The sequence below is a fragment of the Camellia sinensis genome, chromosome 12 (genome assembly GCF_055761805.1).
Source record: "Camellia sinensis isolate YWXY chromosome 12, ASM5576180v1, whole genome shotgun sequence".
Lineage (NCBI taxonomy): Eukaryota > Viridiplantae > Streptophyta > Magnoliopsida > Ericales > Theaceae > Camellia > Camellia sinensis.
In genome coordinates this window covers 136,589,192-136,661,280 of record NC_138972.1, presented here as the reverse complement: position 1 = coordinate 136,661,280, position 72,089 = coordinate 136,589,192, and the positions used below count along the sequence as shown (strand labels likewise).

Sequence of the window (72,089 nt, the reverse complement as noted above, 5' to 3'; positions counted from 1 at the left end):
AAGGGCGGCATCGATCTGATGACCGGCTTATAAATCGATTAAGCGCGGCGGCCATCCCGGCCAGATGCTGCACGTCCTTAGCCGAGCTGGGCTACTTCAACTCTTGCACGGCTCTAATCTGAGTAGGGTCTGCTTTGATGCCTCGGTTCGTGACTAAGAATCCCAAAAATTTCCCGGATCCCACACCAAAGGCACACTTCGAGGCCTTCAAACGCAGCTTGTGCTTTTTCAGAATGGCGAACATCTCGGTTAAGTCGGACAAATGGTTTGCCTTATGTCGGCTCTTTACCACCATATCATCGATGTAAGCCTCCATTGTCCGGCCGAGCAAAGGAGCAAACATTTTGGTCACCATCCTCTGAAAGGTTGCCCCGGCGTTTTTCAAACCAAAGGGCATAACTCGATAGCAGAAGAGTCCCCTTGGAGTCGTGAAAGAGGTGATCTCTTGGTCAGGCCCATGCATGGCAATCTGGTGATAGCCGCGGTACGCATCCAAGAAACTGAGCCGATTGTGTCCAGCCGTCAAATCCACTAGCTGGTCAATGCGCGGCAAAGGGAAGCTGTCTTTTGGACAAGCTCGGTTGACTGTCTTGTAGTCGACACAAACTCGCCACTTTCCATTCTTCTTAGACACCACTACCGTGTTGGAAATCCACCGAGGGTAGTGCACTTCCTGTATTGCTCGTGCCTCAAGCAAGTTCTTTACCTCCTCTACTACTACCTCGGCGTGATGCAGCGCCGATCTCCTTGTTCGCTGGATGACTGGCTTTGCTCCAGGGAAGACATTGAGGTGATGGCAGATAAAGCTTGGGTCAAGGCCAGGCATGTCGTAGGGCGACCATGCAAAGACTTCGATATTCGCCATCAAGAACTCAATCATCTCGGTTCTCTCCATGGCCGAGAGACTTGAACCGAGCAAGAAGAATCTGTCCGGCTGCTCGGCATCAATCCGCACCTTAACCAATTCTTCAACAGCCTTGTCTTCGGTTTTGGTGCCAACATCATCCAAGACACTCCGGTCCTCCGGTCCCTCGATCATTTGAACGAATCCTTTGGCAGCCCGGCTCCCATTGACCGCCACGAAGCATTGCTTGGACATGACCTGATCACCCCAAATCTCCTCGATTGCCCCCATAGCCGAGGGGAATCTCATCACCTGGTGGTAGGTCGATGCTACGGCTTGCATGGCGTGAAGCCATCCTCTTCCAAGGATAAGGTTGTACGTTGAAGGCACTTGTAGCACCCAAAACTCCACTTGCTTGACCATGGATCCCGCTTTGACCGGCAAGATAATCTTTCCCAATGGCCACTCCGGCTGCGAGTTAAATCCAACCAGTGGCGAAGTGGCCGGAGCCAAGTCTGTCTCACGGAGTTTGAGCTGTTTGAACGCATCATAATACATGATCTCGACCGAGCTTCCCTAATCGATCAAGATCCGCCTAACATCAAATTCTTTGACGCGTAGTGTTACTACAAGAGCATCGTTGTGCGGCGTCTGGATACGCTCTAAATCCCTTGAGGTGAAACTGATCACGTCTTTCTCTTCTGTCTTCCCCCTTTTGATGGCAGGCTGTACTGACAAAACTTCCCTCGTATGCTCTGCCTTCTTGATCATGCCCCGGAGTTCGCAAACACGCTCCGGTTCCACGATCCCGTGGATGACATTAATAACTCCCTGTGGTGGTGCATCTCGGTCGTCCTGTCCCCTGGGATCGACCGGAGCCTGATTCGGTTTCACCCCGCCATCAATGTAAAGGTCCAGATGCCCGGCCGCAACCAGTTCTTCCAAGTGTTGTCGCAGAGGCAAACAATCCTCAGTCCGGTGGCCCCTCTCCCGGTGAAACGTACAACGATACCGCGGATTGTAGCCCTTTTGTCCATCGCCCAACTTAGCAGGAAACCGGACATACTCCTCGTCTCGGATTTCACTAAGTATGCGATAGATTGGAATCTTGAAGACCGTGGTTATGCCAGTCCTCGCCTTCATTCTTCTGTTTGCGTCCTCATCATCATCCCGAGGGTAGTCATCCCGGTCATTCCGACGTCCTCTACCCCGGTTTTTACGATTTGAGCCTCGGTCTGATTCCTCTGCTCGGTCATTTGAGCGGCTGGACTCTTGCCCAACTGCGTGCACTTTGCCCGCTGTCTTCTTGTCTGTTCCGGCCGGAGTGGCCTTCACGGTGGAAGCCGACGCATCATCCTCTACTCGGATGTGCTCATTGATGCGCTGCATGAGCTGGCCCATGGAGGTCGGTTGGTGCATTGTAAGCGAGTCCCGCAGTCTATGCCCGACCGGGAGACCGCGCTTATATTGTGTGATAGCAAGGTTGACCGGGCAGTCCAGGATCTCGTTGAAGGTCTCCCAATACCTTGAATTGTATGCCTTCAGTGTGTCGCAGGGTTCCATCTTGACACTCAGCAAGTGATCGACTTCCTTTGGTGTTTTCGTGTTGGTTTTGAAGCGCGTAACAAACGCTTCGGCCAACTGATGCCACCGTTGTATGCTCCCTTCCGGCAACCTCTCAAACCACTTTAAGCCCAGCTCACCTAAACTGGACGGGAAGATTAGGCACATAAGTCCGTCATTTCGCCTATGTCCGGCCATGACCTGTCGGAAGTGGCTCACATGCATATAAGGATCGATTTTGCCATCGTAGAGCGTGAACTTAGGCTGGTGGAAGCCTGCCGGAAGCGGTGTTGTTTCTATTTCCAGGGAAAAAGGGGTGGCACTCAGCCTGGCCAGGTCTGTATCTTCAAATATTGGCACTGCTTGGCGGGGTGGAGGCATTCCGACCTCCTCGCTGGCGTGAGCCCCATAGGAGAGCCGCTGGAAAGCTGGTATTCTCTGAGCTTCGCGCCGGCGAGCCCGCTCCCTTAACACTGCCCGTAGGTCCTCTGACTGAGCAGAATAAGAATACCTCGACGTCGTCGCCGGACGTGAGGGTTTGTAGGTACTGTCTTGCGCGCTAGACTTTTCTGCATGCACGTCGGAATCACCAACCTGATAACTCCTGGTGATGGAAATGGACTGAGTACGTCGTTGACTCTGATCGCCTGACCGGCGGGACGGGGTGCGCTCACTGTGGTCTCCCACTCCAGCTACACCTTTCCCTTTGACATGCCGCTTAAGATCCTCCATCTCCGCCGCCATCCGCCTGATGACAGCGTCTTGGTCCTTTAACTTGCTTTCCAGTCGCCTGGCGTGTGAGTCTCTCCGCCGGTGACCGTCTGGACTCCGTGAACGCCCATGACTCCTTCCGCGCTTATCCCGCGCGTCTCCTGACTGTCCTCCAGTGGGCGTCCCCAAGTCAGCCATTGGATGGACGGCAGGAGGTCCCTCTCTCCTTCGGGTATACTCCGGGGTGGCTCCGTCGATGGCGGACAACGGGAACTCGTCGTTGTTCGCCATGGACGGCGATCAGATGAACCTGGAAGACAAGGTTTTGTCTGAAAAGTTCCCACAGACGGCGCCAATTGTACGGGGAGCAAATATTCAGGCGTGCCCGTATTCCTTTCTTCCAAGCTCCGTCGATAGCCGATCACCTGCGAGCAAATAACGGTGAGCTACCCGGCGGTGTGTGGCCGGAGAAACCCTCCGACGGTCAAGTTAGCACACACCTTAGAGGGAATAGAGAGAAGGGAGAGTGTTTGAGTGTAAGAAATTCCTTACAGAGTGTCCGTGTGTCGCGTATGGGGGGCGCAGACATGCTTATATACCTTCTGAGCCCCATATCCACTCCCAGTCATCTCCTGACACGTGGCTCTGCTATCCCATCTGTCAGCATAAACCATGTCATTCATCACCTAACCTCAACTGCCTGACTTCACAGCTGGAGCTCGGCAGCCGAGCTGCTCTACCTCGGCCATGTCATGCTTCATACTCATGCGCCTAGGCGAACAAACATGTGGAAGACCGGGCCAGGCGGCATCTCGGCAAAGCCTAGCCCGGGCTCCTCCTTTGGTTGGCCTTCCTGCCGGTCAATCAACTACCCCGGCTGACCGCGCCTTTCCGGGCGCCGGTCTCTCAGCCTGTCTGGCTTCGATAATCCTCGGACCGAGCATCCTGGTCTGACCGGTCACTTCCTGGCCGAGCAGCTTCTGTACGGTCCGGGGCGGCACACACTCGGTCCAAACTCTGCCCGGCCCAAGTTCTGGTAGCCCATTTCCAGGCGGATAGTTGATCAGCTCGGCCCCATACACCGTTGGGCCCTCAACCTGCTCGGCCGTCACCTCGGCCCAACTCCAGATCATAAATTACCCTCTCAACTTATATCTAACATTTATATATGTTCTCCAAAAAAAAAATTATATATATTATTTAGATTTGTTATGATTTTAGTTGTTATTTTGGTAATATTTTAAGTGGTGTTTAGTTAAAAGTCATTTACTATGCTTGGTTATCATTTTTCAAAAACACTTTTTAGAAAATTCTACTTTCTTATTTTTCCTGTTTTTTGTTTTTACTGAATTTTTTTAATATTTTGAGCAATTTTTTTAATTTTTAGACATACCAAACATAAATATACCTAAAAAGTAAAAAAAAAAATTGAAAAAAACTTTTAAAAAATTCACTAAATATCAAAAATACAAAAAAAAAAAAGAGAATTCAGTACATTTTTTGTATTTTCATGTATTTATTAATTTTTAAAAATATTTTTTCACAATTTTTTTACTTTTTAGATACATCTAAGTAAGGTGCATCTAAAAAAATAAATAAAAATTTAAAATTTTAAAAATATTCACTAAAAACAAAAAAACACAAAAATCAAAAAACTCAATTTTCAAAAAAACTTAATCAAAAAAACTCAAACCAGACACACTGATTTTTTTTTGTTGATTATGATTTACTTATGGAAAAGTTTATGGTACACATTCTTGTATTATATATGCACTTTATAATTACATGAAGAAAAAAAAAAAAACATAATTTCGTACTTTCTGAGTCATAATTAAAAGAAAAAAAGACATAACTAAACATAAAAAAGTTATAATATCTCAAAATAATGTCATAATTAAAGAAGAAAATTAGTCATAACTAGAGAAGAAAATAAAATAACTAAGAGAGCATATAGTATAAAGGTGTGTATAATATGATTCTCATTTAATTATAACTCATTGTGATGTTATTTATGACTTAATTTAAATTATTGTAAATGTTATTTAAGTAATATCTGGTTATAATTCATTTGGAAAGTTAGGTTGGCTTTTTTTTTTAGGTTGCTATTTTAACCTTGCCTAAAAAAGTTTGTTTGGATTGGTTTTTTTAATTTTTATAAGAAAAAAAGTAAAATGATTATAATTTATATGTAATATTTTATTTTATTTGTTTTCTAGCCTATTTCGTGGCTAATTTAGGCTTCGTTTGATAAGTGAGTTGATTTTTTGACTTTTTTGTTATTTTAGCCTATGACTAAAAAGTTTATTTGAGTTGACTTTTTTTACTTTTGTAAAAGAAAAAGTAAAATGATAATGATTTAAATGTGACATTTTATTTTATTGATTTTTTAACTTATTTTACTTTTTTTATGGCTAAAAAGGTCACCAACCTATCGATACAACAGTCATTAAATTCTAACTTGTCTGCTTCAGAATACAATAACCCAACCACTTATGATATGGTTCAGGCCAATTCTGCTCATGATGGTAAACGCAAAACTCAACCAAGAAAAACACATTTTTTTGGCTAGTAATCTCTCGATTGTAAAAAGAGTTGGTGTAGAAATAAGTAAATGAGAGGAACAATTTATAGACTACTAAGCCCTTATAAATTACATCAAAAAATAATGACTATTAAATTAGAAAAAAGAAAGAGTCTCAAAACCTCCAAAAATAACTCACCACCAATGTCCATGACCTTCTAATAATTTTCATTTATGGACAAAATAAAAGATCACCAAAACAAAATAAATTAAAAAATAAAAAATATTAAAATAATCTATCACAAATTAATTATAAAATCAAACACAATTTTTGAAATTCATTGCATGTAAGAAGATTGTATCCTTAGTTGTCTGATCGATTTTTTTATTTTGAAATATTTTATTTTTTTTAATCAGTAAGGTACATAATATTTGTCATAGCAATTAGTGAGTCAATTTAGGGGTGGTTTGGAATGTTTTAAATAAGTGTACTTTTTGACTTTTTATAAAATATGAGTTAGGTATGTGTTAAGTTTGAAGTGATGTGGTAGAGAGGTGATGTGACTTAAATAAGATGATGTGACTTAAATAGGATAGTAACTTTTTGACTTTTTTAAAAGATGACAAACAAAGCCTTAGTATTTGATATAATGTGAATTGTGTTTGATATGATTATTATTATTATTTTCTTACTTAGGCTTTGTTTGGGAACAGGCTTTTTAGTAACTTTTTGATTTTTTGACTAAAATATGACGTAAAAAAAATTAGTATGTTTGGGATGAATTTTTAGTTTTTTACGAAAGATGTGTAAAAAGTAAAGAGAAAAGTGAATCTTTAATTTTTTGGTATGAATTGTTGACTTTTTGATATTTTTAATAACTTTTTGACTAAAAATGACTGTTACCAAACGAGACCTTAGTGTTTGATAAGGTGTAAATACTAGTTTTGATTGTATTTAAAAGTTGAATTCATTTGTTGATTAATCAATCAACCTCGGATTTGGTCTGCTCGATATAGAATGCTTCACAAGCCACAGCCCTAGTAGTGGAGAGGTATGTTCAATGAGGCGCTTTTTAAGTTGGTGAAGTGTTCGAATGTCTACCACAAAAATCACATAGTTACACTTTCCATAACTTGCCTTAGCTTTTATGTACTTGTTCATTTATTTATTTTTAACCTTTGTTGAGCATATCACACATAGTTTTGAAAAGGTCTAGGTTATCTCAGGTTGGGATTAAGATTAATTCATTCAATTTAATTTATAAGTTTATTTTTGGGATTTATTTTTATAATTTAAACTGTTTAATGTGTAAAACTCGTCGAGTATTATATCCTTATAAAAAATCATGTTGATTGGATATCGATAGCTATTTGATCGGATCAAATAGCTATTTAATACAAACCTGATCCGATCAAATAACTATCAATATCCGATCAATTTGATTTTTTACAGAGACATAATATTCGATAATTTTTACACATTGAACGATTCGAATTATTAAAATATGATTTAAAAATAAATTCATAAATCAAACTGAACGAATCCAGTCTTGATCCCCACAAGCTGAACCCTTTTGAAAAACAGATCGGGCTTATCATTAAACCATTCATTGGACATATGTTCGATCCAGGCTAACTCTTACAACCCCTTTTTCTTTTTCTTTTTTGGTTAAAATTATGATTGCACTATTGACCCGTGAAAGCCGATGATATTTTAATAAAGTTGACCTAGTCAAATATTTTTACTGACCAATCAAATATTTTACTATTATATATTTATTTTTATGGGCGTCCTAATACAAGTGCTATGTTACAATTTGAAGCCTAACATCGTCTCCAATAATTTATTTGTTTAGACTTTATCTCTTGTTATATTTTAACAATGAATAACATTAGTAATAAATTATTATAATTTTACAAGAGAAATACTATACATTCTTACAAAATTATCATAAAGTTTATACATGGCTCACAAGAGTTATAATTTTACAAGAGAAATACTATACATTCTTACAAAATTATCATAAAGTTTATACATGACTCACAAGAGTGTGGGGTTCTTTAACAAAACTGAATAACAATGTTACTCCAATAATGCCTTTATTATATTTTCATACTTTAATCACAACCATTGAATTGTGATTTTTTTACCTTTAATCGCAATTACTTATTATCATCTCTTTTCTATTTGATGAATTGACTAGTATAGTTTTACCTCATATTTATTTATTTTATTTATTTTTATTTTTTTTAAAAGATTGTAGTATGTTATAGTTTGTTAATAAAGGTAAATTACAATTAAAAAGATCGCCGCTGCTCCATCAGTTCGAACCTCTCACCTTTTCATCACCATATCCCATAATGTGGCCAAACCTAAGGTCTAGTTTTACCTCACATTGAAGAGGTACTTTTTTGGATTGAGATCATTTCTATTTCATGATTGTAATGAAGGATCTCTATTATATCATTTAAGAATTGTGAAAAAAATATGAGAATTTATTAATATTTTAAATTGAAAAAGAATTATTATAAGTTTTCGGATATTGCAATGGAAAGTATTTTTTTAGACTTCTTAGGGCATTCACATTAGCCTTAGCAGATTTTGAATCAAATTATAATCTAGAAAATACTTTTAGATTTTAGCTAGTTTTTTTTTTTAATATATACATACTCCATCAGATGCTCTATTTTAAAATTCTATTTCATTAAAATACTCAATGTTATTCATTTTTTTTATTTAAATAATTTTTAAATATCTTTTCAATGAATAGTACTTAAGAAATTTAAAAAAAAAAGTGAGGTCAAATATGTCAAAAAAATGATAAACTATTGAATAACTAATGAATAATATCTCAACAAATTTGTTGAGGTACTGTAACAAAATTAAACAAAAGTTAATTTAAAAATAATTTGTTGAGACTGATGGAATAAAAATTTTATGATTTATTAATTATATTTAATTAAAAATTAGAGACAAATGTGAATGCTCTTACTATTAAGGACTTGTCGCTAACCACACAAGAAAGTTGATCCAAATTGTCACTGTAACGCCCCGACCCTTCACACGTCATCGATATTGTCCGCTTTGGGCCACGCCCGCACGGATTTATTCTTCCCAGTGGGTCACCCATCCCAGAACTACTCCAGCCTAAGCACGCTTAACTGTGGAGTTCTATTAGGGATTTCACCACCCGGGAAAAGGCCTCGATGCTATATAAGGGTCTAGGTTTTTACTTTTATAGCCCAGGAACTCCCCCTCCATTCCCGATGTGAGACACCGGGGCCTTACAATCCACCCCCCATAAGGCTGCACGTCCCCGTGCAGTAGCCTGCCAGCTCGCAAGCCTGTCCACATGCACCGAGAGACGCCAGGGGCCCACACTCGGTACTCCAGAGAGTCGGCTCTGATACCATTTGTAACGCCCCGACCCTTCACACGTCATCGATATTGTCCGCTTTGGGCCACGCCCGCACGGATTTATTCTTCCCAGTGGGTCACCCATCTCAGAACTACTCCAGCCTAAGCACGCTTAACTGTGGAGTTCTATTAGGGATTTCACCACCCGGGAAAAGGCCTCGATGCTATATAAGGGTCTAGGTTTTTACTTTTATAGCCCAGGAACTCCCTCTCCATTCCCGATGTGAGACACCGGGGCCTTACAGTCACAACTCCCATAGGTTCGAACCCATGGCCCTAAGGGGTTGGAGTCATGAGCGTAGCCCAAGCTTGACTAGGTTTCTCTAGGACCTTGGGTTTTTTTTTCACAAAAAAAAAAAAAAAAAAAAAATCAAAATATTGATTGGGCCTCGTGTTAGATAGATCAAGCTGGGCTTCAAAAAAAACTCTCGACTAGGCCCTTCTTGAGGGGTTTCGGCTTAGGCTAGCCCAGCCCTAGGCCACTAATCCACATGCCCCCCCCTCTCTCTCTCTCTCTCTCTCTCTCTCTCTATAACCTTTTAAAATTTTAAATTTAAATTTATTTTTGGCTATTTATTCCAAGGGAAAAAAAAAAAACTAACCATTTGGCAACAACCTATTTGACTAACAATTGAGAAAAATTTATGACTAGATTCATCTAGGAAAAATTAGTCCAAGGTCCATTCCCTACTTTTCGTAATGGAAGAGATCCACAAAATTATTTTTTGATGTCTAAGGTCCCTAAACATATATCAGAGAAATTTGACTCTTTGCCCATAATTCCTCTCTCTCTCTTCGACTTTGCGTTGTTGATTCTTCATCAGATATGGCCGAGCCCAGCAACAATAACATTGCGTCTTCCTTTTCTACTGCTACGCCTATGGAAATAGCCATCGATGGATCCGACTCCGACGAGTGATAGTCTGAAGTGAAGCACCAAGATGAGGTGGAGATGGTATCAGCATGAACCGATGGTAGCCAGAGCTGTCGCGACGTTAATGGTAACCGAAGCTATGACCGGCGATGGTGTGCAAGGTGGCTTAGGCTTCGGTGATGACGACGGCCCCTAGAGTGGCAGCCATGGGCTATGAGCAAGCTGGGTTTTGCCCCTGTGGAGAGAGAGAAGGTGATAGATAGGGAGATCATGCATGTGTCTCACAGACAATGCTGTCTCTCCCACCCGAAAGAGAGAGAGGTCTGGGTTTGTGTCTATTCATCCGAACCTCGATCGCTTGGTTTCTTGCTTCACCCAAACAGCAACATCATCCATGGTGGTTTTAAAAGATTTGCTTGCATGTGATGGATGGTCTCGGGCTAGAGAGAGAGAGGAGGCCACCTGAATTTTTGAAAACCAATTTTATTCATAACCCAAAAAAGTGGAAGATTTGAAATCACAGCTTCAATTTCAAGATTCTAATAATTGTACCAATTTTCTCTGGGCTTGGGAAGTCCAGAATTTATCAATTTTCTCTGGTTTGAAAATTGGTCAAACTGAACCCAGAGAAATTTGAATTTTCTTTGTGATTGAATCATTTATACAATGCCTGTGTTGTAGAACGATTCTATTGTATCCATGCATTTTGGTGCTGTTACTCTTCCTTTCACCAATATATATATGCATGCTCCTATATTGTATAGTCTCTCATTTAGTTATCCTTCCATCTAGTAACTTATTTTACCTATGATGTATTTGGTAGGCAGTGGATTTGAAGTTATGAGTTGGAATAATTTAAATTATTTGTGATCACTATACTAGGTTTTTTGAAACCTTTAATAGTATCATGAGAATGAAACTGTGTATAGTAAGCAAAATGTGAGTATTCTCAGAACACCACTTTCCCTGATCTCTCTTGATAAGCTTCAGATTTTCACCAATATGTAGAGTCATTGCCATCTTGGCCAAATATCAAATATTTGTGTTGTTTTGTTATGATTATACCCAGATCCAGATTGGATTTTCCTATAATTGATTTGCCCTGAATAGAGAGAGAAACTGGAAAAGGCCTATAATGGATTGCACATACACTCAGTTCTCACTGATAATCCTTGGAAAATATACAAATGTAGAAGAGTTTTCACCTCGTGCATGGTTTGGTTTCTGAAATTGTGAAAGAAAGAAAACATATGATCAATGTGCATATATATATATATAAATAGATTGTTATAACTAGCTACAAAAATGATAATTTTCTCTGGACCAATTTTCTCTAGACTAATGGTATTTGAATTTCAATACTACTGCATATATATCACTGCGTCTTCATTTTCTTAATGCACGTGTTCAATTTTAATTCTAATGATTTATTTATTATTATTATTTTGTGTGTAATCCACCAATGCACCGCTCTAGAGTTTCTAAACATTCTTCTCGCCAACACTGGTTGCCTTTTTGTCAAGACCATAAGCAATGGCAGCGACAGTGGGTTCATTGATGATACGCATCACATTGAGACCAACAATTACACCAGCATCCTTTGTTGCCTCACTACTATTGGTGTTGATAATGGGTTTGTGAAGAAGACTTGACTGTTTTATTAATATAACTAGTATAAGCACTACTATTGGTGTTCATGTATAGTGGAGAATTCACTGGATTTTCACATTCCATCAACACTGCTATAGTTTCAAGACAGGGAAACTCCCATAGCCATGGCCATTCACCTGAACTGAATTTTCTCTGGGTTGAAACCAGAGAAATTCTCTGATTTTTTAACTGAATTTTCTCTGGGTTGAAACTAGAGAAATTCTCTAGTTTTTAAACTGAATTTTCTCTGGGTTGGTCCAGAGAAATTCTTTGATTTTTAAACTGAATTTTCCCAATTCAAGAATTTCAGTATTATGGAGATCTAGGTAGATTTCGGCAAATCATCACAAATCTCATGGGTGATACAATCAAGGTAAGTATGTATCAGCTTCTCAAAATTCAGTCCAACAACCCAGAGAAAATTCAGACCAACCAAACCAGAGAAATTCTCTGGACCAACCCAGAGAAAGTCCAGAGAAAATTCAGTTCAGACAAAAAAAAATTCAGTCTAAACCAAAGAATTTCTCTAGACCATGTAAACAAACCCATGGTGGTAACGCTACAAATTCAAACAGGTGAAGAAATTATGAGAATATTGAGGAATTTTCTTTGAACCAATTTTCTCTGGATCAACTTGAGGGATCTTAGATATTATGAAAATATTGAGTTATGCTGTAAAGTCTTAATACCAGGAACCTGAAAAAAAATTTCCCATTCATCTATGTTTGGCAATAGTTAAAAAAAAAAAAAAAAATTCTAAACTTTTTGTCTTCAATAAAAAAAATATAAACTTGAATTAAAATTTTTTACTTTTTAGGTCCTCCCAATCTAAAAAAAAAAAAACTACATAAAAAAAATTACTAAATACAACAAAAAAGAAGAAAATATACATATAACTTACCTAAACTTTCCCAATAACAAGAAGTTAGATTTTTTATCATTTGTCAAATGCATCAAAAAAAAAAAAAAAATTTAGTAACAACTTTATCATAAAAAAAAAAATGCAAAAAAATTATGATGATGAACCTAAACTTTATCATATAACTTACCTAAACTTTCCCAATTATTGAACCCAACCTAACTTTGTGTTTTGCACATCCAAAAATGATGACGGTTGGAAAAAGAGTTTTACCAACACATAGGGCATGTTTGATTCACGGGATAAAGGGGTGGACTATCCACTATTTAGATTGTAATTCAAATAGTGTTTTTTATCCACCGTTTGATTTTTTTTTAGTCCGTCGGACTCCATGTCCGGCCGGACTCCGTATCCCCCATATGGGGGACTATTGTGTCTTGGGGTGGTATGGGATTGTTCTGGGGGACTAATCACTGTTTGGATTAGATGATGAAATGATCATTTTGACCATCTACTATTTAATTATGTATTATATTTAATAAAATTTAATAAAATTTTAATGTCTCAATTTAAAAATAAAATAATTTTATTTAACTTTTTATTGATGTTTTATTTATTTATTTTTTTAAAATAATTTTTTATAGATATTTTATTAATGTTTTATTTTAAAATTTTGTTTATGTTTTATATAATTTCATTATTTAAATTTAATAGATGTTTTATTTAATTTCATTTTTCGATTATTATTATTTTTAAAAACAAATTTATTTAAAATTTTAATTAAAAAAATAATATATATTTTCATTGATATTTTATTTATTTATTTAAAAAAAATAAATTTATTTAATTGTGTAAAAAATAAAATAAAATAAATTTTTATTTAATCTAGCTAAAAATAATTAAAATATTAAAGATATGTTTAATATTGCTATTACTTAGTAAACAATTAAAAAATGGTAAAATAGTCATTTGTTCATTTATCCTATCCAGTCCGTCCAACCAAACGTTGGATTCACTAAAAATAGTCATTTCCATACATCTAATCCCATGAAAAAACAAATACAAGATACATATCCAATCCAATCAAATAGTCCGGGGGATTCACAGTCCCAGGACTCAAGTTCGATGGATTCTAATCCCCCTTATCCAGTCCGTCCAATCAAACACACCCATATGTTTGTTTGGACGGACTGGATAAGGGGATTGTAATCTATCAGACTATTAGTCTTGGGATACATTATCTCTGGACTATTTGGTTGGACTGGATTTGTATCCCATGTTTGTTTAGTCATGAGATTAGATGTCTGGATTGTATTATTTTTAGTTATTCAATATTTGTTTGGGATATTATGGAGAATGATAAATGCTCAAATGACTATTTTATCATTTTCAATTATTTACTAAGTAATAACAATATTAAACATAGCTTTAATATTTTAATTATTTTTAGCTAGATTAAATAAAAATTTATTTTATTTTATTTTATTTTTTGCATAATGAAATAAATTATTTTTTTAAAATTAAATAAATTAAATATCAATAAAAATATATGTTATTTGTTTAATTAAAATTTTAAATAAATTTATTTTAAATAATAATAATAATTACATAATGAAATAAAATAAAACATCTATCAAAATTTAAATAATGAAATTAAATAAAATATAAACAAAATTTTAAAATAAAACATCAATAAAATATCTATAAAAAATTATTTAAAAAAACTAAATAAATAAAACAAAAATAAAAATTAAATAAAATTATTATATTTTAAAATTGAAACATTTAAATTTTATTGAATTTTACTAAATATAATACATAATTAAATACCAGAGGACAAAAATGTAATTTTAGTAGCTAATCCCATGAGATGAGTTATCCCATAATTTCTATCTCACCCCCTCAATGGGATAGCATAGTCTCACAAATATAGGACTAATAGTCCAAGAGAATTATTAGTCCGGACCAAAAAATTCTTACCAAATAACAGACTATTAGTCCATCCCATGGTGTTATCCTTCAAAACAAACACGCTCATATATCTTCTCTCGAACTAAACTGAGCTTCTAATCCTATCATTCCCTATGGTATAAGATGTTTATAGACAATTGTGTTGTTTGATTGCCTGCTCTCGTCATATCTTCTCATGTCATGATGCAGCCTAGAGATCAGGAAAAATAGAGAGAAGAGACAAAAAAAATAGTTAAGGATTTCTTTTTTAAAAATAAGAAAATGCGTTGGACCCCCAGTGGGGGTACTGGGGGTCCTCTCTGATTGGAGGAAAAAAACTGTTTGTTTGTTTTTTTTTTTTTTTTTTTTTTTGTTTTCAGCCAATGGGGAGCCGACACATCACTGGGGGTTGTCAGTGGGGGTCGGCTCACTGGGGGCCGGTAGCACTTCCCAAGAGAATATTTGTAAGAGTAAAATAATAAGTTGCCAAACATCAATAAGGGTGAAAAATATAATTTGATATCTTCTATTATCTCCATTTAGTCCAAACTTTGCAATTAAATTTGAGAGGGTTGTTGTGTTTGCTATAAATGTTTTATTTTATCAAATAAGTAACAAATAAACTACATACTTTTAGACCAATGATATTGTTCCCCATGACAGGTCACCCCGCTCCTCTCCAAACTAGTCCCTTTGCCCGTCCCTCTGTTCATCACTCCCCCAACCCTCTCTCACCACTCATTGTTCTATCAAATCCAAATCTAATATAATTTTCCCAAATTCTTCTTTTATTTTTTGGGTTCTCTCAATAATTGATATGCTTGTTGAAATATAATGTGACAATTTCATTGATTCTGGATAAGACTCCTCTTTTTGGAGAAAAAATAATTGAGGAGAAGGTATTGGGTGATCTTAGAGCATTGTTCCACACCTCTACACCATTCAAAATTAGATGCTTGTCTCTTTGTCTTCTCAAAGGAGATATTAAAAATAGTAAAATTCACTATTTTTCCAATCAAACTTCGTTTAGCACATCACATGGCCCCAGGGCAAAATAAATTCTCATAATTGGGGTTAGCATAGCTGTATGGTTCCCCGCCAGCCCAGCAGTTCATGCGAATGGTTCGGTCTTGCACGGATTCTGCCATGTAGTGCGGGTGTTCTACAAAATTCTTTTAGAGTTGGTTTGGAAAGTGAGTTGATTTTTTGGTTTTTTAACTTTTTTGACTATTTTAGTATGGACTAAAAAGTTTGGTTTGGGAAGAATTTTTTGACTTTTTAATTTTTTTGACTTTTTTTGTGGAGAAGAGCGTAATGATTATGGGTTGGATATGATATTTTGTTTGTTGTGATTAAAATAGCTTATTTTGTCTTTTGTGACTATTTTAACCACAAACCGTCTTGCCAAACGGACCTGTTAATTGTGAATAATTGTGGTTGACGGCAAGAATTTCTGACATGGTAAGATACTACATTTGAACTATGTGTTATTTTTTTATAAAACAAGAATACAACACAATTCGATAAGATGATTATTAAATATGTTAGGATTGAGTTTGTATAATATAAATTTGATATAGAAAATTAGTTAATGAATAATTAGTTATATATTTTAATATTATTTTTATTAAGATATACTTGTTAGATAATGTCTCAATGGGACCACATAATTAAATGTGGTGTTATCATTTATAAGAAGCTTACAATTTAAGTGATTCAATTTAGTTAATAGGCTTAAGGGTATATGTGTTATGGACCTAATGTGTAGATACTAGTTGTATAATTTCTATTTCTATGAGGGGCAGAAATAGAAATTAAAACATATTAGTTAAAGTTGGTTTTCATTTCTTTTGAACTTCCACAACCTTTCAGTTTTGAAAACCAATTACAACCTTTAAAAGGTTATGGTCCCTATTCCTTCCCAAAGGTGAAAAAGAACACTGCCATTTTTCCTAAATCCTCTCAAAGGAGAAACATAAGGCACCAAAGGGGAAAGGATTAGAAGGCAATAACATAGTCAATATCAAAGGTTTTATTGACAATCAGACGCTTCCGTTTAACCGTTCATCAATAGATTCAGGTATGTCATTTTGTCTTGATTTCTTGATAATACACATGGTAAATGATCCAAAGTGTAAGGTTTATGTTCTGAAATTTATGTTTACAAGTGGTATCAGAGCATGCATATCATGTGTCTTATCAGAATTGATATGCTTTATTCATTCTATTTAGTTTCCTGGAATCAGATTCTGAATTTTCTTATGGATGTAAATTCTGTTTTTCCCTGTTTTGTTCTGTGAAAATGACAATCTGTTTTCTGGAATTGTAAAATGATTCGGTGGGCAGTTTTTTTTTTTTTTTTTTTTCTCTCAAATGGATGAACATCATGTATTTATATATATATAGATATATCTTGCGATTTGATCGGTTTAATTTTGAACATCATAAAAAAAAAAACTATTTGTTTTTTTGGACCCGTCAATTCTATTTATATATGTATATATATAATTGGAATTGCTGCAGATTATATAACATATACGGGGTCACAAATTTAGAAATCTTTAAATTTAATGTAATTTCATACAACGTCTACAGAAATATAATTTTCTAACATTCTCAATATAAGTCAATTCAAACAAGATGTCACAAAAGTGATCTCTCTTGTCTAGATTGTTTTATATGGAATGTTTTGATGTTTATGTATGTGTATCTCATGCGGGTATTTATCAGTCCAAAGACATGATTAATACTTGGCAGAATTACACACACATTTTGTGGTGATAAACATGTGCCAATTGTCAAGGAAACCTAATGTGAATAATAAATCCATCAAAAGATAGATTTGTTATTTGACATAACTTATTGTCAATGTTTGATCATTACAACAAGAATACCACTTACAGTTAATATCACTACCCAAAGGCTTGGTATTAATGTTGTGCTAGGTATCTTGAGATGTTGTCATTAAATTGATTTATTTAGAGATTATCTATTTGGTAACTTAATGTGAACATGAGGTAATTGCAACATTTTTTGAGGATGTTGAGTTTGGGGGGAGAAATCCAGTTAGAGACATTGTCTTTGAGGAGGAAGCAAGAGTAATCCCACTTCCTACTACTATTTTTGACCAATCACAGGTTCCTATACCTGTCATTGCTCGAGAAGTAATTTCGGATCCTCAACCAGACAATGTTGTTCAAGATAATATAGTTCAAACCCCCATTCAAGATGAGGTAATTGTTCCTAAAGAACAAACTCTACAATCTCAACCTCAAGAATTTGTGCGATTAAGGCGATCCACCAGAGAAAGGAGATTTGCATTTTCAGATGATTATATTGTATATCTCCAGGAACATGAGGTAGAAAATGGAATGTCGAAAGATGATCCAATCAACTTTCGTCAAGCCATGCAAAGTTCCAACTCTCATAAGTGGATAGAAGCCATGAATGAAGAATATAAGTCTATGCAAGACAATAAAGTTTGGGAACTTGTCTCATTACCAGTTGGTGCGAAGCCCGTAGGTTGTAAATGGATATTTAAAACCAAAAGGGATTCAAATGGTAATGTGGAGAGGTATAAGGCACGTCTTGTAGCCAAAGGCTTTACTCAAAAAAAGAAAGAGTGCAGAGTGGACAGATTTCCATAGAGCACATTGGGACAAACTCCATGATAGCGGATCCACTTACGAAGGGACTACCACCCAAGGTCTTTCATGAGCACACTGCTCAGATGAGTGTTGTTCTATTTGAGAACATTCTGGTTTAGTGGGAGTTTGTATTTATATTACTGCTTTATGTCAGCCTTGAGTTTTATCTATGTAATTAGATTAATTTCTGCAGAAATGAAATATTCAGTTTATTACGCTCTGTTACGTATTGTGAAGTATTGATCTCAATAAAGTTAAGTAGGACCAGTTGGAAATAGGCATGTATGGATCACATCACATGTAATTTCCATGCTACGCATCCATGATTGATCTATGTCATTTAGCTGTATTAGTATACGTGACCATTGGTGGGTCGAGTTACGATTGATGTAACGAAGACCGCTTTGATCCTATATTAATATAGTTAATGGACAAGATTGTTTGGATACCCTCAAGTTATGATAACAAATTTCTGAGCTCACTAAAGTTAAACACATTTTTTAGGATACATATGTGGTCCAGTGGGAGATTGTTAGATAATGTCTCAATGGGACCACATAATTAAATGTGGTGTTATCATTTATAAGAAGCTTACAATTTAAGTGATTCAATTTAGTTAATAGGCTTAAGGGTATATGTGTTATGGACCTAATGTGTAGATACTAGTTATATAATTTCTATTTCTATGAGGGACAGAAATAGAAATTAAAACATATTAGTTAAAGTTGGTTTTCATTTCTTTTGAACTTCCACAACCTTTCAGTTTTGAAAACCAATTACAACCTTTAAAAGGTTATGGTCCCTATTCCTTCCCAAAGGTGAAAAAGAACACTGCCATTTTTCCTAAATCCTCTCAAAGGAGAAACATAAGGCACCAAAGGGGAAATGATTAGAAGGCAATAACATAGTCAATATCAAAGGTTTTATTGACAATCAGACGCTTCCGTTTAACCGTTCATCAATGGATTCAGGTATGTCATTTTGTCTTGATTTCTTGATAATACACATGGTAAATGATCCAAAGTGTAAGGTTTATGTTCTGAAATTTATGTTTACAATACCATGACAATTTTAAAACTGTTATGTAATTCCATCTTTTTGAATAAAGAAGTATACAAAAATAAAATTTTCAAATTAATTTATTTTTTGGGTTTCTCATCTAAGATAATCATTACAATGTCTAACTTTTTTCATCTTAAAAGGTGAAAATTTTGTTGCAAAAATAATTTATGTGTCCAATGTTTTCAAACTCGGACCGGAACGATCAGTCGGGCTGGTCGAATCGGTGATCGGACCTAGTTTCGATCTGGATGACCCTCTAAATCTGGATTATGCTCAAAATCAGCTTAAAATTTAAAAACTGGAAGAACCGTCAGTTCAAGCAGAATAACCGGCAAAACCAAGTGCATAAAAAGTAAGCACTCAAACTACTAAGCCATCAATACAATTGTTGACATTGTAATAAGTATATATACTATATATTCAATATTATCTTAATTATTTTTACTAAAAATCAATGTATAAAAAAAGTAAAACAAATTTTAAGAATTTTTTTTGTAATTGTTTATTGTTTATTATTTATTATTTTTGCAATTTTAATATCTATATTTTTTATACTTATAAATTTTAATATATTTATGACATAATTATAACATTACAGTTCAATTCTGATTCACCCGCGGTTTAACCAGTGACCCATCCACCCCGTTACTTTTTCGCTTCGCTCATTGGTCCGGTTTTCAAAACATTGCATGTGTCATCATGAAGAACATGTTTTGTATACAAATAGAGTATCCCATGACATTACCTTCCACAAATCACAAATATATATGCACCGTATTGTTCACCAAACACCCAATATAAATACAGTGGATATTACTGTCAAATCCAATTACAATAGTAAAAGATACGACATGACATATTCCCTATCCACATACAAAAATTACTACATCATGAGAGTTATCACTAGATGTTTGTCTGGAAAAGTAAAAAAAATGACAATTAGTGCAAAATTTTTAAAATATTGCTAATAAATATATTTTTATGGAGAAAATAATTTATTGTAAAAAATTGTTTACTTTTTAGATGAAAAATTTAGTCCTACGGGGAAAGTAATCCATCATTAAATGTCTAATTTTTTCACTAAAAACCCAATAATGACACTTTTAGAAACATGTATCTTTCATAAAAAGTGATTTTATCCCTAAATTTGTTTATAAAACTTTAATTATTGTAGTGAATGTTTTTGTCTAGCTATTCTAGTTTAAAAAATACAATATTAGGGTAAAATTTTTTAACATTGGAGAAATGGAATTAAACTGAAATTCAAATATATTTATAATTAATTTCATCAAATAAAAATTAGTTTCATAAAATTTAACTTATGATGAAAAATTTAAATTTCATCATATGCTTTGGTATTTTTAATTAACAATAATATTTTTTGACATTTGAATAGAGATTGATAATAACACAGCATAATAAGATAAAAAAATAAAATAAAATAAAATAATTAGTGTTAATATAACGCGATTGAAAAATGAGACGGTAAGGGCAATATTAATTGCTTTTTCTACTTCTTTTTTAAGCAAAGGGGCAATAAAATCTAGACTATTTTAAAATACGTCACAATTAGCGGTGTTCGCAGTTTAGTTATGACCGAAAAATCTTTAATCCATCATTTATCTGCCAAATAAATAGATTGAAAAAAGTCAATCCGTATTCATCTGCTGGATTAGCCGATGCGAATCGAACGAATTGGTGGATGGATGCAAATCGGTTTTGATGAATTAAATTTTTACAAATTTTAAACATAATAAATAACTTATCAACATTTTTTTTTGGATTACACTCTAAACTCAACATAATTGAAAAATTATCAAAAAAATTGTCAAATATCAATAATAAATACATATAAGGAAATTATGCATTATTAAAACTATTTCATTATTTTTTTTATTTAAAAATTATTTAATTTGATTTTTTTTAAAATGACATAATTAAACATTATATTTTTCACATAAAAAAATCAAATATCAATACCTATCATTTGATAAAAAGATTTCTAAATTGAAAATATAACAGAATATCTAAACTTTTTTTCAATTAAAAACACAAACAGAATATCTAAACAAATTAAAAAAAATTTCAATTAAAAACACAAACAGAATATTTAAACAAATTAAAAACACAAAATCTTACAAATTATTATGAATACTTACAGTTTAGCGTTTCAGTTGCGACTAAAGAAATTTCAAATCTACCATCCATTCAAAACTAGATGAATTAAAAAAATTAATCCATAATAATCCATTCGTCATCACATATCTATCTAAAATACCACGAATTGATTCACTTCAATCATTTTAAACGGATCAAACTATCCGCATAGTCACAACCACGTCATGTTGAATGTGATATCTTACATACAATTCACAACAGGAAGGTTCTGTTTTTTTATTTTTATTTTTCAATACACAAGTACCTAACAGTGTGAGTATTTGCAGCGTGTTTTTATCTCTATCTTTGTGTGTGAATATACATCAAGGCCCCGTTTGTTTTGGGAGATAGAATGGAGGGGATTGATAGTGAGGGGATTAATAGTGAGGGGATTGTTAGTGAGGGGATTAATAGTGAGGGGATTGATAGTGAGGGGATTAATAGTGAGGAATTATTAAATTATTTTTATATAAAATAATAAAACAAATAAAAAAATATAAAAAATTAAACATTATATTTAAAAAAAAATTTCCAATATATAAAAAATAAAAAAATTTCTAATCCCCTCACTATTTTCTAATACCATCTCTACCTCCTCCTTACCAATCCCCCTTCAAGGGTATTAGCAATACCAAGGAACTAATAGTCCCAAGGCTTTCTCTGCAAACAAACAGGGGCTTTAGTAATACCTTGGTATTACTAGTCCCAATACCCTCTCTATAGCCCAAAACAAACGGGGCCCAAAGGCCTTATCAATTGGCTAAGACGAAACGTGTAATATATGTAGAATAGTACATAATTAATATAATATATAATATACATTGGTTTTCTCAATTGGACAGACATCGACACAACAATAAAAATGTTTCATTGTGTATAATAAATTACGTAATTTGGACAGTATAATCCTTTCGTCTCATTTTGTTTATCTACTTTTATATTTTAATCCGTTTTAAAATATTTATTTATTTATTATTCTAAAATAATAAGTTTTTAATTTTTTTTTTTATAATTACTCTTTATAAATCATTATAAACACGTTTTAAAATTCAAGAAGAAAGGTAATAATAGAAAATAAAAATTTAAAAAAGCCCAAACTTGTATAATTTTAGGAAAATAAAATATAAATTATTTTTTAGATTCACTTTTTAGATTAGTAATGTGTAAAAGAGATGATTAGTTAATAATTAAAAATAATAATAAAGAATGTTATTTCAAATATTCTAATAAAATATCAAATTACTGAGTTTAAAAAGTAAAATTTTAAAATCTTTAGAGCAAACCTATCTTAAAAAAAAAAAATCTTTGTAGCAAAAAAATGAAATTTTTTTTTGACTATAAATGGCTAAATTGAATGCTAATTGGCCGCTAACAAAGACATATCAACAACCGACAAATATACATGTAATTTTCATTTCAATTGAATATATTAGAATCGAAGTGTCAAAACCCAATACATATGTCCAATATCAATTGATATTTAGGTCATGTTTGTTTGGGCGGACTGGATTAGCATTCCCATGACTAATAGTCCTAGGACTACGAATCCGTTGGATTATGTATCCTGTCTTAGCTAATACTCAAGTTTAAAATAATTAGTCCGTACTTCAATTGTTTAACCAAATATCAGATTAATAATTTTATTGGACTATTAGTCCAATCCCAAACTCATGTCCACCCAAACAAACATGGCCTTAGAACTATAACATATAGGGTAAATTACATTTACCTCCCCTGAGGTTTCTGACAAATACAGGGACTTCTCCTGTGGTTTGAATAATTACAGTAACCTCTCCTACTTTATTTGACAATATCAAGATTCCCCCTGCTGTCAAAAATCACTAAACGGTGTTACTTTTTCCTTCAGAAATTACTTTATTGCCCTTTCCTTTAAAAATATTAAAAAATATTTTTGGATTGGAGGATAGGTTTAGAGTGTTTGGAACAGTATTTTCAGATTTATTTTTTAAAAATATTAAAAAATGTTGTAAAACAATTTTTTTTATTTTAAATATATAATTTTTATTTAAATATTTTATTTTACTTTGTAAATATTTTAATTTTTTAATTTTAATATTTTAAACTCAAAACACAATTTCACACTCAAATCGTAACCAAACACATAACTCAAAACTCGATTCAAAAATTATTTTCAAACCTCATAACCAAACACATAACTCAACACTCCACACTACTTTCAAAACTCTACATTCAAATCGTAACCAAACGCATAACGAAAAAATAAAATATTTAAAAATATATTTATAAAATAAAATAAAATATTTAAAATAAAAGTACATATTTAAAATAAAAATAAAAATTTTAAATTTTTTTAATATTTAAAATATTAAAAAAAATACAACACATAGATGTATGAAATATAATGCACATTAAAATAAATAAATAAATATTTAAAATATAAAATATTTACCCTAAAAAAATAAATTCAAAAAATTTCAAAATTTATAACCAAACAAATTTTTTCTTTTCAAAACTCATAACTCAAAATACGACTGCACACTCAAATCATGATTTTAAAAATAATTTTAAAAAATAAAATAACCTTTTTTTGAAATTTTTTTTCTTTTAAAATAGAGTTTTTGAAAATGTTTGGTTTTGAATTTTGGAAAGAGTTTTGAGTTTTAAAAAAAGTTTTGAATTGAGTTTTAAGTTTGTGTTTGGTTATGAGTTTTGAAAATAATTTTTGAATTGAGTTTTGAGTAAAAACATGTTCCGAAAAAAGATTTTTTTAGAAACATGTTTGGTTCTCTTTTAGAATCACCATTCCAATTAGAAAATTTCAAAAAAAATTTCAAGACTCATAGAGTGTTAACTAATTACACAATTTCAATTAGAAATTTTCAAAAATATTTTCAAAACTCATAGAATCACAATTCAATTAGAAATAATTTCTTAAATTTATTTTTTTAGGGTAAATATTTTATATTTTAAATATTTATTTATTTATTTTAATGTGCATTATATTTCATACATCTATGTGTTGTATTTTTTTAAATATTTTAAATATATTTTTTAAATATTAAAAATTTTTAAAATTTTTATTTTTATTTTAAATATATAGTTTTATTTTAAATATTTTATTTTATTTTATAAATATATTTTTAAATATTTTAATTTTTTTGTTATGCGTTTGGTTACGATTTGAATGTAGAGTTTTAAAAGTAGTGTGGAGTGTCGAGTTATGTGTTTGGTTATGAGGTTTGAAAATAATTTTTGAATTGAGTTTTGAGTTATGTGTTTGGTTACGATTTAAGTATGAAATTGTGTTTTGAGTTTAAAATATTAAAGTTAAAAAATTAAAATATTTACAAAATAAAATAAAAAATTTAAATAAAAATTATATATTTAAAATAAAAAATAAATTTTTTTAAAACATTTTTTAATATTTTAAAAAAATAAATCCAAAAATATTGTTCCAAACACTCCAAACCTATCCTCCAATTGAAAAACATTTTTTAATATTTTCAAGAGAAGGACAATAAGGTAATTTCCTAAGGAAAAAGTAACACCGTTTAGTGATTTTTGACCGCAGGGGAGAATCTTGATATTGTTAGGTAAAGTAGGGAAGGTTACTGTAATTATTCAAACCACAGGGGAAGTCCCTGTATTTGTCAGAAATCTCAAGGGAGGTAAATGTAATTTACCCTATCATATATCTAACACTCTCAAACTCAACAATAACAGGAATATCACACACTGAAATTATCTTTTTATATCAACAGTGTAATATATACATAATTAAAATATAAGAAAATACACAAAAAATATATTATAAAATTTAAATTTATTTTAAACACGACCCATGTATATAAATCACGTATTATTATATTTTCTACTGTATTTTGCCTTCGTTTGGTAATTTGAAGTGGGTTGAGTTTGGAACTATTTTAGTCAAAAAAAACAAAAAACAAAATAGACTTTTTAGTTTAATAAGATAAAATATCACATCCAACTCATAATCATTACATCATTTCTCTTATAAAAAATTAAAAAAAGTCAAAAAATTTATCCCAAATAAAATTTTTTAATTCCAAATTAAAATACTCCCTCCGTCCCAAAATATTAGTCCCTTATTCCATTTTTCATTGTCCCAAAATATTAGTCCCTCTTAAAAAATCAAGTACAAAAATAATGTAAAATTCCTATTTTGTCCTTCTTTTAAATTAATAAACAATATAAAAAGTACAATTATGACATTGATATTCTCAAAAAATGTACTATCAAAAGGGTAATTTTGGTAAATTAACTTTTTTCAAATACAATAATTATACTACCAAAAAAAAGTTAAATTCCCCAAAAAGAATCATTATTTTGGGACAGAGGGAGTAACTAAAAAAATAAAAAAATCAACACAATTCTCAAATAAACTCCTTTTGTGTTTGAATTTCTTGCAAACTATTATTTTTTATTTTTTAAATACATTTGTACACGTGTACATTAAATATGGGGTGGGAAAGATTTGTGAACAGGACATTGAGATTGTGGGGCGGTAGTTGTCCTACGCGCCAAGAAAACAGGAACAGCTAGACTTAGGGGGTGGTGTGTTTCCATTTGCAACCTTATTAATCAATTTTTAACGGCTAGATGAGGGCAGACTATAGTTTAATTAAACCTCCAAAAATCTGAACTCCACAGTAAAGTCATGTTTGTTTAGGTAGATATGAACTTAAGATTGAACTAATAATTCAATAAAATTATTAATCTGATATTTGGTTAAACAATTGAAGTACAGACTAATTATTTTAAACTTGACTATTAGTTAAGATAGGATATATAATCCAACGAATTCGTAATCCTAAAACTATTAGTCATGAAAATACTAATTCAGTCCGTCCAAACATGACGTAATACTAATAATAATAATAATAATAATGAGAATACAAAAGACTAATTATTGTGGTTAATTGTTATCATTTGGTCAGATCAAAGCTATACCCACTATAAGATTCCCAAGTACCCATTTTTGTATTACTAATAATGTGTTCAAAACGTCTTATGAGTCGGTTCACATCATCAACTCACCCGTGAAGTCAGAGAGGGAGAGCTTTAGAGAGAGAAAGAGGCAGCCTCAATTTCAAATGGTAATTTTTTATTATTATTTTTTTAATTTTTTTATTTGAGCCCAAATGGTTTTAAAAGCTATAAGTTGAGGTGAAAGGTCTCCAAGATTGAGGGATTGGACAAGAAAGTCTCAGACCATTGCCCAAGGGTAAGGATTCTTGCTTCTCTCTTTCTCTCTCTCTCAAGAATGTCTTGAACTCTTATGGAAATCTGTGTTGATGTTTGGATGGCTTTATTTCCCAAAGTACAAAATAATTTTGCTCTTGAAAGTTCTTTTCAATTTTGGATTTGAAGAGAAAAAGAATAACAGAAAAAAAATGTGACAATTTCTCTTCACGATTTGCTATTGCCAATCAATTTCCCTCTTTTTCTTTTCTTTCTTTTTTTTTTTCCCCTACACAATTTGTCACTTTTTTCTTTCTTTTTTCCTTTTCTCGCCTATAAGAGAACTATAAAATTATGCTTGGATCAAAAAATTGAGTGAGGTTTTGTAAAGAGAAAAGTGGAGAAAAAAAAAAATATAATTCATTCATTTTTTTTCCCCTTATTTTCTCTTTTCTCGCTACAAATCGTTCTTTATATTCTTCATCCAAATACAATGTTACTGCAAATTTTTTTTGCTACTGACAATTTTTCTTCCTTTTCCTCTTCTTCCACAAGTGGCCACTTTTCTCTTTCCTTTCCTTTCCTTTTTCCTCCATAAATCCAAACACAACTTTTAAGGATCAAATTCTTGAATTCTCTGTTTGTGTGTGTTTATTGTGTTGAGGGTGATACTATTTTGCTCCACTGTTTGGCATGAAGAGTCCATAGAAAACTTTTGAGTACCCAACTGATCTATTTTGATGAACTTACTTTCAGGACTCTCGATTTAGCTCATGGAAATCTCACACATCAGAGGATTACCAGAATTTGTAAGACTATTGTTTGCAGACTCTAATATCTTTTGAATTTTTTCTGTTACAGTTTTTCTTTAATTTCACATAATAATCATAATGACAAATTCAAGAATTTTGATTATGATTATGATGGTTCAATTATTCTTCTTCTTGTCACCATCACCATCACATAAAATCTCATAAATCCTGTCCTTTCTTTTTTCAACATTTGAGCTTTTCTTAAAAATTGCGATAAACATTGAATTAGAACCAATGAATTTAATTTTTTGAAATAATTCCAGATGATGATGATGATGGTTCTATTTTTCTTTGCATCATCATCATTCAACATATGAAAATCTCATAAATCTTGTACAATTTTTTTTAGCTTTTCTTAAAATTACATAAACACTGAGTTAGAACTGATAAATTTACTTTGATGCATTTCATGTTACTAATAAATAAATAAATCTCACTTTCACAGGGAATGGATGATCATGCTTTCCTTCATCAATGGCCGATTAACTCCATAGATGAGCTCAACACGGTGTCTTTAGCATCTTCATTCGAAGAGAGTTTATACCACTCTTTCTCTCATCACCCGATGTTTGACCTCAAACCTTCCTTGCTGGAAACATCTCACACTAGTGTTGTCGAAAGGCCCTCCAAAATGCCCAAAACTAACAGTTGGAATTCCTCTAAAACCGACCACACATCAAATTCCTCTCCGAGCCAAATCTCTTTTGCCAATCCAAATTATGCAACTCAAGTCAGCAACATCAAGCCTAAAGACATTGTGGTGTCTTCTAAAAGCATATCTAATTTACCCTCTGATGTTTCGGCCTCTCAAGGCTCGTTTGGTAACCAAAATTACATGTTTAAGGCTTGTCAAGGTTCTAAGAGGATTATCACAAACACTAGACTTTCTAGCAATCAAGATCACATTATAGCCGAGAGGAAGAGGAGAGAGAAGCTCAGTCAGCGATTCATAGCTTTATCTGCTATAGTCCCCGGCCTAAAAAAGGTATATTGGTATCTCTTTTCGCGTATGCTTTGTCAAATTCACATAATAAAAGCACATATATCAGAATCGTGATGTGTTAGTGAATTGTTCTGACTTTACAACCGCTCTATTAGCAGATGGATAAGGCTTCTGTGCTCGGAGATGCTATCAAGTATTTGAAACAACTCCAAGAGCGAGTGAAGACGCTTGAGGAACAAGAGAAGAAGAAATCGGTGGAATCAGTGGTGTTTGTGAAGAAATGTGAGATCTATGGTGAGGGTGACAATTCTTCCTCGGATGAGAATTTCTCCGGTGGGCCTTATGACGAGCCGCTCCCAGAGATTGAAGTAAGGTTTTGTGACAAAAATGTGCTCATAAGGATTCACTGTGAGAGAAGGAAAGGAGTTGTGGAAAAAACAATGGCTGAAATTGAGAAGCTCCATTTGTCAATCATCAATAGCAGTGTCATAGCTTTTGGAAGTTCTGCTCTTGACATAACCATTAGTGCTCAGGTAATTCCTAAGCAACATACTCTTGTTTCTTATTATCAGTGTTTTGCATGTTATTGAGGTGTCTTACAGGAAAACTTTACAAAATTGAGAAGAAAATTAATGTTCGGTTTGTTTTGGCGAAAAATATAAGTAACAGAAAATGTTTTTTTGTGGCAGAAAACAAACATATTTGGACAGAAAATATTTTTACCTTCTAAAAAATGTGAGAAATACTTTTTCAACCAAAGTCTTACCAAAGACACCAGATTACCAACACCATAACCTCCGCCACCCCCGACCACAACCACCACCATCACCACTAAGACAACCACAAGCTTTTTGGTTTAAAGATCACAACTAATTATAGGATATTTTTCGTAAGAAAATGTTTTCTATCAAAACAAACAGAGCATAAGTGAAATTTTCATTTCAAAATCTTTGCTTTCTAATCAATTGCAAACCAATCTCAATTTATTTATTTTTTGCAGATGGATGAGGAATTCGCCATGACATTGAAGGAACTTGTGAAGAAACTACATGCAGCTCTTAAACTCTTCATGTGAAAGAACACTCAATAGTGTCTCTTTTTTAAGTTAGCTCTATGTTTGAAAATCCTCTTGTTTTTTAACAGTCTGTTTGAGTCTTTGCTTTTTACCAAATCTCATTAGTCATAAAGGCCTGCAATACACTCCACCATTTTTAGACCATCTTCCTTGAACTTGAAGCTTGTTTGCTGTGGGGTCCATTTTGAAGGATGGGTTTTTTTTCTATAATATATATTTTTTTTCATGGTTGATTATTTGACCATGTTAATCACCCACCTGTTGTAAAGGAATGACCTCATGGCTTGGTTGAGCTTTTTTTTGGGGAGGTTGAAAATTCATCTCTCTTTCTCTTGCCTTGGAAGTGATTGGAAAATGGAAAAATGTTTTTTTTTTTTTTTTTTTTTGGTGGATGGACAAACAAGCCTTTGTATTAGTGAAGTGTTCGGTCAGTGTTTTAGAGGCCTTGTTGAGTCTCTTTTTTTTTTGTAATAGTTCTGTTGACAATAATGGAATAACATTTTCTAGTTTCTTGGAATGGACTTATTGCTGAATGTGATTGTGATTGATGTCTTAGCTCATCAGAAGGATGATATATATATATATATATATATATATTTATGTATGTATGTATGTATGCAGATCAATTTGTGATCATTTTGTTTTATGATTGTTTTACACACACAAGTTGGTTGTCATTAACTTACTTTTCTATTGCCAAAGAATAGTGACAGTCACTTTTTATTTTATTTTATTTTTTGTCTTTAATTGTAGAACTTAATTAATTATATTTCATCAAGTGCCAAAGAAGGAATTACACCATAAGGAAGAAGTCTTGCCGGGTGAGCCTAATGTTAATAAAAACGCTAATACTGTGTTTGGTTGGAGGATTTGGGAAGGGATTTGAAAAGGAAAAGAGAAAAAATAAGTGAAATGAGAATAAAATATAATTACATTTTACTTAATTTCACACACATTTTCTCTTTCTATTTCCAAATTCCTCTCTAAATCTCCTAACTAAACACGACATAAAGGAAAACATGGTATGCGTCATGGAGTGAAGGACAGAGCACAAAAATGATTTTTGAAAATTCAAACTTTCGGTATTTTCTAAAAATGGATAATTTTTCAAAAAAAATATATACAAAATATGTAGTTCCTACCAAACAAACTCAGTTTTACAAGTTCTTTTACATGATACAAATTAAGACTCTTGTTATATTATATAGCTCATTAAATTGAGATTTTTATTAGTAGTTGAAGACAACTAATAGAATAAATGTGGGTATATTTGTTGTCCATTGCTGTGTTTGTCTGTATTCTGCAAGTCTAATGTGTAATTTGACTTCCATGTCATTATTAAAATGATCTATTATGATCTTAGTCCCCACACATAAGATTTTGTTCTTTCTCATTCTTAATTTCAAATTTCAATCTCTCTCTCTCTCCCAAATATATATTATGTGTTCAAGTGTGTAAGTTTAGTTTACAGGACATGATTATAAAAATATGTTTTTCCGTGGAATTTAATAGGATGATTGCTACTTAATCTGAGATTAGTGAGATTCATTTGAAAAACTATGAAAGTAAAAACAAGCTACTGATGATGATTAAGTTGAAAAACAAAACATTGCTGATTTGTTTTCTAAAGCAATGTAAGAAAATATAATCCACACACATCTTCCGCGTAGCGACAAATATACTAGGCCCATGAACTTAGTAAATGACATATTTTGAATTTAATTTGGTCTGGTAAATTTGATGCTCATACAGTTGCATTCAAATTAATCTCTTCTGCCACTTAAAAAAAAAAAAGAGAGAGAGAAAAAAAAAACCCCATAAATCAGTGACCTAAGCTAGTTGGTGTAGATAATGACATTCAAGCTAAAGGTTGGAAATCAATCTCAAGATCTTGATAGTAGAGTAGTGTTTTGTTTTTGTTTATTTTTTATCTTATTCTGTTGAAGTCATAGAGTCACCATTAATCACAGTATTGCATAGAGAGCGAGTTGCAGCTGTGAAAATAATTGAATAATTTTAAGAGATATGGCTCTCAACTCTGTTTGGCATCGTTTTCATTTTTCGTGTTTCCAATATGAAAACGATAAGAAGTTCAACTCCAATAGTTTCCATATCATTTTTTTTTAGGAAAACAAAATTTGAAATTTTTTCCTAAAATGGAGTGTTTTCAACAAACTTTTTCTAATATCCAAAAAACAGAACTTTTCATTTTCTTTGTTTGTTTTCAAGAACAGAAAATATAAAATTAAAGCAATAGTAATACATGTTTAGTTTCATTCATATGTAGTAATATATAGCATGATGAATGTTTGTTTGAATTAATTTTTTTGCATTTTCCATCTTTATAGTTGTATATGAAAGAATGAAACTAGTCCCATTGTCAAATCAACCTCACACACACCAAAAAAAAGTAAAAACAAGAAGTAAAGATGAGGATTTAAATAATTAAAGTATTATAAAAATATAGCTTGTTTTCACATCCATCTAAATAAAACACCAATGATTAATATAAGTAGTTTAGAGACAACTACCATTGTATGAAAATGAGGGTGGACAACACAAAGCAAACAAGGTCAAAGGAAGACTACAAATTAAAATAAATTTTCTGAACAAATGTCTTTAAAATATTTGTTTTTCTTCTCAAATTTCTCTCTGAACCCAAAATCTAAATAGTGTGAACTTTTGCAGAAGTAGCTAGCATGCATTAAAATGGAGGCAGTCTAGAAGCTTTTTGGCTATTAATATATCTCCATAGGAATGCTAATAATTGTCATATACATGAGGTTTCAAAATGTCAACATGGATTCCCACAATGTCAATTGGATGACTTGTGATCTTCAATGGGCTTCTATGGTAGGTAACAAGGTGCAACAAAATGGACTATTATTGCTATGCAACAAAATGGACCATTATTAGTATGACTTTATTGTGTAAACATGTGCGGTTATAATTGTTATGTTGTTGTGAGGGTAGCGTTTGGTAACGTTTACATTTTTTGTTTATGTTTATAAAAATTTTATAAATTAGTTTTTGTTTATTTTTAGAAAAACATAAATTATAAACGCGTTTGGTTTGAACAAAATGTTTAAAAACATAAACTAAAAAATATGTTTGTTCATGTCTAAAATATTTATATATTTTTTTATTATTTATAATTGAAAAAAAATTAATTAAAAAAAATAATTTTAAAAAATTATTTGAAAAAAAAATGAAAAAAAATTAATTAAAAAAATAATTGAAAAAAATTTAATTGGGAAAAAAAATTTAATTGAAAAAAAAATTATTTGACAAAAAATTAATTGAAAAAATAATTATTTGAAAAAAAAAATTAATTGAAAAAAAAATATTTGAAAAAAAATTATTAAAAAAAAATTATTTAAAAAAAATTAATTGAAGAAAAAATTATTTAAAAAAAAAATTGAAAACTAAAAACGTAAACTCATTTTTTGAGTTTATGTTTTTTCCTCAAATTTATAAACTAAGACAACCATTTATAAACCAAAAAAATTATCAAACAAGTTTTTATGACATTTTTTTTTTAATTTTTGTAAATGCAAAGTGAAAATTGAAAACGGAATGATTACTAAACAGACCTGAAGTGTTTTGAATTTATTATATATTTAAAAGTATTGTAAAAAATTCTTTACGGAGTAGGAGAACTAGGAGGACTAAGAATATTAGGCCGAGACTCAAAGATTTGATGATTTATATTATAGATTATTAAAAGGGTTTTAGATTTAAGTTGAGAGTCCTTTTGTAAATTTTATTGAGCATAGTGAATTTGTTCTTCCTCTTCGCCATCAAAGTAGTATGCCCCAATTGAACCACGTAAATTTTATGTTCTTGTATTTTTTTGTATGTTATTTATGCTATTTTAGTAACTTTTCTAGTTTTTTTACGAAAAAATGTATAGAAAATTAGAGAGAGTGATGTGACAACTTATAGTGACTTTTTAACTTTTTGACTAAAATTTAAAATGGCCAAATGAGGCCTAAGTTTCCACGCATCATGTCATTTGGGTGATACTAAATAGTCTTTACATTAAGAATGTTTTGCCCTAAATGTCGTATTTAGTCAATAGAATGAAGGTGAAATGAAATAGAATGATTTCTTTAATCTTTTTATATGGAATAATTATAATTATTTATTTATATTTATAATCTTTCTCTAATTTTTTTAGTAAATATTGGAAACTAGCCACAAAAAAATAAAAAAGAGGACTATTAAATGTCCCCACCTTTTTACTCTGAACCCTCTCACTTCTTTGGCTCCCCCACAATCCAAATTGCTCATCTCTTTATTTTTCTTTAGACTCCTATCATAATCTCAAATATACCTTTTGAACCCCACCCCTACACCTTTAACTCCTTTTTCCCTCCTTTGGCAGTCCCCCTCCTACTTTGGCTTTTTTCTCCGGCAACCTGCTCAGATAGCGATAATAGCAATAGCAATAGAGCAACCGTCTGTTTCCTTGGAGTATCAGATAGATGCGAACTATGTTTCAAGGAATGTAACAACATTGAAAGTATAATAAGCCTAAGTTTGAGGGGTGATTCCTCTATTGCGGAGAATCACATTGATGTTGCTAAAGATGAATAATGATAACCAGTTAAAAAAACCCATATTTTTGCCTTTGCAACAACTCTCGTTGCTATTCAGAAAACCTGTTCCGATCAGAAAGCATATGTTTGGTTATGGATCACCAAACATATTCAACAAGTCCGACTCTATGTAACTGAACAAAGAGAAATCGACCAACCTGTGAAGTAGAGAGAGAAATCGAAGGGGAGAGAGAGAGTTGTGCACAAGAGAGAAAAGAAAGTAGGTTTTGAACAATGAAGATGAAAATTGCGAAAGAGAGTTCACAAATCAATCGCTCCTTTTCTATCGCTACCAAAAACCTAACATTCGCTGCTATTGATAGTTCCATGAATAACAAGTGGCGGCAGAAGGCCCGCCGAAAGAGGAAAATAACAAAGATGGGTTAGTTGCCTGAGGCTGCTGGTGGGAGTAGAAGTGGTGGTGGGATTAGGGTTAAGATTAGGATAAGGACAAAATTGAAATTTGGGATTAGGATAAAATTATAATAAAATAAAATATAAAAAATGAAGGTTCAAAATAAAAAGATAGGGACATTTATTAAAAAAAAAAACCTCTTCTTCGTACACCAAATAATTATTTGTCTAATTTCCTAACGTCACGTGGAGAATGGATGCTTAAAACCTAAAACTCGCCCATATTTTTGGACTGGCTTAGATTGGTCATGGTTATGGTCGGTGATCTGGGTGTTTAGGATTTAAATTATCCCTCAATTATCATGAAACATAATAGCTTGTTTGATTTGAATTTTTACGATTCACTTTTCAAAAAACTAATTTTGTTTTTTGTTTTCATTGATTTTTTTAAATATTCTAAGCATTTTTTAAAAAATTTTAAATACGCCTAACATAAATACACTTAAAAAATATAATATTTGTGAATTTCTTTTAGATAATTCACTAAATACCAAAAAAAAAGAGAATTAAATATATTTTTTGTATTCTTGTGTATTTATTGATTTTTTAAAATATTTTTTTATAAATATTTTACTTTATAGATATATCTAAGTAAGGTGCATCTTAAAAAGTAAAAAAAATTATTTAAAAATTTAAAAATATTCACTAAAAATAAAAAAATATGAAAAAAAAACTTAATTTAAAAAAAAAATTAAAACCAAATACACTGAATATGTCATTTTGCTCTAATCAATCGTATGAAGAAAAAAAAAAAGAGAGTTTGAAAAGGATTTAAATGAGAGATAAACAATAAAAATAAAAACAAAAATAATAAGAGATATGTAATTCTTAATTAGGTCACTACAATTAAATTATTATTAATTTTTTATTTTTTTACACATTTTTTTTCTTATAAAAAATTAAAACATAATAAAGAAATTGCGTGTCTACACGTCAACAATATAGTGTAGCATCAACATTAAAATCAAGCCTTGATTAATGGGGTGGCCTAGCCATCTGTCTCTTCCTCTCATCACACCATTCTATGCAAGATCATTGGTAAAGTAATGGCAGGTGACATTAAAAGAAAATTTTGCATGGTTGGACTTGGGTGGTCGGCAAAGCTTAATTTAATGCCTAAAAGGGGTGCGCATTAAATCAAGTTTAATTCAAGAATGATATTTGTCTCATGTCATGATGATACAAGCAAGACGAAAGTTGTGTATTAAGTAATTTGACAGTCAACATATAAATATAAAAATAAAAATAAAAATAAAAATAAAAATAAATTATTTGTACATAAAATTCTTATGAATATGATAATACATAATAACAACAAAATTAACTATCAAGAAAATTTAAAGTTGGTCGATGGCAAAAAAAATGATAATGAGCTAAAAATCATATGTCTCATTTTCTTATATTTTTCTATGTGTTTGGTTGGAGGATTTGAGGAGGGATTTGGAAAGGGAAATGGAAAAGGTAAGTGAAATGTGAATAAAACATGCCTAAATTTCACCTAATTTCACACACCTTTTCCTTTTCTCTTTCCAAATCCCTTCCCAAATCTCCAAACCAAACACAACATAAATATATATTTTTTCTTATTATATAATTTATCTTTTTTATTTTGATCGTGGTGTGGAGATAACATTTGAGTAAGAACTGAAATGGATAATTTGGTTAGTAGTCCTTCCCAATTCTTCCACAAAATTTTCTAAGTAGCAAAACTCAAGTTTGACTCATTCTTACAATGGTACTTATGATAGCAGGGCTAGGAATATTTAACCAATTCATACCCAAAACTATTGATAAAATACTTCTACAATTATAGTAATTTCTAATATGCAAGTATAGATTATGGAGAATGCACAAAGAAAATTGATATGATTAGTTTTTGCAAGAATATATATTTCATGGGACTCTAGATGTCCAATTGTCAGTATTATTTTAATTATTAAGACATTAAATTTGACTAAAAGTATGCTGTAATTGTTGAGTTGTTATATTTTGGTTTCTATGTTTCATGATGTGTTGTTGGATATATTACAGAGTTAAATGCCTAATTTGATGCAATAATTGGTTGACCAAAAAAAAAAAAAAAACAACAACAGCAACAACAGCAGACCCATTCTATCATTTTCTAAGTAGAACAATCATTGTAGGCCTTCAAAATCTTAGAAACCCACATCTGCTGGGCCTGCAGACCAAACCTCAACATGCTTTGGAACAAATTAAGGGCCCATTTAAGAATATCCAAAATTTATTTTGTGGTCCACTTCTTTTATATAGGCTTTTCGAAAACCACTCCCTCTTTCTTTGGTTCGATTTTTAAAATGGGCCCCTTGAAGCAATCTTGAAAATTTTATAATCAATCAATTTTTTTCACATCAAATTTGATAACGTGAAATTGACAAGTTAGGAGGGAGAAGGGGGTACTGTTGCCCCCTAGTGGGAGGTCTTTTCGAGTTTTTTTGATGATTTGAACCGTATATATTGTAAAGTTTGTCAAGAATATTATTCATGTAAAAAATCAAGTTAATTAGATATTCATAACCCCATGATTAGCTCCTAATTATTTTTAAAATTTTATGAAAGTTATGTTAACCGTTAATTTTTATAGAAACAAATGTACTTTAGTTATAGGGTTATAGATATCCAAGCAATTTATTTTTTTGTATGATAATCTACTCGATGAATCCTACAATATGAACGGTTCAGATCATCAAAAAACACTCCGGATAATCTCTCACAAAGGGCATAACAGTAATTGCACCCCCTTCTCCAGTTGGGAGAGGTTTTTCATTTTTTTTTCATCATTTCTTTCTTGATTTACATACCAAAAATGAGAAATAGTTCAATTTCCTCGTATCATATTATTTCTTACCGAATCAATCCATTCATTCAAACATATAGTTAAATGACAAACTAAAATTATACAAAAATAACCCAAATAAACCAAACATTAAATAATTATATATAACATAAATTTTGAAATAATCGGTCATCAGAGGTGTCGTGGTGTAGTTGGTTATCACGTCAGTCTAACACACTGAAGGTCTCCGGTTCGAACCCGGGCGACGCCATTTTTACATTTTTTTTTAATTACCTTTCCAGTGACCAGATATACGACGTCGTGTAGCCTTAACAGAATTTCCCGCAAAAATTTCGGCTCGATACCGCTAAACACGGAAGGGTACAACCGACTTTTGACATCAACTTCCACGTCACGGCAACGAAACTTTGATGCTTTCGAACCAATCAGCATCGAGTTCGCATCACTTTCTCCAATCCCATTGGTCCGTTCATTCCACGTCACCATTCTCAGAAACAGAACCTCAACCGCTAATCTAGAAACTTCCTCTCTCTCCTTCCAAATAAATCGAACCCTAGATTATTGAGATTTCTTCGTGGCAAATTCAGATTCAAACCCTCCAATTTTCCGATCCCAATTCTATCAATTTCTCTCTCCCTCCTCCAATTTTCCGATTTCATCAGTTTTTTTTTTAATCTTTCTCTGATGGCTCGTAGATCGTTGAGATTCGTGACAGTGTGTTTGGTGCTATTGGCGATCCAATCATCGTCGACGGCTCTGATTTCAACCCCGGATCTCAATGCTCCCTACCCAAAAGCCTTCTCTGTAAGTTCACACTATTGTTGTTGGGTTCATGATTTGTTGAGAGATTTGGAAAGTAAAAAAACAAAGAGCCTTCCTTCTTTTTGATTGCCGGGATTTTATTTTATTTTATTTTATATTTTAAATGGTAGGAAATCCGAATTTTTGCTGTGTACAATGTTTTTTATTAGAGATTGATTATTTCATTTTTTTTTTTAATGCTGTGTTGTTTTTGTTTGTTTCTTTTACTTTCTGTTTGATTCCTGGGAAACTTTATTTTATTTTTTTAATTAAAAAATTTATAAAAATAATGAAATTTTGTTGTGTACAATGTTGTGATTATTTGATTTTTAATCGAACGGAGCCTTTCAGCTCCAGTTTTCTTAAATCACGCATCTTGAATTTCATAAATTTTTTGTTAATGTTTTGTTTCGGAGGTTAGGCTGAGCTGGGATTCCTCAATCCTATGAATTTTTCTTGCCAAACAAACAGAGAATTGTTCTTTCATTCTTTTTTGGTTTGATTTTTTAAATTTAAGCGCACATGGAGGGAGCTGTTTTATGTCTAATTTTTTTTTTTTAATTTCATCTTTTTAGGATTTGAAGGAAGCGATTGTAAAGGGATTAGGGTTTCAAGCAGAGGACTTCAAAATTTCTGGGTTTGATTTGAGAGATGCCTTGGTTGGTCAGTCAGTGGCCTATGAGTTTGATGTTGAAATTGATAATAAGGTTATTCCATTTAAGCTTTTGGAGGATGTGAATCGATGGGAATATGTGGATTTGCCTATATTCCGAGAGGATAATTTAAAGAGGCCTGGTGAGGAGAATGGTTTGGTTGAGAGGCAGAAAATTGAAAATGGGCTGCCAGTTTTGGCTCCATTTCAGCTGGCAGGTCCGATGGAGTTGTGGATACAGGATGCCAAAGACATGAGGCTTTCATTGCCAGTAAGTTAATGAGGCATTTGTTTGAATTCTATATATTGCATGTTTATGAGTTCATAGAATAAGAATATCTGAGATTGAAACATATCTTTTTTGTATGAAAATATTTGAACAGAAATGTTAGAGACCCATAATTCAAATCTCTAAATTCACCCACAATGATGTGTTAGGAGAATTGGATCCTGTATAGGTTAGTTTGTGACAAATTAAAAGTTGACATAGCATGCCATATCATTTTGGATCAGATTATGATAGGCTAAAGTTCTCAAACATTTTTTTTTATTATATTTGATTGTGAAATATAGAGTTGGAAATTCGTTATATTTGACACACTACTTGCCTCTTATATGATTTTCAATCTTGGTCTACCTTGGCTGTAAACTCAATCCAGAAACTCTCTGATTATCTTTGCTGTTCTCCCTTATGGATAATGAAAATTTTAGCTGGCATTTGGATTTTGGATTTAGATGGGTGGTTTTGTCTTCCCAATTCAAATTCATTCTTATTTACGGCACGAATGTGGCCTTTTCTTAACTTGTGGATGGTTTGAATCAGTAAAAATTGTGGATCTTGAATAAGAGTTGCATTCATCTTTGCTGGAATTCGGTTTTTAAATTCTAAAAAATCTAATCTGTGTTTTCAAGACACTTTTGAGATGTCATTTATCATCTTCAGTAGGACATTCATGGTTCTTTATTTTTGCCATACGAAGTTACTGTGAAATGGGAGTTTGGTAATGTGGTGATGTAATGATGGTAATCTTGCTTGCATTTTAAGGTGTATTATGTCTAACCTGTGTGTTATGGGGTTTGGGCTTATGTTGGTTCACATTTTCACATTTTTTTAAAACTCCCTGACAGATTTTTAGTTAAAGAGGGTTGGGTAAAAATATATATATATATTATATATTTGAAGTTTTTTCGAGTCACTTGAGATGTCAACTGCCATCCTGTTGTAACACATTTATTAACAGCAATTTAGGGTCATGAATCTTAGTTCTTTAGGAAATCTTTTAAGTGTAATCTGTCTGATTTCATCGTTGATTTTGGTGCTCACATTTTTTTTGTTCTGTCATGAGCTCTAACAGTCTACTTATTCTTCAAATGGATCATTGATTCTGATGTTGCTTCTATCTTACAGCATGATGTGGATGCCGGTGAACTGAAAAAGGTGATCTTAGCAGACGGTGCTGTGGTTACAGTAAAAGGAGCCAGATCAGTTAGCTTGCGCCACCCAATTGACTTCCCACTTCCCCTAAATCGAACCCACAATGGTTTCACAGCAGGTCTTCTACATCTGGCTGAACATCTACGCCACACGTCCCTCACTCAAGACGCCCAACTTCTCTCCCTCCGCATTGTGGGCCCTACCTCACTCACTTCCCCTACCTCAACATCACCCTTCTCCAAAAACAAGCTCAAGCTCAAGCGCCTTGCCCCAGGCCTTGTGGAGCTCTCCTTACCATCAAAAGCCAAATCCATCGAAGCCATGTCTGCCATTGATCTCCAAGGAGAAGCTACTACCCTTCTGACTCCCGATCAGTTTACTACGCTCTGGCCTCTCACTTCGATCAATGGCTCTAACTCTAATTTGCTTGGTTTTGAGGCACTGCTATCTTCAGTGCTTGGCTCAAAGGCTAACGAGGAAGGTTCATTCAAGTTGTTGAAGGCGGATGTATCAGCTCGGACTTTTGTGAAGATAGGCTTTGGAGTGGAGAAGAAGTTGAAAGAAGGGGATAAGGGATTTGGTTTGGAGGGTTTTCCCGAGTGGAGGACAAAGCCTGAGACCATGAGAATGCATTTTGAGGTATTGGCTAAGGTCGAGGGAGACAAGGTTGTGCCGGAGAGGGTGACGCAGGTTAATCCCATTGTGGTAGAGGATACTGTAGCACCAAACGTGCTTTTGGGGAACATGACCATGTCGACAACCCCTATTGTTCACCCTCCTCCCGACCCCTTCACCTTGTAAATCTGTTGTGGAGGGTTTAGTTTTGTACCGAGTCAAGAAAAGTGTAAAGATGGAATTTTTTTATTTAAAAATTTTAGCTAATAATATGATATATCAGTTTCTGAGAGGTCGAATACTGTAAAAAGTTGTGAAATGAAGACATTGAAGGCTTTATTTATTTAGCCTATATACTTTGAGTACATATCGAGATAAAGAAAAATATATTATCATACATGAATTCTCAGCTTTGTCAATTTAACTGCTGCAACAAAGAGATCTGTGATTTGAGGTTTGAATAGGTCTTGCCTTGCCCTGTCTAGATTGTATACATGAATTCTCTGTTTTGTGAATTTGACTGCTGCAACAAAGAGATCTGTGATTTGAGGTTTGAATAGATCTTGTCTTGCCCTTTCTAGATTGTATATTGAATAAAGGGGTCCATGAAACTTTTGATGATTATTGACCATACATGTCTGCTCTGAAATTATACATTTTTTCATTTCTGTAATTCTAAAATCTGCATTAAACTTTTCTCTGGAGAAGCAGAGTTTTATCTGGGGAGATACTTTCCACGATTTGTTCCCATCCATCCTCATCTGTGTGTGAAGGTAGGGATGCTCTTATGTTTAGAGATACTTTCCCTGATTTGTTCCCATCCATCCTCATCTGTGTGTGAAGGTAGGGATGCTCTTATGCTTAGTTTAGCTAACAAATAATATTCTTGATTCAGACAAGTTGTAAGGTTTTAAGACTTTGAATTCGTTAGGAATTATTTATGAAAAAATTATTATTTTTTGAATTATTTTGGTATAATATATGTACTTAAATAACTCTCTTTCAAGAATATATTCATACGAGTGTTGGCACCATAAAATAATTATAATTATTATTATTTTCAGGACATGTGATCCTTTTATTCATGCAGATGATAGAAAATATGAATGACAAAGTGGATGAGTGGAAGGACACAAAGGATGAAGATGGGAGAAATGAATAGTTACTAAGTAGTTATTACTGTATTTTTTTCCTCTATAAATAGCCATCAATGGCTACATTGTAAGGATCAAAAATTCAAATCAAAGATAATTGATTTCTATTTTTCTTATCATTTATATTTCTTACATTTTATTTTACGTACTTTCTTTTCGAAGCATTTATTTTCAACATTTTTTTTTCAAAGTATTTTATGCACTTCTTTTTTAAAACATAGGAGCAGAGGTAAATAATTATTACTTTAATTGTTCACTCAATCATCTTTCTCTGTCTCCCTCTTTCTTCTTTTAATTTTTCTTTTCTTTACACTTGGCAATTTTGAAGTCCTCTTTGGTGAGGCAAAAGAACCGTTAACGCAATTACTTGATAATTGGCTTGAATTTAATTTGTAAAGATTTTTCAATCCTTACTAGCACGCTCGCATTTATGGTATTTTCCTTCGTAGGAAAAATAAGCCAACATTGAGAATGTGTGATTCATGCAAGAATAAATCAGGAATCATTTTTTATTTTATTTTAATGCGATCTAAACATTAGAATCATTGTATCTAGGGGTGCAATTTGTGCGGGCTCAACCTGAGCAACCCGAACTCAGCTTGAATTTTTTTAGGACTTGGACAATATATTTTTAAATTTGGTACGGGTTTGGGCAAAAATTTAGAAGCCCGAATTAAATTTGGACGGGTTTGGGTAAAGACGTCAAACAACCCGAGCAATCCGAAACCCAAATTATACATATACAGATATATAAAAATATTAAATATACATATAAATTATTAGTTATTACATGATATTAAAGTAGTTTAGATTATTAAATCATATTGAATATATATTATATATACAAATAACATAAAATCTTATTTTTTTTTATTTTCACTCATAAATTGTAAAAACTACTATAGCGACATCTCTTTTACATTATATAAATTATTTATTTTGATGGTATTAAATCTTAATAATTTAATAATGTAGCTGCAAAAAAAAAAAAAAAACAACAACAACAAGGACGACAACAACAACAAAAACAAAAACAAAAATTCATTTATAACTCGGGTAATTCAGACAACTCGGACAATTCGGATTTAACTTGGGTTGGGTTTGGACAGACAATCTCGAGTTACAATTCGAGTTTGGGCGGGCCTGGACATGTCTTAACATAATTTAAACTAAGCTTGAATAACCTCCCAACTCGACCGAACCCGACCGAACCCGCCCGAATTACGGCCCTAATTGTATCCCTTGTCATCCAAACTTCTTAAGAGCACGAATGAAGTATGTAGGTTTAGATTGCAAACACAGTTGTACAATTCCAAAAGTTAGATGGACTTGTTGCTTTGGACATTTCACTTTGCTATAGCCTATAGGTTGGCTGAACAGACTAGTGTTATTAATTTCAATGCCATACTGCTGTCTTTAAGTGACATTTCAGTAAGAAAATAATAATATACAAAGCATTTTGAGAGATTATAAGAAATCCTTAATCTCTATAAAAACATACTCAATGGCGGCTTTAAGAATTTTTTCTGAGGGGTCATTTAACTTTTTTAAACACAAAGTTTAACTGAATCAAACTAACCTGTACTAAATGAGATTAATTATAATAAATAAAAATGAAAGTTTAACTGAATCAAACAAACCTGTACTAAATGAGATTAATTATAATAAATCAAAATGAGATTAATTATAATAAATCAAAAAAATCAACCAAATTCAATTTTCCCCAATTTCATAAAACAAAACCCTAGTTTTAATTTTTTTGCTTGTTTACTAAATTGACTCTAAAAAGTATAAAACAAAAATATTTGATTAACAAAATGACAATATTTGAACCCCAGATCTTATTTTTACTTATGTTTTCACTCATTTTGATGGAGTCACATGAGAAATTTGAAAAACAAAACCCCAATTTAATTTAATTTAAATTTTTTTTTTTTTTGTTTACTAGGTTGACTTTTAAGTACCAACCAAAAAGATCAGATTGACATCAAATAATAACAAAATGACGATACTGAACCCAAGATCTTATTTTTACATACTTTTTCATTCATCTCGATGGAGTCGCATGAGAAATCTGATCCACAACTTATAAGTACATTATATATATCTAGTTAAATATTTTCAATTCTATATGGTCAGCTGACCTCATATTCCAGCACCTAGCGCCGCCCCTGGATATATGTCATCTCCTGGTCTCTTTTTCATGCCCTAATGAAGGAAACTCCCTTGTGGATGCTGCCCGCTAACTCTTTCTTTGCTTTCTCCAATCCAACCCTGTAAAATATATCATCATCTAGTGAATGGATATACACCTTCTCCTATTTCACTCATGTTCTTCAACATGAACATATTTTATGGTTGATCTATCATACATACCTCTCATACTCATTCAGAGGTCCTAGTTGGTAGATCTCTTCAGCTCCAGTTCGACCAAGTCGTACTTTGGATGCAAAGAAAGGGAGTTCTGTCACCTATAATAAACACTCTTGCAGAGTTAGTTAAATGTTAAAAAAAGAAAAGCAAAAAGGCATGTCGATGCAAAATGAAAGAACAAAGCACCTGAGAAGCGACAAAAGAACATTCCACAACACCGGCATCTCCTCTCAACCCCCTCAGGCACGCGTCTGCGAATTTGGCAGCTGCATATGCCTATACATGCAATACATTTTCTTTTATATTTTCGTGTGGCTTTAAATTCTTTTCTTTACAAAGTTTTCCAAAATTGAACAGAAAAATAAAATAGATTTTGCAAACCATTGAAAGTGTTGCAGAGCCAGTCCCAGCTTTTGCCTGCAAGTGATTTGAACATTATTAACTTAAATAGGATCCAAATAATTGATGCATTAATTATAATAGAAGAAAGGAGACAGAAAACAGAAGTGACTTGTGTTACTACTGCTCTAGGTAAAGTGCAATCTAGATTTGCATTATGGACCAGTTTTAAGTTATGCTATCTTCTTCTCTTATTGAAGTTTCAAAATGGTCCATTATCAGATATTGGGTACTAAAACGAAGAAGCAACTTGAGCACAACCCCTGTTTAGCTCATTCGAGATCGGCTTGTTATAGCTTGATCACATTTTAAAGCTTGTTGATTTTCTGAACTTAGCTCGAACTCAGCTCGACAAGCTTATATGCATTATAAAATTTTATTAAAAAAATCAAGCTACTCAAACTCAGCCTCGAAAGACAAACTAATCTGGAACATAATTTTTGAAGCTCGTAAAGTATTCAAACCAAATTTGAACAACCTACTTCTCAGCTAGACTTGGCTCATTTACAACCCTAATCAAATGGAGCCAAAATTGATAAAACCAAATTGCAATGATCATGCCCTTGAACCATCCCATTAGTACTCAGTATTTTGGAGAAAATTGTTCAAAAAGCTCACAGGCTAGAATATGTATGTCATAGCAGAAACATTAGTTTTGGGCTTATAAGTAAAGATCAAACACTAATGAAATATAACCAAATGAGGCAAAAAAATGGAGGAAATTGGTTGAAAAACAACAAATGATATGGATTTGTAAGCATGTGCATTTAGTCAACTGGATTTTGCAAACAATTCAATTGAAATGTGAACTACAATAGATAAATTCATACTGATAACTAGATCAAAGCGTTTTTTGCTTAATATGATTCTAAAGCTAATACTTGATTTCAAGAGATGCTAATAAGTACAATACCTCAACAACTTCTGTTCCACCATTTTGAATCCGGTTAGTGAGATATTCAGTTTCTTCCGGGGTGAACGAACACGGAGGCTTTACCTGAATCCAATGATATATACCAAGTTGATCACTCATTTGAAAGTTGTTTCTCTTCATAAATTTATATTACTCGAGTTGTGTAGGGATACAAATCTTAAAATGTTAAAACTTAGAAATGCATTTGCTCAGACCTGTGACAGAAGAGGCAGTATAGTCACTCCTGAATGACCTCCAACAACCGGAACATCAACTTCTCTAGGATCAAGTCCCAAAACTTCAGCCTTAATAAGATCAAGAGAAGCATATTATGAAACATTAAGCACCAAACCGCTGACAATAGAAGGCATGAAATCATACAATCTTTGTTTTGGCAACTGCAAACTACTCTCAGGCTATGGTATGTATATTAGGCCAGTGTCCCATATGTGTGGGTTTATAATTCTTATTTACTTATATCATCAAGGTACAATTTTTCGTCGGGAACATGAGCAGGTCATCACCTTGGAAACAAGAATAATATGAGAAGTTAAACTGATAAGAACAGAAACACACTTGATTGTAGCCAAAATGCCAAGAAAGGTATACGGATAAGAAGTTGTTTCCATGCCCCATTATTGCCCAATTTTTGAATTGTGTAATAGAACTTGATACTTGAAACAAAGTAGAAATGAGGCCTCTGTTGTTACATAAATCTTTGCCTCTCAACTGTAATTTGTGAGGAGTTAACATTTTTGGCATTGGATCATCATTTACTAAAATAAACCAAATATGGCAATCTTTTATATAGTCTATGGTGAAGGCAAAAACACAAACATATAGTACTCAACATTAAAGAAAACAGAGATGATATCAAGTTGATTATAACTTACCACAAAAGTATTGGCTCTCACCACATCCAGCATCGTCACTCCTAGAAGTCGCTTTGGGTCATAAGTGCCCGCTTTCTTGAAAACCTCAGCTGCAATTGGAACAGTAGAGTTCACTGGATTACTAATCAAGTTGACAAGGGCATTAGGGCAGCACTTGGCAATTCCTTCACAGAGGGTCCTGACAATCCCGGCATTAATCTTGAAGAGATCATCCCTTGTCATTCCTGGCTTCCTCGGAATACCAGCAGGTATGATCACAATGTCCATTCCAGTAAGAGCACCTTCAAGCTGTTGCTGTCCTAGAAAACCACGCACCTAGAAACCCCAAAACAACGTTATGTTTCAAATGCCACATGAAAAAACTTCACATACGAGCGTACAGACATGCATCATGGCAGTATTGCATTCTGTGCACTTTTTTGAAACAAATTAAGCATTTGATGAAAGAAAATTACCACAGCACCGGTGTCCATGTGACTAACATCCGCTGTGACACCAGGGGAATTGACCACATCATAGAGATGAAGAACAGAAACTAGGGGATTCATCTTCATTAGCATTGCTAGGGGTTGGCCAATGCCTCCAGCAGCTCCCAAGATAGCCACTTTGAACCCAGGAGCACCTCCTTTTGCTCTACAATTAGCTCGCCTCAAAATGGAACTTTCCTCCATCTTGAAGTTCATTGTATCAACCATAACAACATTTTCAATAGCATCAAAACCAGGCATTAAAATTAGTTACAACAGTTCTACTTCATTTCCCAGATATTTTACCTATAATTAAGGGATAAACGCAAGTCACAAAAATAATTTCTCCAAACATAGAGGGGGTCTACACTTTTTTTTATTTTTTATTTTAGCTATACAATTCCCAATTTAGGCTTCATGAGCAATACCCAGAAAATTTTAGCTTTTATATTCCCAATTGAGGCTTTGTGATCAATACCCAGAACAAAACCAAGAAGAGTGAGTTTAAAATGACCCAAAGATTAGAAAGTTATATATGTACACTAAACCATAGCTAAAATTGCATAAACAAACACTATGTGTGGGATGGGTAATACATGTATTGGGATTAGTTAGTTGAGCATGGACCATGAAATGTATAGATTTGAAGAGAGACAGAGAGTTATGAGAGAAGACAGACCTGGTGATTGGAAGGATGGAGATGAGCTGAGATTCTTGCGATGCGTTGATTCACTTCTGCACTTGGCTGCATATTTATTTTCTGCTAGAGAGAGAGAGAGATAGAGAGAGAGAGTTGGTTTTGGGTAAAATTCAAGAAAGAGCAATGAATAAGTGGATTTGAACAGATGAGGAAAACATATATATATATATATATATGCATGTGAATAATGAATAAATAAAAATTTCACAACATTTTATTTTTCTTTTTGTGTGGAAACTGATTTTTTAAACCGTTATCCTTGTATATCCAGTAGATGTGGCTCTCAAAAAAACACACACACACACACACACATACTCACACTCACTCTCTCTCTCTCTCTCTCCTCTGTTGGCGTTTTCCTTGGTTGATCCACAACCTGGACGGTGGTTTGTTGCTGCAGTGGAGATTCGATGTTGAACAACCTCTTTTTACCCTCATTTTGGATTGAGGGGAGGAAAGAAATGAAGTGAAAATAAGGCCTCGTTTGTCAATTTTTTTTTTTTTTTTTTTTATTTTTTATTTTTAAATCAAAATATTATTAAAATAATTTACTCTTTAACGAAGCCTAAATTGACAGAATGAAATTTCACATATTTGGATGTAAGCGGGTGAAATTTGCTTATATTTTATTGTCAAATTTGCTTAAATCTGCTTATATGGTCCGGATATTATTTAATACGAATTTTTTAAAAGAATTATAATTAATTGAATTATTTTTGTGCCTCTTCATATATATATATATATATACTAGCGTATGTCCGTGCCTAAAGGCACGGTGTAAATAATATTGTGATCAAAATACAGTTGTAAATCATACGTATCATATTAAAATTTATAAAGTCTGTAATATTTTTTGACAAAAATATTAAAAAAATATATAAAAAAATACTATTCTTTTTAAAAAATTGTAACAATTTTACTTGTATCACACGCTTTATAAAACTCGAATAAAATAACAGCAAAATAGTCCAAAACTCTGGTGATGCAGCCCACAAAGAAGCATCGAAATACTCTCACTGCCAACAAACAAATAATTATTCTGTTGTTTATACCTATTAATATATATAACACTACCAAAATAAATAATTATTATGTTGTTTAAGAATTTCAATTTAGTAGTTTATCCATCAAACAATAAAAGCTAAATAAATTAAGATTCTAAAAATAAAAAATAATAATGAATACACTATTGTAATTTTCCAAAAATTATGGAATTTTCGGACCCCCCATCCCTTGTTGGTAATGCGTCACCCAAAGCTTTTTTTTTTTTTTTTCCCTAGACTTCACTCTCTATCACTTTTCTTGCTTGCTTTTTCCATCTAGCCAATGGCATTCTGTCCGCATAGTCTTCGTTTTGATGAACCAATTTCTAGAGCCTTCAAAGCTTATAGCATCTTGAAAGTGCTTAAAAAGTTTAACTATCCTTGGCAACAACCATAATTTATCTGGCAATAGATTCTAACACATTCAAATTTTAACACCTTCAAACTACTGAGTTATGGGCTGATAAATAATACAATTCTAATTTATGGTGAGTTTGATGAGTTTAAAATTTTGAATTATAGTAAAGTAGTTTCTAATCAAGCAAGTCCCCAGGGTTGGTTTGAAGGTTTAAAAACGTATCACCCATAAAAGTAATGAGTCACCTAGTGTACATCCGTGTCTAAATTAATTATAAGATTAAAATATAATTAAATTTAAAAGTATTGATTTAAAATGTAATTTATCAAATTTATTGACTTTGAAATGAATTTTGTAAAAGTACTCAACATAAATACACCGCAATAAAATTGAAGTAAAAATTGAAAAATATAATTTCTTATAAGAAAAACTCTTCTTTTCAGTTTTTGAACAAATCACACTACTATCATTATTTCTATTCTCTTTCTCAAAATTCACTTTTATGATCATTTTTTTAACATAACCCAATCTAAACCTAATTTAAATTTTGAGTTTTAAAAAAAAAAAATTCTACATAAACATAACTCAAAACTCAATTTAAACTCAATTTTCATACAAATTTAAATTCACCATTTTTTTTAAACAGAACTCAATTTAAACTCTATTTAAATTTTGAGTATAAATTAATCCACCAAAAAAAAAAAACCAAACATTTTCTACAAATATTTTTCAAAAATAATGGATTTAAAAAAAAATTAAAAAATTTAAACCCACTTTTTTTTGTGTGGTGTTGTACCGAGTGACCCCCTAACCTCTCTTCACTGTCTCCCACTCATTCTTCCTCTCCATCTTCTGCCCTTTCTCTCTCTAATCTCTCCAGAAAGGTCTTTTTTCTCATTCTCTCCTTTTAATCAACACCCGTTCTCTCTCTTTCTCATTCTCTCGTCTCTTTCTCAGTTTTAACGTTTAAAAAAACAAATCTTAGAAAAACAAATATAAACTCAAATCTTAAAAACACAAACCCAAACATCCCCCAAAATCGAAATTCTCAAACATCCATGCCTCGTGGGTTGCCAAAAGGAGGCTTTTAGCCCGGACCAAAATAACCAAGAAATTAAAAATTTAAAAATCAATCCACATCCCAAACAGCAAAATAAAAATCAATCCACAAAATAACCAAAAAAATTAAATTTTAAAAATCAATCCACATCCCAAATAGCAAAATAAAAATCAATCCACAAAATAACCAAAAAAATTAAAAATTTAAAAATCAATACACATCCAAACAGCAAAATAAAAATCAATCCACAAAATAATCCAAAAAATTAAATTTTAAAAATCAATTCACATCCCAAACAGCAAAATAAAAATCAATCCAAAAAATAACAAAAAAAAATTAAATTTTAAAAATCAATCCATATGTCCAAACAGTGGCTATGGAGATGGTCTGAGGAGGAAAAAATAAGCTTTATTCATTGAAATTATCTTTCACAACAGTGCTGTCCATAGGAAAAAAAGAAGTAAAGATTCAAACCTTGAACACAAACCCAAACATCCCCCAAAATTTAAATTCTCAAACATCCATGCCCTGTGGGGGTACAAAAGGAGGCTTTTTGCCCAGACCAAAATAACCAAAGAAATTAAAAATTTAAAAATCAATCAACATTTCAAACAGCAAAATAAAAATCAATCCACAAAATAACCAAAAAAAATTAAATTTTAAAAATCAATCCACATCACAAACAACAAAATAAAAATCAATCCATCAAATAACCAAAAAAATTAAAAATTTAAAAATCAATACACATCCCAAACAACAAAATAAAAATCAATCCACAAAATAACCAAAAAAATTAAAAAGTTAACTTACATTGTGTTTGGGTGCTCAGAAAGGTTAACCTGCTATGATTTTTGAGAACCTTGAATCACAGTATTGCCTGTAAAAGACCTGAAAATGGACTGTTATATTGGATTACATTGTGTTTGGGTGCTCAGAAAACAGAGGAAAAGCAAACAAAATCCCAAAAGTTAACTTAGCCCAAATTGTGAACTTTTCTGGGCAACCGAACAGAGTTCAAATTAGAACATATCAAATAATAGCTTACTGGATTGAAGGTGTGACAAAACCAGACCCATTGGGGGATGATGAGTTGATGTTGATCCAACCGTAAGATCAGAAATCAATGGCATCCAAAGCTCATCATACCTGAATAAAACCAATCAATCACAAAATCATCAAACTCAATTTGACAGCCCACAGATTACTTACAATAAGATTACTTACAATAAGACTTTCATTGACCCACACACACCAAAAAAAAATTAGTGTTATGACCTTCGTACAGATTCGAGTGTTATGACCGGCGATCAAAGAATCGAACAGCCCTAGGGTCCTGAAAACAGAGCACCACAATCAGATTGGGGTTGTGAGATTTTTCAAACATTTCCACTCAGAGAGAGAGAATCAAAGAAACAAAAACAACAAATGAGCAGCGTAGCATCTATCATAAAAACAACAAATACCCACAAAAAGAAGGGTTTTCTTACACGGGGTAGGGTTTTGAAGAATGAGAGGAACCCTTGCGCTTGCTTAGCATCTATCACAAAAACAACAAATACCCACAAAAAGAAGGGTTTTCTTACACGGGGTAGGGTTTTGAAGAATGAGAGGAACCCTTGCGCTTGCTTAGCATCTATCACAAAAACAACAAATACCCACAAAAATTGAATAAACCCAAATTGAATAAACCCAAATCGAAACACCGTCGGTATCGAAGGGAGCCGAATTGAGCAGCGTAGCGAAGAGCCTGCAGAAGATTGTCTGTTTGGCACCGAAACAACGGCGCAGATGCGGACTACGGCGCTGCTGCAGAAGGGGGGCGTGGTTGATGTGGTTGTGAATGAGGCGGTGGTTCTGGTAACGGTAGTGCGACGGATTGAGAGAGAGAACCCTAGAGAGAGTGTGTGTGAACACAACACCCATCTCGTTCTCTGAACTACAACACATGAGAGATCCACCAACGTGAGAGAACTTGGAGAGAGGGAGTTAAGAGACGTTTGGCAGACGTGAGAGAGAGAGCAGACGTGGGAAAGAGTAGAGAGAGTTTGGGCGGGAAAAAAATAGATCTCAACCGTAGATATTGAATAGGATTGATCTAGACCATTTAAATGAAATGTATCTCACATACATTTTATACATTTTCAAAATCCCTCTTGCCTTATTATATAGATATATATATATATACATATATATATATATATATATATATATATATATATATATATATTATTAAAAATAGTATTTTTTTCTATACTTAGATGACACGTTATAAATGCTTACTTTTTTTGTAAAGTAAGAGAGCTATGTCAGTATCTATTTTTTTAATTACATATAAAGTTCTACACAAACTCAAAACTAATTTAAATTATGCTAATTTTACCTATTTTATATGGACTTTATTTGACAAATATTTTTTTCTATATATTTTTCATGCTAAATTGAGATAATCGACAAACTTAATGTCAATTTTGTATTTCACGTTTTTCTTCTTAATTTTTTCAAAGATAATAGGATTTTTTTCAATACAAATTCTATACTATTCTATATTATGGATTTATCGTTTAAATTTTATAGTGACTTTATATATGAAATTATACTTTTTTTCTTACATTATTTTATATAATCACAACTCACACGAAGAAAAACCTGTACAATAATTATATTCTCGAGGAATCTCTAAAATTTGAATTTACTGCTTGAGTTACTTTTTTAATTATTGAACAATAAGTTCTTTTATGTTTTGACATCATATTATAGATGATTAATCACTTTATACACTAAGATGTATCTATTATTTAGATGTTTTCATTACTTTTTCTTTTTGGGTTTCGATATTATTACATGATTTTTTCTTGATTAATCATTATTGAATTTCTTTTGTATAATTGATATTTGAATTTAATTAAGAGTGCTTATTTTATAATACTATATATATATCATATAAAATCATTATATGATAATTTAACTACAACATATTTATATTTAATTTTTTAAAATAAATTTTATATAATTTCCATTTCTACATATCTTTATTTTCTAAATGAATATAAAAGAAAATTAAATAGTTAGAATTAATTTTAATGTTATGTTACTAATTCTTCTTTAATTTAACTATTATTTTTAATATCAAAATGAATATTTATTTTACTATTTAATATATATCATACAAAATTATTATATGATAATTACATTTTTATAATATGATAGAACTAAAATTATCAAAATATAAAAATACTTTAACTAAGATTAATATATATAAGTATTCAAGTAACAATTTTATAGAACGATAGGGCCAATATTATCAAAATAAATAATTAAAATCATACTTTAATTTTAATTTTAATTTTAATCATTCCTTTATGTACCATCAAATAGTTTTTGAAAAAAAAATAACATGTGCATTGCACAAGTCAACTTCTAGTTAACCTATTTAATATTGGGTGAAACACCAATAAATCTCAAAATACAATCTTGTAAACTGTTTAATCATTCATTTTTTCTTATAAATGCAAAGGTTCCGTTAAAGTGAAAATTACACAAATGGATAATCACTTATATGTTTGAGTTTAATTTTTTAAGGATAAAAGTGAGTTTCTCCAAATGTGTAAATGTAAAATTGCACATTTGGGCAATCCGCACTATAGAGATTTTGGATTTTTCTTCCTTCTGGAACAAATAAAAAATATAACACTTCAACAACGTAACACTTTAATGTAACATACTAAAAAACTCTTTGGTATACTTTTGCCAAACGTAACAATGTAACACTCTAAAAAAGCTCCTTAGTGTACTTTTTCTAAACGTAACACTTCAATCCAATATACAAAAAAACTCTTTAGTGTACTTTTTCTAAATGTAATATCAAACGTAATACTCAAATGTAACATATTTTAATGTAACACATATAAAAATATTAAAAAATTTCTTAATGTATTTTTTTCAAACGTACACTTACAGTTTGAAATTATACATTTATCTAAAGCTTACTAAAAAATTTTTGTACACTTTTTGAAATGGTTTGAAGAATCCTACATCCTTTTAGAATGGTTTGAAAAATCGCACATTCTTTTTTTTTTTTAGTGTTATATTGGAGTGTTATATTTGAAAAAAGTACACTAAGCAGTTTTTTTGTGTTACATTAAGGAGTTTTTTTTAGTGTTATATTGGAGTATTACGTTTAGAAAAAATACACTAAGATTTTTTTTTTTTGAGTGTTATATTGAAGTGTTACAATTTGAAATTATACATTTGACCAAAACTTACTAAGGAGTTTTTGTACTCCTTTTAAAATGTTTGAAAAGTCTCATATTTCAAGTTATTTTTGTACTTACTTCTTTTGAAATATTTTCCAAATAAAAAATATTCTCACATAAAAATTCATCCCAAATTTGATTCTTATATATTGTATACCTCACATTTCTAGCACAAAAGGGAAAAAAAGAAAAGAAAAAAAGAAACATAATAGAAATAAGGGTATAACTATAAATTCAATTTTCAAATAATATATGAAATCTACCTTTTAAAAATTAATGGGACTAATTGATCTATAAAATAATCATTGAGACTAAATGAATCACCATTCTACAATATGAAATTTATAGGTAAATTTTCCAAAGTTCAAATTTTATAGTTCATTCTTTACCTAACTAGTAATATATAATTTATTTATAAAAATAAGTTAAAAAATGTAAAACATACATATAAATATTTATATTTATAAAAACATATTGTATAATACAGTTTCTGAGCGAGGTGAGCTAACACTTTTTTCAAACTCGATCTATTCAAACCCGATCCATATTATAATTTGTCCTAAAAAATTTATCCAATTTAATCTTTTGGATTTAAAGTATAATCTCTAGTCTTACAAATCATGGGCGCTCATCAGCCGAGCCATCACACCCATGTCCACGAGGCATCATTTTTTAAAAAAGGTCTGGCTTTCTTTTAGATTGGATTGGGTGATATTGTTGGATTTATGGAAACTCATTATGGGTCTCGTTTCGATAATTCGAACTGTCAATATATAAAAATCGTCAAGTACTATACGCCTATAAAAAATTAAGTTGATCGGATATCGATAGTTATGTGATCAAATTAGTTTTGTATATGAAACCAATGGATGGTGAAAAAATAAATGATTGATAGGAATCTAATCCGATGAAATAGCTATCGATATCCGATCAACGTTATTTTTTACAAAAATATAGTATTCGACGAATTCTACACGTTGAACGGTTCAGATTATTGAAACGGGACCTGTGGTAGGCCCTCACAGACTCAATAATACCCTCCGGTCCAATCTAGGATAGGAGAGAAACAATCCTGGGGCATTGGGTATGAGAGAAATAAATAAATAAAATAAAATTTGCAATCAACCAATAATTTTTTTTGATAAATTATTATTTCTATAGTGGAAGAGGCTTCCTGCAATTTATTTTGTTGATTGGAGCCTCCAGTAGGAAGACTTGTGAAATCCAATCCTATTTTCTGATTATCTAATTTTTTTTTTTTTCATAGGCCTATCTATGTAGATTATAACCCCTAAACCTCCCCCCCCCCCCCCCCAAAAAAAAAAAAGAAAAAAAAAGAAGAAACTAATAATCATAATCACATAATTTCATCTTATTTGCTTTTAAATAAATTGATTGTCTATTTTTAAAACACACATGGATTTTTATTTTTTAAAAATAAATATTATAAAAAACATGTAACTACAATTATTGAACTAATATATATATATTTTTATAGACATACAAAACCCATAAGATGAACTATTCATATTGGTGTAAATTAGTGATGGGCTTATCTGCCTAAACTGCCATGTGATTAGTTAAATCGCATTTATTTTGTTAATTGAGATCAATGAAACAAAATTAACTTTAAACATGAAATTGTGTAAAATCAGTCTCCCTTTTTCTCCTCCTTTGAAATAGTGAAAAAAAAAAAAAAAAAAAAAAAAAACACACCAGACCCAACAAGTTCAACAATTCATATTCAGATTAACATATAATGCAACAAAACCATAGAATTTCCCTATGTCTTGGAATTTTAATTGTACGCAACATAACGCATTTAGGTCTCGTTTGGCAATTTACTATTTTAACTTAAAAGTCAAAAAATCACTAAAAAAATTAAAAAACTAACAACTTATACTAAAAAGTCAAAAAATTTCTTTTTTCTTTATTTTTTGCATATTTTTTTGTAAAAAATTAAAAAATTATTTCAAACTTACTAATTTTTTTATCTCATATTTTAAATAAAAAATAAAACAATTATTAAAATAACATATTACCGAACCAAATCTTATACTTCCACGGCCATCAAGATTTTGGAATTGAAAAGTAGGTGGTTTACCTGCCTGCTGCATTCTCAATAATAATAATAATAATAATAAAAACTAATTTAACATATGTTCTCTCTCTCTAAAACACAAACGTTCCACCAAACTAACCAATATTAATTAAATAAAATGAAATATGCTAGTTCAAATCCTTCCTATATATAAAGATTCAATGTTGGGGGACGAAATTTTTGGCCTCTTGAAGTTACGAACTTAACCTTATTTGTCTACCTTATTTTTTGTTTGGCGTTTTTCATACGAGTTCGGATCCTCTGCCACTTTTTCCTGAGGTGATGCTCCAAAATAGCATCGTTTTGGGGCAAAATTTTAAAAAAAAAAAAAGGATACAAAAACACAAAAAAAAACACAAAATCAGAGAAGAGAAAGAGGGAAGAAGAAAGCACAGAGGAAGAGAGAGAGAGAGAGAGAAGAACACAATCTTCTGATGAAAAATGGAATAGAAGAAGATGTGCAACTGGGAATAGCCAGAGCGTCTCATTGATGATGCAATGGAGATAACATAGTTTAGAGAGATCAAAGTCCTCCAGAAGTTGCTATCCATTATCAAATTCGAACCAAACACACCGTCCGCCGCCGTCGCCGGCAACCATCTTTTTCCAGCAACCATCCTCATTATCACATTCATAACTGTTAAACCCACTAAACCTAACCCATTACTACCTACCACACACACTCACCTCCTCACCTAACCTACCACTACCACCTCCACTTCATCCCCTACCACTTCACCTACTACCTTCTTCTCTTCTATATATTTGATCATTGTAAACACAACAATAACAATCAATATACACAACAATCTTGTAATCAACTCATCAATCAATAATACATTTATTGTTACATGGTATCAGAGCAAGGTTGAGAATTTAGTGATTCCGCTTCACCGGCGGACGGCAGCCTCGCCTTGGCCGTCCGCCGGACAAACCCAAAATTTCTAATTCTCTCTCTCCCACTTTTCTTTTTCCACCATCCTTGGGACTACCATCACCGATCTTCCCTTTATGGATATCTTGAAGCCATCCATATAACACAGGCAAACCCTTGAGCTGCACAAACCGATTAAGGCAATCAAACTTTTCAGTAGCTGCTATTACACCTGCAAGCATTGACCGGCTAACCAATTCCGTCTTCCTCTCAGATCTATCAGGCTGGATAAGTTGACCTAGTTTCTCCACCCCATTGACTACATCCAGTGCGACATCTCCGACCTCACCCACATCTTCTACGTCACCTGGACCAACCGACCCACCGAGTCCGAATGCTGCGCTGCCAACGGAGCCATGCTACGCCACGCCCTCACGCCCGTCTTCGTCCACCACCGCCAGCTCATCAGCAGTCCTCGGCAAGAACGGTTGCTTCGTCGAAGGCGTACTCCACCTCCCCAGCAACCCTCCCGTCAAGCCGAAACCAGAACACCGGCACTGGCATCAACCCAGCCCGAAGCTTCGGCGCCACCGTGGTTTACGGCAAACAAAAAGCCTGGGATGATCAATGGATCTTCTGGGTCGGACCATTCATTGGAGCCGCCATCGCTGCCTTCTACCACCAGTACATCCTGAGAGTCGCCGCACCTCGCCTCCGCCATCGCCGCCTCTGCCGTTCCTCCCTCGTCCTAGCTCGCCTTGACTCGGATTCTTCACTTTGATGAAGTACAGTCAGTGATGAGGCCCCTTCAGAAGGAGGTGAAACGGGCACCAATAATGCCGACCCTCGAAATCAAATTACAGAATAAAGAATAACCACCCAACTTCTTCTTTCTCTCTCCGCGCACATAGTCCAAACCATGTTCTTTGATTCTTTTCTTTCTTTCTTTATTTCTTTCTTTTCCTTTCATTCTCTCCATAAACCACCCACTCAAACATTTTTAATATTTTACTCCACCCACTCTCTCTCTCTCTCACAGTGTCGGTTCCATTCATTCTTTTTTTTTTTTATTTCTTTAATCCCACTACACCCCAATACCGAGAAGCTCTCTCTCTCACAGTGTCGGCTACATTTATTTTAAACCCACTCGACCAACCCATGTGCATTCCACCACCTGTTACCACCGCCCACTCCATGATCTCATTTTCTTATTCTTGTTATTATTAAAAAAAAAAAAAAAAAAAAAAAAAAAAACCATTGCCAACAATTTACCAATTTCTACAACCAACATATTTTATTAATCTCAGGGATCAACCCCGGTCACACTTTTACACACAAAAAAAAAAAAAAAAAAAAAAAAAAAAAAAAACACCAAACGATTTGTCTCACTTCTTCGCCTATTCCGCCGGTCTCTTCTTCTTGCCTCCGTCCTGGGCGGCCCTTGCTGGTGTTGCCTCCGTGTTTTCCACGCCGCCGAGAACGTTCACTCCCCCATACTCTTCCACTGCAGCATATGGCGGCCCTCCAAATCGGAACATCACAGTGGCCTTCCGCTTCAGCTCCTTGTTTTCTGCCCTTAGCACGCTTATCTCTGCTCGCGCATCCTTATACATGCGTTGGAGCAGAGCCAGCTGGGAGTTTAACTGCTGCACCTCATTTGTCCTACTCTGCAGCCGGTTCGACAAGTTTGTGACCGCCGTCATGCTTTCCACACATGTCTTCAAAGTATACTGGTTCGCCTCCACATCCGACTGCACTGCCATTTTTTGCTCCACCGACCGCATCGGAAAGTTCAATGGAGCAAAACCAGAGGTGTTTGGTTGAGGTTCACTGGCCAACGCACCAGTTATCTCTCTTGTGGACTCGTTGAGGTCGGGAAAGAGAGTAAGCAGAGGGCGGGACGAAGAGGCCATTTTCTCAGACAACAGAGTGTTACAGAATACCTCTCTCAGAAATCTCTCTCAGAAACTCTCAGAATATCTCTCGCAAGTTTTTTTGTCTCCGCCTCTGCCTCAGCCTCAGCCTTCGTCTTATAGCCGAGGCAGCCACGCGCATCGCGCGCCTCTTACCACCAGCCGACAAACGGGCGCACCAACCAAGGCACTCACGTGCCTCGCCATGATGAATCCGGCACACCTTTTGATGAATTGGGCTCGCCTTTTGATGGCACGCCTTTTGAAAAATTGGGCACACCTTTTGAGGGCTCGATATCTACATCCATGTATATCTTTTGGGCAGCCTATCTACACACTCATACAGTGTCTTCTACACCAGTCAGCTTTATCAATCCCTTTGTTTCAACCTCAAATAGGTTTCTATCTTCACACCTATTTGAGTTTGAGGGGGGGTTATACACAGTATCATGTTCAAGCCACCTCATGGCGCACTCCCTAAGTCGCCCCCTTGGTGCACCACCACAATCTTCTACATCGGTCCGACATGACCCCGTAAACTGTCTTCTACAACGGTCCGACATGACCCCGTAAACTGTCTTCTACAACGGTCCGACATGACCCCATAAACTGTCTTCTACATCGGTCTGACACGACCACACAGTGTCTATTACAACGGTCCGACATGACCCCGTAAACTGTCTTCTACATCGGTCCGACATGACCCCATAAACTGTCTTCTATATCGGTCTGACACGACCACACAGTGTCTGCTACAACGGTCCGACATGACCCCGTAAACTGTCCTGCTACAACGGTCCGACATGACCCCGTAAACTGTCCTGCTACATCGGTCCGACATGACCCCGTAAACTGTCTTCTACAACGGTCCGACATGACCCCGTAAACTGTCTTCTACAACGGTCCGACATGACCCCATAAACTGTCTTCTACATCGGTCTGACACGACCACACAGTGTCTATTACAACGGTCCGACATGACCCCGTAAACTGTCTGCTACAACGGTCCGACACGACCCCATAAACTGTCTTCTACATCGGTCTGACACGACCACACAGTGTCCTGCTACATCAGGTCCGACATGACCCCGTAAACTGTCTGCTACAACGGTCCGACACGACCCCATAAACTGTCTTCTGCATCGGTCTGACACGACCACACAGTGTCCTGCTACATCGGTCCGACATGACCCCGTAAACTGTGTCTTCTACAACGGTCTGACACGACCATACCGTGTCTCCTATCCTGTTTTATTTTATTTATCAGTTTATTTTTCTGTTTTGTAACTCTCTCCAAACTCAAGTTGGTTTGTGTCTAACCTCCTTGAGTTTGAGGGGGGCTGTTAAACCCACTAAACCTAACCCATTACTACCTACCACACACACTCACCTCCTCACCTAACCTACCACTACCACCTCCACTTCATCCCCTACCACTTCACCTACTACCTTCTTCTCTTCTATATATTTGATCATTGTAAACACAACAATAACAATCAATATACACAACAATCTTGTAATCAACTCATCAATCAATAATACATTTATTGTTACAATAACCAACCCACAGAACACAGATTTCAGATTCACCTTCTGGGTTTCCACACCTAAGGCTCGAAACATCTTTTTGGGGAGAAAGTGAATTTCCTCAATTCTAACGTCAGAGGAGTGGTGGAGGCTAGCGGATGAGAAAATCTAGATAGTGGTGACACGGCGGAGATTGCACCAGAGAAAATCCGATGGTGGTGCCGTTGTAGCCAAGGTGCTTGCTTGAGAGGGGCTTGGTCGGTTGGCGAATACGATGTCATTGTGGTGGGTGAAGGATTGTTCGGCGGTGAAAGAAGATGAAGGAGGGGGTCTCTGAAGAGAGGTTAGGGCTCAAAAGCTCAAATGAGGCTCAAAAGCAAAATAAGAAAAAGACAAAGAAAAGAAAAAAAAAGTGTCCAAAACGACGTCGTTTTGAACCACCGCAGGGACAGCCACAAGGAAAAGTGGCAGATGATCCAGACTCTTTTCATACGACTCCTTCCTCAATCTCAATGTCCCAGTCCTCTCTTTCCATAATTTTTTCTCTCCTCTGCTCTCCTTCTTTCCCAATGCCCTTTTCACCACATACCACTCTTTCTAGTTATCTCTCATCTGCTCTCATCTCTCTCCTCAATCCCAAGGTTGCACATTAGTATCACCAATTTTGTCTAATCTATATCTATATCTATATATTATGGAGTGTTTTGAAAAATTGGTAAAAAATTAATTTTTTGACTTTTTGACTTTTTTGTGGCTTTTTTTGGGAGAACTTGGTTAAAAGCCAAAAAGTTGACTTTTTACCAAGTTCCCAAATTACTCCTATATAAGGAAAAGAGGGTTCCTAACCCACAAGTTTTGTGGAGTTTCAATATCCCAGTCTTAATTTTCTTGTTTTTTTAATTTTTTTTTATAAAAAACCTCTGTATTTATTGATTTCTCCCAACTCACAAGCCTTTTTGACTTCTCCCATGATTATTGCAACACTTTTTTCAATTTTTCCCATACACTATGGTTAGTGATGAGATTGTTAACTTATTTTTATAAAAAAATCTAAAAAAAATAATTGTATATTAAAAAAATATCCAAAACAAATATAAATACATATATTTATCTATATATTATATACGAAAAATGGGATTTTTAATGAGAAGCCTCCTAAGAGCTCTAAACTCCCATTCTAAAATTATTAATTTTTCAATTTATAAAATAGATTATAAAAATCTATTGGTTGATTTATTTATTTAATTATTTTAGAAGGGAAAATCGGTCTAGGGTCCCTCTTCCACTTTTCATAATGAAAGCGATCCATAAAATTATTTTTTGATATCTGAGGTCCCTAAACATTTCTCTACCCGAAACAACCTATCGACCTCGATCTCAAGCAGCTTCTGGACCTCACCTCTCTTCACCATCTCCTTCAAATTCGTCTCCATCACCAAATGCCTATCTCTCGGCATCTTCTCCGTCATCTCTCTGTCCAATCTCATCTCAGGCGTTCGATCTTCTGGCAGATCGCACTCAGTTCCTCCACCAGGGACACATCGATCGACTCGATCTTCGCCGGAGCGGCGTTGACAGATGAAGATTCTCCTTGTTCGAATCGTTTATCAGTGAGATCGGGATCTAATTCTGGCTCACCAGAGAAATCTCTGAGCTGGTCTCAACTCTGGCTCAAGAACAAGGAAGCTCTCAACCATGTAGCTTCTCCTCCGAATCCTCTCTAAACTCCCCCAATCTCAGAGAAATACTGTGTATATTGATTATGAGTATGAAAAACGAGCTGGATTGACTGGCTACCTCAATTCATCGTCTTCTTCCTCCTCGTCCCCAGAACGGTACTTCGACATGCCTAGATCCGAAATGCCAAAATAGGTCGACGTGTACATTGACCAGATCGGATCGGAGTTGAGAGAAGGCGAGTGGGACGAACCGGAGGTCTCCGAAATCGTACATGTGTCGGCCTCTGGGTTGCTGGGCATTTTCGTCTTCAAGCACATGACATTCTGTCAGCATGTAAAGCTTATATGGAGGGTGCTGAAGTTGGGTCTGTGGTCAAAGGAGTCGTCGAAGATACTAATAATAAGGTAGAAAGGAACCAACCTGGTGAATTCAGGGAAGCAATAGCTAGAATGATGAATAGTCTAGTTACAAACTTCAACAAAAATGGGTCAAAGGACTGTGAGCAGTTCCGTGTCTCCCTCAGTAAGTCAGAGAAATTCTTTGTAATAGAGTCAGAGAAATTTGTGAGGTCGGAGAAATTTTCTAGATCAATATACAATCATTAAGTTCTATTCATAAAAATACAACTTTACTGTAAATGGAGAGAATTTCTCTGGTTTCAATCCAGAGAATTTCTCTGGTTTGTCTGGTTTGGAGAGAATTGCTCTGGTTTTGGACCAGAGAAATTTTTGAGTTGTGAATTTCTCTGGGTTGAGTGATTTGGAGATGGGGAATTTCTCTGATTTGAGTGAATTTCTCTGGGCTGGTGAGGAAAATTTCTCTGGCTTTCAAAAAAATTTTCTGAGTTAAAGTGAGTCCAGAGAAATTCTTCCTTGGTCCAGAGAAATCTTCAACTCAGAGAAATTTCAAAAGAGCTGAATTTTGTTTCTTGATTTTACTCAATGCAATAATTTTGTGTATGCTTAGTTTTTAAATACCCTTACATTGGATGTGAGTTTACTGTTATGATTGTTTATTTTCCCTTCCTTCCTCAAATCAGAATTTCTCTGGGCTGAACTTTTTCTGCACTGAAATTTCTCTGGATCAAGGTTGAGGGACCTTAAACATTATGAAAATATTGTTGAGGGACCTTAGACATTATGAGAATATTTGATATCCTTTATACTGTAAAATCTTAATATCAAGGACATGAAAAAAAATACCCCATTTTAGAAATAATAATTATTCATTAATTTATGGATTTCAAATGGGAAGATAACAAAAATATTTCATAATCTCTTCATCATAATTTCTTTCACCAATTTTCAAAAAACAATATTAAAACTTGCATTTTTTTTTTTATATTTTTCATGAAAGTAGTGAGTATCTATTTATATTATATATATATATATATATATATTATATTATAACATAACAAAAAAAAAATTAAAAATCAAATATACAAATAGATAAAATTAATAAATTTGATTTTTATTTATTCAGTTAAAATATTTCTTTTGCCTCTTAATATCCAATTTTAAATTTTATAAATCTATAAAGTCTATCTAAACAAATCTGATTTGAAAATATCTCCCATTATACTTTAAATCAATAAAACTCACATATCTATCACATATTTAACTCGCATCATAACTTATCTAAATAATAATAATTAAAAGCGAATAGAAATCACAGATAAATTAAATTTTAAAAAAATAGAAACCCACAACTCTATCTAAAATAAATTGAAAAATAAATAAATAGAAACCACACAAAAATAAAGGAGATAATAATTTATGTTTGGTTTTGGCTTTTTGGCTAAAAAAGTACAAAAGACAAAATTGGCTACATAAGCCAGTAAGATAAAATATTACATCCAAATCATAATTATTACATTTTTTCTCTCACGAAAATCAAAAAAGCCAAAAACAAAAATCAAACGAGGCTAAAATATCAAAAAAGTCAGGCTATTTTAGCTCTTTCCAAATGAAGGCATATGGATCTCAAAAAAATATATATCTAAATTTGAATTATGATTAGTAATATAATTATCTATTTTTTGATATATATCTATCAAAATTTTAAATCACTTAATGGAACAAATTAACCAATTTTATAAAATTATTAATTTTTCAATTTATAAAATAGATTTTAAAAAAACTATTAATTATTCTAGAAATAATAATTATCACTTAATTTATGAATTTCAAATGGAAAGATAACAAAAATGTTTCATAACCTCTCCATCCTAATCTCTCTCACCGATTTTCAAAAAAAAATATATTAAAAGTTGCCTTCCTTCTATCTTTCCCAAAAAATCAGATAATATTTTTCATGAAGTGTTGTGGATATCTATCTATATCTGATATATTATATTATAACATAACCAAAAAAAAAAAAAAACTAAAAATCAAATATACAAACATATAAAATTAATTTTTATTTATTCAGTTAAAATCTTTCTTTTGCATCTCAATATCCAATTTTAAATTTTAAAAATCTTTAAAGTTTATCTAAATAAATCTAATTTGAAAATATCTCCCACCATCATACTTTAAATCAATAAAACTCACATGTCTATCACATACTTAACTCACATCATAACTTATCTAAATAATAATAATTAAAAATGAATAGAAACCATAGATAAATTAAATTTAAAAAAATAGAAACCCACAACTTCATCCTAAATAAATTACAAAAAAAAAAAAGGAAATAGAAACCACACAAAAAATAAAAATTTAGATATGGATCTCAAAAAAATATGACAATATCTAAATTTGAATTATGATTTAGTAATATAATTATCTATTTTTTTTGATATATATCTACCAAAATTTTAAATCACTTAATGAGACAAATTAATCAATTTTTAAGTCTTATTTAAAAAATAATTTGATTAGTCATCCTAACTTCTAGACTTCACAGGCACTAGCGGGGAGTTAACGGATTGGGTTAGGTGAGATCTAAATTGTTGGAGGTAACATTCTCCCACTCTATAAATTTTTTAAATTTTATTTTTTTCACTATGTGATTCTCTTTCTTTGCTATTGGTTTGGTTTTGATTTTGATTTTAGTGAGGTTTATGTGTTTGTTTACAGGTTTGCATAGTGGAGAAGAATTATTGGTAATTATGGTTGTAATCGAAGTATCTATGTCCGTTCTGTGCCAATGATTTTGATCGGATTTTATTTTTTTCAATAAAGACCATAAAATTGAATTAAAAAAAAATGGGTATCAAATTTTTTATTTTTTACTATCATTTTATTTTTTAGAAAATGTGAAAATTTATTGAGAATTCAAGATTTTACTACAACATTAGATTTTTGTATAATTAGGTAAATTTAAAACTTTTAAATATTATTGTGTTCTTTATTTTTATCATTTTTTTATCCCATTATACCATTCTGCTATTTGTTAATTTGTTAATTATAATTCAATTAATTAAAAATAAAAGCTTAATATATCTTTTCATATATATTATAATTAATTTGTTACAGCTATAATTGTATATAATAGCATAATATATATAGATAATATATAAATATATTTTCTATTTTTTTTATGTGATTAAATTGTGAAACCCTAAAATAAATATCACATATATATATTTGGAATGGTTAATAAAATGAAATGTTAATAATAATAATAATAATAATAATAAAATATGGATATATACGGTCTGTCACCACCCTAACACATAGGGTGGTGAATGTGCCTATTTAGATAAGTCCTTGGATAAGTAATAATAGGGATAAAGCAAGTGGCAAGTGTTGTTGGGTGACACGTGGTGGCAAATTTACCATGACTGTGCAAATTTCCCTCTATAAATAGAGAGAGTTGCCAAAGCTTCGGAAAACAACAATAAAGAAATACATAGATTCAAACAAGTGCAGTATACTAGTGAGCAATAATAGGGAAGTAGGCTAAGAGTCGATAATAAGGTGAGTAATATTATACACTGAGTCACCATAATATATTTTACGAATGTTTTAAGTTACCACGAATTATTTTATATAATTTATGTTTTATGGTTATATTAATGTTTCAATTACGTAGATTATTTTCTGAACTTTATTTGCTTAAATTGAAACCCATGGACATGTTTGCTTGAATTTTAGGAAATATTTGACAATGATTTTATAAACATTTGTTTTGAATAAGTATCACCACGGAGGTCCCATGTCTTAGGGGACTTAAATAATTATTGGCCCTTTGAATTGTCACTTTAGTGACCCTCTGACAGTTCCATGCCTTAGGGGACTTAAATAACCTTTGGCCTTTTGATTAGTCACTTTGTGACCCTCTGTTTGTCATGGATCTGTAGACACCCCATTTTTGACCGTCCTAAAGACTTGACATCATCGTTTGAACACTTGATGATTATCCATATTCGTGTTCGTTTTGAGTTCCCGGAGGTCTCGACTGCGCGCCTTGCCTTAAGATCCCTTGACTTGTCTGTTTTGTGCTTGGTTGTGGACCAAGGACTTGTGGTTTTGCTTCTGAGGGGAGATGGTGGCTTGTTGGCCATCCCTACAACCCATCGGCCAAGGCATGATGCCATCGGCCTTGTTTCCTTGCCATCAGCCATAAGTGTTGGCCGATCGACACTTCTTTTGGTCGATCGGCCATATTCCTTGGCCGAGACCTTTCCACCTGCTTTTGCAGATATTTCTGTGCCAGCTGTGCCAGCTGGTGAGCACAATTCTCATCCTCCATACACGTGTATAGAGGGATTGCATCAAGACTCAAGCTTGTTCAACAAGCTTGAGAAATGAAATTCTATAAAAAGGGAGGCCCTTCTCCCTTTCCAGAGGTTCTGAGAATTTGATATACAAGTTCTCTATCTCTTTCTATATATTTTACCTCTCTCTCTCTTGTTTGGCCCTTGTTTGTGCTCAAAAGTGTAAAATCTTCATACTATTGCACACAAACACCTATTAGAACACCATCCTTTTGTTGCTGAGGTACTGAGGAGTTGATTTTAGTGTTTTTGGAGTGGTCTAAGCTCAGAAAAGCTGCTGGAGTTGTGTTCTTGAAGGTGTTTTTCAAGGGTGAGAAACTAACCTTTTAATCCCTTATTTTTGCTTAAGCTTTTGGCCATACTTGCATGCTGATTTAAGCTTAACTTCTTACTACAAAAAGTTCTAATTTTGCATGCTTGTGATGTTTGTTTAAGGTCACTTTTTGGTTGGGGGTGGTCTATCCCCTCTTAGGCCTTGCTAGGCCTTGTTTTGAGCCATCCCTTTTGGCTCTTGTTCTAGCCTTTGCATGACCTTTCTACCACTGAAATCCAAAGGATTTTCAGTGGTGGAGAGGTGGTTCTAGAGTCTTGAATAGGAGAGGGACACCCCTATCTCCTTGTGTCTTATATGCTAGTATAAATGGCTCATAAAGCTTGTTTTGGCTCCATTTCAGCAAGTATTTGGTGTTATTTTGTCATGCTATACCTCTGTCTAAAGTTGGTTTGGTAGCATCTTGCATGCTTCACATACTTGTAGAGCAATCTTGCATGCTAGCATAACATGCATCTTGTGTTTGGACCATCATTCTTGCGTGTTTTGGCTCAACTCAAAGAAGCTTTCCCCCATGTTTTACCATGCTTGAGCTCTATTTGGTGTTGTTTTAGTCATGCATGCACTGTTTTGTATAGCCATGGTTCAATCTAGCTTGTTAGCTTTGAGTGTCCAAGTCACTAGCATGCATTACTTGCACCGTTTTCATGATTTGGCATCATTTCATATGTGATTTCAGTCCATATAGTGTGGTCATGCACTCACATTTGTAACCTTTTTCATGCATTGGGAGGTTTGTGTTTTAAGCCTTGAACATGAGCCATTATGCATGTCTTATTGTTTAGGCCTTTAGGATGCCATCTCAGTGGGTTTTTGGGCTTATTTTGACATGAGCCATTATGCCATAACTCTGATTTTTATTGGTCAAGACATGCCATGTTTGGTTTTAATAGGTGTAGTGTAACACCCCTTTGTTAGCCTTGTATGCTTCATGCTTTTGGTCTTTTGTTCTAGCTTGTGTTGGCTAGGTCCAAGCATGCTTTTGGTCTTGTATTGACCTGCCTTGGGGCTGTTTTGGTTGCCCTTGGTCCTTTGAGGCTTGCTTTGCATGACCATGGTTTAAGTCCCTTTGCTAGTTTCAAGCTTTGAGCCTCTTAATATGCTATACTTGTTTTGTTTGGTTGATTTGACATTATTCCATGCTTAATTTCAGGGCCTATAGTATTGTCATATGTCCACACTTTTCACTCTTTAAGTGCTCTTAAGAGTCGGTGTCTTCATGCGTTAATTCTTGGGCCAATTGGCATGCATGTTTGTATGTGCTTTCGTGCTTCATTTTCATCATCATGGCCACTGATTTGGACATGGCTGAGGTCTGTCTATTTTGGTTTAAGTCCATCTTTGCATGTTGTTGCATGCTTGTCACGTTGCATGTTGTTGCATGCTTGCTAGTTTGCGTGTTGTCGCATGCTTGTCTAGGTTACATTGCATTTTGCATGCTTGGTACATTGCATGTTTGCATGTTTAGGTTGCATTGCATTTTGCATGCTTGATACACTGCATTTGGAATGCTTATGTTACATTGCATAGCATCTCCATGTTGCATGCATTGCATTGTGTTTGGTTTGGGGTGTTAAACCAAACACGAGGAACGAGGGACGTTTCATACTTGAAGTGATGAAACGTACCTCAATCCTCGGTCGCCGAACCTCTTGATCAAACATGATAGAGTTTAACGCAATTACATGTTTTTGTGCATTCATTCCACATTGAATTGTGCGACTCGGCCTCTTTGGCCATCATGCATCGAAATGCGTGATTGATGGCTCGGGAGTCGAGCACTACACTCTTTTGAGTTTCAAACATGATAAGGGGTGTAGTTGCACAACATTTTCTTGCAAATGTATTGCCATGCCTCTGTTTGTACTCTGCTGTAGCAAAAGGAGCAGTCTCCAGGAAGAGATGGCCGATCGGCTATCTGAAGTGCCGATCGGCTAACAATTTTTGGTCGATGGACTCAAAAGTGGTCGATGACCCTTTTCCCTTGGCCGATGGCCATATCTTTTGGTCGATGGCCTCTCAGAATGTCCATGAGGTGGTTTAGAAGCATCACAGAGATTTGTACAATTTTCAGAGGTGCAAAACAATGTAAACATAGGCAATATGAGGCATGGCAACGGATTTCCGAGCGAGGCGATTGAGCATGCATCATTCATCATTCCGAGGTAGAGCTGTGGTGTAGACACCTCATTTTTGACCGACCCTAAGGCTCAGACGTCATCGATTGAGTGAGTGCTCGGTGATGGTGCATGTTGTGCTCGTTTAGAGGTTTCAGAGTTTTGGCTGAGAGCCTTGCCTCCGGGCCTCTGAACTCTTTTGTGCTTCGACTCAGTTTGTGGACCGAACTTTGTTTCTCTTCCCCAGAGGGAGGGAGAGGTCTTGTAGGCCATCTCTTTGTCATCGTAGACCACTTTTTGTGGTCATAGACCACTTTTCTCATTTGGAGACTAGTTTTTGATTTTCAGAGCCTTCGGCCGCGTGCCTTGTCTCGGGACCGCTTAATGTTCTCCGTTTGGTGTGGTTTTTGAACCACACCTTGTTGCCTCTGCCTAAAGGAACACTGTGGCCCGGGAGACCACTTTTGTGGTGGCATACCACTTTTGATGCCCATAAACTAGTTTTCGAGGCTTTCGGCCGCGTGCTTTGCCTCCCGATCTCTCGTCTTGCATCCATTTTGGTTTGTTTTTGGTACAAATCTTGTTTTCCTCGTTTGGAAGGTGGTACAAGGGTGGGAGACCACTTTTTCTCCTTGGAGACCACTTTTCCTTCTGTCAGCCAGTTTTTTGGTTGGATAACTGGCTTTCTTGGTCTTTGGGCCATATTTTCTAGTTGGCCACCACACCATTAGCTTTCTTTCATGCCCTGGACTCTCTCCCACCATGGCTGACCAGTTTGTGTCTTGGAAGACCATTTAAAGTGGTCGACTGGCCACTTTAAGTAGCAGGCCGACCACTTCACGTGGTCCGCTGCTTTTTGGCACTTTTTTAGCTGGAGGACATTTGGGCTATCCTCCATACACATGTATGGAGGGATTTGTTTGAGGCTTAGCTTCTCCAAGAAGCTTTGCCTTTTAGTTTCTATAAGAGGGAGGCTTCTCCTCCCTCCTCTAGGTTCAGAAAAAACTTCCTTGAACCATACATATAATCTATATCTATACATCTTGATTTCTCTCTTGTTTTGTGCCTTAAAGTGTAGATTTGTCTCACTTTTGTTCACAAACACACACTCAAACACCTTACTTGTGTTGCTGAGGTGCTAAGGGGTTGTTTTTGGTGTTCTTGGACTGGTTTAAGCTCAAAGAACTTGCTGGAGTTGCAGTTGTAAAGGAGGTCTTCAAGGGTGAGCATTTGACCTTTAAATCCCCCTTTCTTGCTTAAGCTTTTAGCCCTTCTTGCATATGTTTTTAAGCTTAACTCTTAACTAGAAAAAGTTCTGTTTTTGCATACTTAAAATAGTTGTTTAAGGTCTCTTTTTCGTTTGGGGTGATTTACCCCCTCTTAGGCCTTGTTAGGCCTTATTTTGAGCCATTCTTTTAGGCTCTTGTTGAAGCCTTTGCATGACCTTTCTACCACTAAAATCCAGAGGATTTTCAGTGGTGGAAAGGTGGTTTTGGTGTCTTAAATAGGAGAGGGTCCCCTCTCCTTGTATTTTGTTTACTTGCTTCATATGCCTCATGTTTGAGCACCTTTGTTAAGCTTATGTTGGCCATATCTTAGCTTGTATTTGTGGTTATTTTGCTGAGGCATACCACTGTTTTTGCTTGGTTTGGTCACTCCATGCATGGTTAATACACTCGTAGTGTAAATCACACAAACTAGCTTTATGTGCATCATGAAATAACATGTCATTCTAGCTTGTTTTCTTTCCATTTCAGCATGTTTTTGGTGATGTTTTGCCATGTCATAACACTATTTTTGTTTGGTTTGGTTATCCTTTGCATGCTCTTTGCATTTGTAGTGCAATTTCATGAAATAGCCTAACATGCATCATGTTGTAACATGTCATTTTAGCATGCTTTTGGCTTAGCTTTGAGAAGACTTTGTTCATGTTTTAGCATGTTTAAGGTTTGATTTGTATTATTTTGGCCATGCATGACTTGCTTGGTATAGCCTTGGTTCAATCTAGCTTGTTAGCTTTGTGCATTAAGTCCACTAGCATGTGTTGCTTAGACTATTTTAATGATTTGGCATCATTTATTATGTGATTTCAGTCCATGTTTCATGGCCATGCATCCACATTTGTCACTCATTCAATGCGTTGGAGGGATTGTCCCTTTATGCCTTAACATGAATCATTGCGTATGCCTTCATGCCATAGCTTGCGAGCCATCATTTCAATGTGTTTTTGGAGTTATTATGCCATGATATAACTCTAATTTTTTTTGCTTAAGTCATCCCATGCTTAGTCTTAATAGGTGTAGTGTAATCCACCTTATTTGTCTTGTATGCATCATGTCTTATGCCCTTCATGATAGCTTGTTTTGGCTTCCTTCCATGCATGTTTTAGACTCATTTTAACATGTTCTAGGACTGTTTGGGTCGCCTTGGTCACATGCTTCATGTTTTGTATAGTTGTAGTACAAGTGCCCTTGCTTGCTTCAAGCTTTGAGCACCATTGCATGCTTCATTTGTGTCGTGTAGATGATTTGACATTACCTAACATGACATTTCAGAGCATATAGACTTGCCATGTTCCTACCTCAATCACGCTTTAAGTGCCTT

At 33.5% G+C, this 72,089-nt stretch overlaps 3 protein-coding genes and 1 non-coding gene across 4 annotated transcripts; 3 read left to right on the top strand and 1 right to left on the bottom strand.

Moving 5' to 3' along the window:
* The first annotated feature begins 26,247 nt into the window (after nucleotides 1–26,247).
* LOC114323324 (transcription factor bHLH25) lies at nucleotides 26,248–29,790 on the top strand. The gene is made up of 5 exons (XM_028270893.2): nucleotides 26,248–26,486; nucleotides 27,200–27,252; nucleotides 27,701–28,240; nucleotides 28,357–28,731; nucleotides 29,199–29,790. Exons 2-5 carry the CDS (start codon nucleotides 27,217–27,219, stop codon nucleotides 29,271–29,273), a joined length of 1,026 nt encoding a protein of 341 aa, XP_028126694.2. The 5' UTR covers nucleotides 26,248–26,486; nucleotides 27,200–27,216; the 3' UTR covers nucleotides 29,274–29,790.
* A 7,489-nt stretch (nucleotides 29,791–37,279) lies between these two features.
* TRNAV-AAC (transfer RNA valine (anticodon AAC)) lies at nucleotides 37,280–37,353 on the top strand. Its single transcript has one exon. It is a non-coding gene; the product is annotated as a tRNA-Val (tRNA).
* A 226-nt stretch (nucleotides 37,354–37,579) lies between these two features.
* TIN1 (tunicamycin induced protein) lies at nucleotides 37,580–41,003 on the top strand. Its single transcript, XM_028270892.2, has 3 exons — nucleotides 37,580–37,907; nucleotides 38,480–38,827; nucleotides 39,965–41,003. Exons 1-3 carry the CDS (start codon nucleotides 37,788–37,790, stop codon nucleotides 40,790–40,792), a joined length of 1,296 nt encoding a protein of 431 aa, XP_028126693.2. The 5' UTR covers nucleotides 37,580–37,787; the 3' UTR covers nucleotides 40,793–41,003.
* Nucleotides 41,004–43,741: 2,738 nt separating this feature from the next.
* Nucleotides 43,742–47,947, bottom strand: LOC114323322 (malate dehydrogenase, glyoxysomal). The gene is made up of 9 exons (XM_028270891.2): nucleotides 47,485–47,947; nucleotides 46,794–47,009; nucleotides 46,339–46,653; nucleotides 45,661–45,750; nucleotides 45,446–45,529; nucleotides 44,515–44,550; nucleotides 44,320–44,409; nucleotides 44,137–44,231; nucleotides 43,742–44,034 (listed from the first exon to the last, which is right to left on the bottom strand). Exons 1-9 carry the CDS (start codon nucleotides 47,554–47,556, stop codon nucleotides 43,962–43,964), a joined length of 1,071 nt encoding a protein of 356 aa, XP_028126692.2. The 5' UTR covers nucleotides 47,557–47,947; the 3' UTR covers nucleotides 43,742–43,961.
* Nucleotides 47,948–72,089: the final 24,142 nt, after the last annotated feature.

Bases quoted from the DNA above. Each gene is read 5' to 3' on its own strand.
- LOC114323324 (XM_028270893.2), top strand. From the start codon at position 27,217: ATGGAAATCTCACACATCAGAGGATTACCAGAATTT. The intron at 27,253-27,700 runs GTAAGACTATTG...TCACTTTCACAG, and splicing joins TCAGAGGATTACCAGAATTT to GGAATGGATGATCATGCTTT. The intron at 28,732-29,198 runs GTAATTCCTAAG...TATTTTTTGCAG, and splicing joins ACATAACCATTAGTGCTCAG to ATGGATGAGGAATTCGCCAT.
- LOC114323322 (XM_028270891.2), bottom strand. From the start codon at position 47,556: ATGCAGCCAAGTGCAGAAGTGAATCAACGCATCGCAAGAATCTCAGCT. The intron at 47,010-47,484 runs GTCTGTCTTCTC...ATGAACTTCAAG, and splicing joins TCCATCCTTCCAATCACCAG to ATGGAGGAAAGTTCCATTTT. The intron at 45,751-46,338 runs GTAAGTTATAAT...GATCTTATTAAG, and splicing joins TGAGAGCCAATACTTTTGTG to GCTGAAGTTTTGGGACTTGA.
- TIN1 (XM_028270892.2), top strand. From the start codon at position 37,788: ATGGCTCGTAGATCGTTGAGATTCGTGACAGTGTGTTTGGTGCTATTG. The intron at 37,908-38,479 runs GTAAGTTCACAC...TCATCTTTTTAG, and splicing joins CCTACCCAAAAGCCTTCTCT to GATTTGAAGGAAGCGATTGT. The intron at 38,828-39,964 runs GTAAGTTAATGA...TCTATCTTACAG, and splicing joins ACATGAGGCTTTCATTGCCA to CATGATGTGGATGCCGGTGA.